The following is a 72,089-nucleotide window of genomic DNA, read 5'->3' as shown; positions in this document are numbered from 1 at the left end:
TGCGCCCATCCTGACCCCTGCCTGCGCCCTACACTGGGGTTACATGGTTCACAATTCAAGATTAGTAGCGACACAAATTGTGTAAGAGACTATAATGGGCTAAGAAGACCAAATACTCCCAATCTGTGCAGCTCAAGTCAGCGTTACCTGCCTAGGGTCCTTTGCTGACCCCTGCCTCCGGCCTACACTGTGGAAGACGGGCGACACATGGCGCCAACTAACCCTTTTCAACACAAGCCGATCCCATGTGTGTAACTGGTGGAAGACTCCTAAATGGCAGCGACCACAACTTCGTGACACTGACCACACCACCAGAGTCCCTTCAATCAGTGAAGGATATTTGTAATATGGAATGTCAGCGACACGTGATGCCACTGAACCTGTACTACGCAGGCCGGTGGGGCCACCAACGTATGCACATGGCTATGGGCCCTTGCTCACCGCTACCTCTGACCTACACTGTGGAAGACCGTCGACACATGGAGCCACTAACCTTCTTCAACACAATCCGATCCCACATGTGTAACTGTGTCCTGAGTCCTGAATAGCAGTGACTCCAAGTCTGTGGGTCAACCACAGCACCAGACTCCCTTCGATCAGTGAGACATATTGCCATATGGAAGGATGGCGACACGTGCTGCCACTAACTCTTTAAAACACAAGCCGATCCCACATGTGTAACTGTGTCCTGAGTCCTGAAGGGCAGTGACCCCAACTTCTTTGCAGCGACCACAGCACCAGACTCCCTTCGTTCAGTGAAGCATATTTCCTAGATGCAGTACTACGAGCCATCCGCGTCATTGTGTCTATCCCTGCCCTGTTCTGTCGTACTAACCATGGGCGGAAAATCCGTTTCGCTCGCGGATTTTGCGGATTTTCGGTAAATTCGCAATCCGCGAGATTCGCGAATCTCCCGCAAAATCCGCAAATCCGCGAGCAGCGGATTTTGCTCGCACTGTTCGCACTGTTCGCGTGAGTTTGCGCCCCGTGAATAAGTGCAAAATTGCAGAAATACGATCTTAGCAAAACTGAAAGTAACTACTTACCAGGTTCAAAAGTTCAGGCTCATCATTAGTAGCCATTTCCTGTAGTGCTTCCTGAGGGGCCCCTCCAGAGTTCAGTTGCCAGTTGAAACTATTATGTGACCCTGCTCTGAACCTCAGAATAGTTACACATATGCCACAAAGGTCCTGAATTACAGCTAAGGGAGACAAGCAGGAGCCAGGCTGGAAGTTCAAATCCATTAATCAGCCCCTAATGCATTATTGTCAGTTGGGGCAGGGCAGGTGTTGTAACTAATTTTGCAACAATGAAAGCACTTAGCAAGTGCAAAAGATCACTAATCAGGAAGCACTAAGGAAGCAGGTGCCAGCTAAAAAAATATTCTGTGACACATTAATCAGCCCCAAATTAATTCAGGTCACTTGAGGCAGGGAAGGTGTGCTTGCGTTGCCACAATAATGTACACTGACTGGACAACCAGAGGGTGCTGTGATGAAACAGAGGGTGGCATGGGTGGGCCAGAGGGTGGCATGAGTAGTCAGAGAGTGGCAGTGATGAAGAAGAGTGTCCCAAACAGGCTGGACACGTAGAAACAACAAGTTCGCGAAACTTGCGACCCGACAGGTAAGTTCGCAATTTGCGACATTGTAAAAAACCCTCGCGAACTGGCAGAAACCCGCGCAAACACAAAAAAAAAAATCCGCAAATTCGCGAGAATTCGCGGATTTTGCAGATTGCGAGTTCGCAAATCCGCAAAATTTGCGAACGCGAGATTAGCAAAATTCGCCCATGCTTATGTCGTACGCCACGCCACGCCACTCCAATTACATTCCAACGTTGGTCCCACATAGCTACCTGTCACAGGCGTACTCGCTGTTGCTGTGCAGATCAGTGGTCTAGTTCTCAACATCGCACGGCCACTCCCAGGTTTGCATACACACCACACGGCACATGTGGCACAGGCCATATGACCACGCAAATATAATAGATCGACATCGTCACATTCTTTATTACCGGTGCAGAATAGCTGGCGAATGCTCCACGGGTCTCAACCATAAAGAGTCCGCGAAAAGTTGGGCAGAAGGTTAGTCGCACCCTTAGCTTTATGGCCGTCAGCGGCTTACCATCCCCTTGGACCGGAATTCATATGCATAGGGTTAGTGCCACCCCACACTCATGTGGCCATCCGGAGTCTACCACCATGTGCCACAAACTTGAGTTCCACAGGCTAAACCCTGAGGTGCTCTCCACCAATGAGGACTCAGGACTCAGCGGCATGTGTTAGATCTGCCGGGCCGTGGAGAAGTTCAAATGGTCTCCACCATTCAGGACTCAGCAACACATCTGAGATCGGCGGGGTTTTGACTGGCACGTGCAGTTTGCCCACTGCTGCACACTCTGATGGCACCAGGTAATTATTTCCTCATGGATGCGCAGAGGCAACAGTCTCTGTCTCTCTCTCTCTCTCTTTCTCTCTCTCTCACTTCCCTGTCTTCTCTCCCTCTCACTCTCTTCATTCCTTTCCTTCTATCTCTCTCTTCTTTCTCCCTTTGTCACTCTGTTTCTTTCCTTCCCTCTCTTTTTCTCTCTGGCTTGTTTTTCCTTCTCTGTTTCTCTCTCTCAGTCCTTTGATATGCGCATTACACACGTCCTTATTTTGTGCTTATTTTCCAAGCTCTGTCGTCGACATCCATGGTCCCCACAGGAGTCTTCCACCTCATTGTTTTCTATTATATTTGTTAAATTTTCTTTATTGGTTTATTTTTTTTATATATACACAAATAAATAAAATTTGAAAATAGTTTATGGTTTATATAAGTTTATAAAAAAATAATGTTTGGCAAAAAAATTATAAACCTTTTTGGTTGTTTTCTTAACTGCTGTATGACTCTTTCTTGTTCTTATTACTATTATTTGCTGGTATCCACCATGGAGTTACCTTTTGGAGTACTAATCGTGGGAATACTGTTTATCTCTGTAGTTTGCACCAACTTCTGAATACTGTGTTAGATTTATCTCAACTTTAGTTGCATTAAAGTGCTAATATTGAAATGCAGAGTACCAGTTCCCGTGCAAAAAGACACAAGGTGCACCTTTGCGATTTATTCTAAATACTAAAATCCTGTATTGAATTGCACTGAGGTAGGGCCTGCACTTACAGTGTACACACAAAATCAATAATGACATCTCATTGTATTTATATTGATTAGGAATAGTGCGTCAGTTGCTGGATCTTGACAGGATACACTGCCCAGTCCGTATATTGTTCTGCACATAAAGAAATGACATCACAACTTTCACAACTGCAATCCAAAATTAATTCCGGCGATAACCCATGTTACCACCAGGAATTTTACACCTGATTTCTGCTGGTGTTAAGCAGGACGACTACCTGCAGCATGAAAGGAAACACAGCCAAGAGCCATACCAGAACACCCACAGGTGCCATAGAGTCAATGAGCATGATACAGGGATACCCATGACAGCCACAAGACTAATTTCAACAACACCAGGGCCACCAATGCCCCCCAAACCTGCATCTGAGCAAGTGTGTCCATGTGGTCATTGTGTTAGCATGATAGGCAAATGCCCTGCAACATCACACTGTACTGTCTTCAGCAGATGTTACTGTGTCACATCAACGTTGGCAGTGACCCTGGACATGTAGCTACGCAAGTATCCTCCTGCAAGCACAACACACGTGTGCTGGTCCGGCCTACACAGGTCAGCGCAGGGGTGTGCCTATTCGGTAAGTGAAACAGGGTGTCTCGAACATGTCCGTGTGCAGGAAGTATAGTAAGTATGTCTCTGTGTTCTGGTGTGGCCTGCCACAAGGCCAGACGATGTTTTAAAGGGGCATACACCACCACCAAATGGCACTCTCATGGTGTAGTTCGAATGCCGCAGGACATGCCGGAATACGCATTACATTGCTGTGCCGTACCAGCGCACGGGATACAACAGCGCACCGTCGAAAATTGTGGGGGCTCATGGGAGGGAGAAGCAGCTGTTTGGCAACGTAACACACAGTGAACCCGCCCATGTGCCACATGCTGGGCATCTCATCCATGATGACCACGGTCGCACACATACCACAACACCCACGACCGGCCTTTGTACACATCCTGTATGAATGCAGTGTGGTTTTCACTTCTATGCTCGTTCAGTGGTGTGATGTTGCCGGGTTGTGTGACTTATGCTCCTTGTTGATGTGTTTCATTTTGGCCATTTTTTGTCTATACTTGTGCTGTACTTGATTGTACATGTGTGCCATTGTGCCCATCTCCCCCCGTCCCCCCACTCCCTGCTCCTTCCTCTTCCTGGTGCTGTTGTTTCTATAATTTTGCTCCTCCACACATGAATACATGAAAAGAACAAATTAGAATAGTTCATTGATTCTTTTACGTTTCAAAACTTCTCTCTATTACTGTCTTTCTAATTTTCCAAATAAAAAGTTTTTTTATTATTCAAGGACACATAGAAGTCAGAAGTGCAACATATTCTATAAACACACTTTCTAGAACATTCTACAACACGTGCAGGTTAAAAGTTCAACAATTTGTTTAAACCTAACAATATTTTTGCAACATTTTCTCGAACATTTAACGGCACGTGCAGGTTAAAAGTTCACGACTATTTTAAGTTCGAACTGTGCATTCCGAATGCAAGCAGCAGGTGTGGATGAGTTGAGCAAATGTTATCCTATAATATGTACTCCACGTTCAAACTGCTTTTTCTTAACCAATCACAAAGATGCTTTTCCACAAAACGAATGTGCACCCTACTTTTAAAAAACAATGCTTTTCATCTCCCAATCAGGTATCGTTTTGTATGTAAAAAAACACAGATTCCCCATCTTTAAACATATCTCTTATTCTACGAAGGAAATGCATGAGCTACAGACATCTTTTCATACCTTCCAGCCATACCTTCAAAATGCTAGTGTGTATAGTAGGGCATAGCTATGTTTTCTGGTGTAAGAGGTATGCAGAACAGAGATGTTTTGACTTAGACCTCTGTTTACGAAATGTGGACTTTAAATGGTTTGGACAGAGAGGATTGAAGTGGCACCAATTATTGCCTTTGGTTAAAACCTGTTTTCATTTCCAACACTCTGACCTCATGATTGTGCACTGTGGTGGAAACAACCTAGGCACATTGACTGGGGTAGGTTTGGAAATGCTTATGAAGGACACCTGTGGGCAATTGATGTTACTTTTGCCACAAACTCTCTTTGTATATTCCAATATATGCCAAAGACAGAAGTGGAAACGGTCTAAACAATTTTATCCTCAGATTGAAAATCTAGGAAAAAAGTCAACAAAGCTGTGTCTGCCTAACTCAGAGACCACAAAATGGGGTCCATCTACAACAACATATTTTTTGATTTGGCGGATACCTACAGAAGAGATGGAGTACACTTCATAGATGAGGGAAATCGAGTTTTCCTGAATAACAGAAGCTGTGCATCCGCACTTCCATGTAGCCCCAACTAATGAACACAAGGGCTCTTTTTAGAGATACCATATAACTTACAACTTAGGCCCGCTATTTTAGGGCCAGATAACGGCAACTCCCGGACCCTCACCAAAATATATTCTTCACGTAGCTGTGGCGCAGCGGCCACACCATCTCACTTTGCAGCACAGAGCTCTCGCTTTGATCCCCGGCTCTACTCACCCATAGGGGTGAGTAGTTTGTGCTCTACAAATACCATATTGTTTTACATTTGCACTCCCTATACAACACAACCTAACCACCATATACAAGTTGGACAGGTGTGGCACAGCGCCCAGAGCACATGACTTCACAGCATTGCACACACAGTTTAGGCTCACGGTTTCATCCCCGAGTCCAGCAGCAGATCAATTTAACATCATGACACTCTAGGCCAGGGGTACTCATAGTACGGCCCGCGGGCCTGTGGCGGCCCGGCAAGCCTTTCCTGGCGGCCCGCGGACCCCCGAGACATCATACCTGTGTTTTACGTTTTTTTTTTTACGTGTCTGCAGCAGCGCGAGAGACTCTGCTGCTCTGTGGGAGCTGCCGGCCGGGCGATCCTAGCAATGGCCAGAGTAAAGCTGCAGGGGCCTAAGAAGAGGTGAAATACAAAGGCCACATTAACATGGAAATGGTCTTTTAAAGACCTGTTAAGAGCTCGGGTGCGGATGTGAGTGTGTGTGTGCCCCGGCTGGCACACAGGCAGGGTGAGATGACAGAGGGTGACTGAGAGAGTGGGAGGGAAAGGGAGGGGGACAGAGAGGGAGTGGGAGGGAAAGGGAGGGGGAGGGGGACGGAGGGGGAGTGAGAGGGAGTGAGTGAGTGAGTGAGTGAGAGGGAGTGAGTGAGTGAGAGGGAGTGAGTGAGTGAGAGGGAGTGAGTGAGAGAGGGAGTGAGTGAGTGGGAGTGAGTGAGAGGGAGTGAGTGAGTGGTAGTGAGAGTGAGTGGAAGGGAGGGAGTGAGAGAGGGAGGAGTGAGTGAGAGGGAGAGAGGGAGGGAGAGAGGGAGGGAGTGAGATGGAGGGAGTGAGAGGGAGGGAGTGAGTGGGAGTGAGTGAGAGGGAGTGAGTGAGTGGTAGTGAGAGTGAGTGGAAGGGAGGGAGTGAGAGAGGGAGGAGTGAGTGAGAGGGAGGGAGAAAGGGAGAGAGTGAGAGGGAGGGAGTGAGAGGGAGGGAGTGAGAGAGAGGGCGTGAGAGGGAAGGAGTGGAAGGGAGGGAGTAAGAGGGAGGGAGGGAGGGAGTGAGTGAGAGGGAGGGAGTGAGAGGGAGGGAGTGAGTGAGAGGGAGTGAGAGGGAGTGAGAGAGAGGGAGTGAGAGGGAGGGAGTGAGAGGGAAGGAGTGGAAGGGAGGGAGAGGGAGGGAGGGAGTGAGAGAGAGGGAGGGAGTGAGTGAGAGGGAGTGAGTGAGAGGGAGGGAGTGAGTGAGAGGGAGTGAGTGAGAAGGAGTGAGTGAGAAGGAGTGAGTGAGAGGGAGGGAGTGAGAGGGAGGGAGGGAGGGAGTGAGAGGGAGGGAGGGAGTGAGAGAGAGGGAGGGAGTGAGAGAGAGGGAGGGAGTGAGTGAGAGGGAGGGAGTGAGAAGGAGTGAGTGAGTGAGAGGGAGGGAGTGAGAAGGAGTGAGTGAGAGGGAGGGAGTGAGAGGGAGAGAGTGAGAGGGAGGGAGTGAGTGAGAGGGAGTGAGTGAGAGGGAGGGAGTGAGAAGGAGTGAGTGAGTGAGAGGGAGTGAGAAGGAGTGAGTGAGAGGGAGGAAGTGAGAAGGAGTGAGTGAGTGAGAGGGAGGGAGGGAGTGAGAGGGAGGGAGTGAGAGAGAGGGAGGGAGTGAGTGAGAGGGAGGGAGTGAGGGAGTGAGAAGGAGTGAGTGAGAGGGAGGGAGTGAGAGGGAGGGAGTGAGAGGGAGGGAGGGAGAGAGTGAGTGAGAGGGAGGGAGTGAGTGAGTGGGAGGGAGTGAGAAGGATGTGAGCGACTGAGAGGGAGGGAGTGAGAAGGAGTGAGTGAGAAGGAGTGAGTGAGAGGGAGGAAGTGAGAAGGAGTGAGTGAGTGGGAGGGAGGGAGAGGGAGGGAGGGAGGGAGTTAGTGAGAGGGAGTGAGTGAGTGAGAGGGAGTGAGTGAGTGAGAGGGAGGGAGTGAGAAGGAGTAAGTGAGAGGGAGGGAGTGAGAGGGAGGGAGTGAGGGAGGGAGGGGAGTGAGAGGGAGGGAGTGAGAGGGAGGGAGTGGGAGGGAGGGAGAGGGAGGGAGTGGGAGGGAGGGAGTGGGAGTGGGAGGGAGGGAGTGGGGTGGGAGTGAGTGGGTGGGAGTGAGGGAGTGAGTGAGTGGGAGTGAGTGAATGGGAGTGAGTGAATGGGAGTGAGTGAGAGGGAGGGAGTGAGAGGGAGGGAGTGAGAGGGAGGGAGGGAGTTGGAGGGAGGGAGTTGGAGGGGTGTGAGAGGAGGGAGTGAGAGGGAGGGAGTGAGAGGGAGGGAGTGAGTGCGAGGGAGGCAGTGAGTGAGTGAGTGGGAGTGAGTGAGTGGGAGTGAGTGAGTGGGAGTGAGTGAATGGGAGGGAGTGAGAGGGAGGGAGTGAGAGGGAGGGAGTGAGAGGGAGTGAGTGAGAGGGAGTGAGTGCGAGGGAGTGAGTGAGTGAGTGGGAGTGAGTGAGTGGAGTGGGAGTGAGTGAGTGGGAGTGAGTGTGAATGGGAGGGAGTGAGTGGGAGGGAGTGAGAGGGAGGGAGTGGGTGAGTGGGAGGGAGTGAGAGGGAGGGAGTGAGAGGGAGGGAGTGAGAGGGAGGGAGGGAGTGGGAGGGGGGAGTGGGTGGGAGTGAGGGAGTGAGTGAGAGTGAGGGAGTGAGTGAGAGGGAGGGAGTGAGTGAGAGGGAGTGAGTGAGAGGGATGGAGTGAGTGAGAGGGAGGGAGTGAGAGGGAGGTAGTGAGAGAGTGAGAGGGAGGGGGTGAGAGAGTGAGAGGGAGGGAGTGAGAGGGAGGGAGTGAGTGAGTGAGTGGGAGGGAGGGGGAGGGAGGGAGTGGGAGGGAGTGAGAGGGCGGGAGTGGGAGGGAGGGAGAGAGTGGGAGGGAGTGGGACGGAGGGAGAGGGAGTGGGAGGGAGGGAGTGAGAGGGAGGGAGTGAAAGGGAGGGAGTGAAAGGGAGGGAGAGGGAGTGAGACGGACAGAGAGGGAGTGAGGTGGAGATAGAGAGGGAGGGAGAGGGAGGGAAAGGGAGGGAGACGGAGAGGGAGGGAAAGGGAGGGAGACTGATGGGGATTGACATGGAGGGAACGGGAGGGAGACTGATGGGGAGTGAGATGAAGGGAAAGGGAGGGAGACTGATGGGGAGTGAGATGGAGGGAAAGGGAGGGAAATGGAGGGAGAGGGAGGGAAAGGGAGGGAAATGGAGGGAGAGGGAGGGGAAGGGAGGGAAATGGAGGGAGAGGGAGGCAGAGGGAGGGAGACAGAGAGGGAGTGAGAGGGAGGGAAAGGGATGGAGACTGATGGGGATTGACATGGAGGGAACGGGAGGGAGACTGATGGGGAGTGAGATGGAGGGAAAGGGAGGGAGACTGATGGGGAGTGAGATGGAGGGAAAGGGAGGGAAATGGAGGGAGAGGGAGGGAAAGGGAGGGAAATGGAGGGAGAGGGAGGGAAAGGGAAGGAAATGGAGGGAGAGGGAGGGAGACAGAGAGGGAGTGAGAGCGAGGGAAAGGGTGGGATACAGAGAGGGAGTGAAGGAGAGGAGACGGAGAGGGAGTGAGAGGGGGGAGAGGGAGGGAAAGGGAGGGAGATGGAGAGGGAGTGATAGGGAGGGAGAGGGAGGGAGAGGGAGGGAAAGGAAGGGAAATGGAGGGAGAGGGAGGGAAAGGGAGTAAACGGAGAGTGGGAGGGAGACGGAGAGGGAGGGAGAGAGAGAGAGGGAGGGAGAGAGAGAGTGGGAGTGAGAGAGAGGGAGTGAGACAGTCAGAGTCAGACAGAGGAAGACAGGAGAGAGGGAGGGAGAGAGAGCTAGAGAGAGGGAGAGAGAGCTCTAGAGAGGGAGGGAGACCGAGAGAGAAAGAGAGAGAGAGAGAGAGATGTGTGTATGCCGGGACGGCTCAGTGGACGAAAGTGTCCGCTGCAGGGACCTGTGATCAACCTCATGGTCAGTTCTATGTTGTTGCTCTAGCCCGCCCCTCCCCCACTGAACCCGCACCCACCGATGCGGCCCTCGGACACAAACCAAACTGTAAATTTGGCCCCCGAGAGAAAGTTTGTGAGTACCCATGCTCTAGGCAATACCTCACTTAATTTCTGTACCCAGCACTTTCAGACCGGTAGGGGTCAGTAGCTCAATGGCTTTACCCCGAGTCTGTCAGCAGCTCAGCTTACGCCCCCAGCGCCATCAGACCCGTAAGAGTGAGTAGTTTGCATTTCACAAATACCAAATTGATTTGATACGTGCAAATTTACCTTCGCACTCCCTCTATAACACCCTCTAAGCACCATACACAAGTTACAATGTTCGAAACAAAAGTTCATCCAAGTAGGTATAACTATATGCTCATACTACTTGGACAGATGTGGCACAGCGACCAGAGCACATGACTTCACAGCATATGACACACAGTTTGGACTCACGCTTTCCTCCCCGAGTTCAGAAGCAGCTCAGCTTATCAGCATGAGACTCTACACAGTACCTCACATATTTTCCGTACCTCAGGACTTTCAGACCAGTAGGGGTCAGTAGTTCGTCCTAGTAGGTATAAACACATGCTGACACTACTTCCACAGCTGTACTGCAGCGGCCAGGGCACATGAGTTCACAGCATACGACACACAGTTTGGGCTCACACTTTAATCCCCGAGCCCTGCACCAGCTCACCTTAGCAGCATCACACTTTAGGCAATACCTCACTTAATTTCTGTAGCCAACCACTTTCACACCGGTATGGGTGAATACTTCACTTCTCACCCCCTCTATAGCACACCCTAAACACCACACAGAGGTTACAGTGCTCCTACCCTCCTCTTTCCCACTTTTTTTGCCCTTTTTTTCCCCTTACTCGCTTCAACGGAATCACAAAATGGCAGCCAACACTTCCTAGTTGCAACCGCTCGCAGCCAATTAGCAGCAAGCTCGTGCTCGTAACGCCTCAGCCAATCATATGGCAGAATTCCCAAATATTGATATCTGTAAATTTCGATATTTCTCAAAAACCACTGAAAGGATTTACACCAATTAAGCAGAAGTGTGCTTTGTCGACCAAGACCCTTCGCCCTGCTAAATTTGGAGTAATTCTGTTCACCCGTTCGTCCTTTAGCCTTGTCTAAAGTTTCCCATAGAAATGAACATGGAGAAAACAAATTTTGGGACTCCCTTTTTTCAACCCCCCCTTGATGAAACTTTCAACATAGGAGCAGATATAAACAAATAATTTGTTTTGAAAATGTCATAAAGATTCATCAAACGACGCCAAAGTTATAAGCAAAAAGAAAATACTCTTCCTATAGACACTCGGTCCTAACTATAACTACCTACTGGCGACCTCCAGTAGGTAATATAGGAAAAACAGTAGTTCCTGTGGAATGATGTACTATGAGGTTATGACACATAAGCGCAATAGTAATATAGAAGGTTAGGTAATGGCAGAGCGCGAAGGAACCACTAACACACGTGAAGAATATAGGAAAAGGATTTACTCACATGAGGACCCGTGAGATAATCAGAATACAGATCAAAATCCCCATACTCTACCTCAGAAATAAGGTTAGCAAGCAAAATAACTACACAGCTACAGTCGCGGCCGGCATTACACCCCGGTGGGGGGCGCGAGGACGCATGGGGAAGGGGAGGGGTTCCATGAAAAAAAATTGCCTTCACCTCCGGTCCCACATTGTATGTCCTCTCTCTGCTTCGAGTCCCAGGAAGCAGGAAGTCTCCCTCGCTTCTCCCCTAAGCCAACCACACCGCTGCAATGGCAGTGCTGTGATTAGTTGGGATGCTGCTGACACAGGCGTCTATGGGAGACCGTTTTCACTGATTGAGGCTGAAGGCAGCCTACATGAAGAAAACGGGCCGACCAAACAGTCAGCGCCCACAAAAGTGGGCAAGCCAATCCTCCCCTGCCCTGGAGCAGGACTGCCCACCTCCCCCCCCTCCCCCCAACTAAACCCTTCTGCTTTCTAGCAGTGTGAGAAGCAGAAATATTAAATGGCATTCACAATACCATTTTATGTTTGTGCTTCTCGCACTACGAGAAAGCAGTGAGGCGATGCTCCTTCGCCCACATGGAGGAGCCGCCCCAGCACAGCTATTTTTAAAAGATACAGTTTCTCTGCCTGAAATTCCCGAAAGTTAATATGTATTTGCTCTCCAACTTCTCTGTAACCAGCATTCAAAAAGGTGGGAATGAGTTTGTGAATTTAATCCCAGAAGCTAAAAAAATGAGTCTGTAATTCATAGTTTGACTGGAATAGGCAAGGATAACTCCTTTGAGCTCAGCAGAAAGGGAAGACTCCTTTCCCACGCTGTCATTACCACAATCTGCCTTTACAACTCAGTCACTACCCCGACTGCAACGTTACCATGTGTTCCTTTACCACACAAATCGTTACAACGACTTGCTGCAATGGGCACATTGTTGGACTGGTGCTGGATTTTCCATCCAACACCTTCCCTACTGTTGCGTAGACTGGAGTTGGAATAGTTAAGTTCTACTATTCCCAAGTCCAGTGCCCCCTAATGCAAGTCGTTGTAACGACATGTGTGGTAAAGGAATACGTGATAACATTGTAGTCGGGGTAGAAACTGGGTTGTAAAGGAGTGTGTGGTAAATGCATGTGGGGTTCTATCATACATCACCGCAGAAAGGTGTGCTGTGAGCATCCTTTTAACATTACAATATCAAATCCTCTTAGAGTGTCAAACCCTGTTCGACAGGTCTGCTGGGTTTGCATATAACACTTGGGAAGTATTTTAAAGGACAGTTTCAGAACCCCTTTCAAACGGCCTCGGGCATGCAGTGGTTACTTGAACCAATCATGGGGGTTGAATCCTTTCACTTCTGATATCCTGCTATGGATCCTGAGCAACTGGGCTAAGTGCTCCTTCTGCCCTTGACTCTCAGTGGTAGCTAGGTTCCAGCAGTCCAAGGCTCCCGCACAGGGGGAAGTATGAATACAGGTCAGTGAACTCGACTCATAACGCAAAGATTGCACAGCAGTGTCAATAAATCATTGTCCAGTCAAATACCTAGTTTTATAATAAAAGAAGGGAATGCTCATATAGGCCTTAACTCAAGACACCAATTGACACTTTGATAAACAGGGTGTTGATGCTGCAGCGCCCTCCAGAGTTAGCCAGGGTCTGATAGGCCGGTAACTGGTCTTACTCACTCCATAAGTCGGCTGCACAAAGCTCTCTCCTGAGTACGCACAGATGGCTAGAGCAACAGCAGTCAGAAGTGCACCAGTGCGTCTCCTGCACAATAAATCTTGTGCTCCACACACAGGCAGGGGTTGTTTTGCTGTACTCCTGGCCAGGGTTATGATGATGCAGCGATGCACACACTGCATATTCCTCAGTTTCACAGGGGCAGTGCTGGGTCACTCCATGTTGCCACGCATCATGGCTCAGATTTCTTAGGCGATGGCATGACCCTCCGAACTACTTAAATTTCGGAAGCATCTCCTGTGATTTGGGGATGCCTCTAGGCTCTGCACAGGCTTTGGCCCTTCCAATATGGCATTCATGGTGGCTCCTCCTGGCATAGGGTGTCACCTCCACAAGCAACACATGGCTTCACTTAGCCCGCACGGCACTCCTCTCATGATTATCTTAATGGCAGCCCTCTTCTGGCATACAGGGTTGCCATCTGGAATTTGCACATATGCAATGACCATATCGGTGCAGCAGTCATCTCCTTAAATCTCGCACTGGGAGTCCATTTGGCTGAGCTCCCCACTGGACCTCACTCCCTCCAACGCTCTCCTCTTCCTCACAGGCACACTTGTCTTGGCAAGCAGGCAGGCGCTGCTGCTCTAGGGTCCACAGCAGGGGGTGTTGGTCTACTCAACCAGAAAGGAGACTAGCAGACCTTGGCCCCCAGTCCTGGTCTCAGAACTTCCCCTCTTCACACAGCACATCTGGCTGCTTGGTAGATGACACATTTTGGGGTCTGATGCTCCCTTTCTTATAGTCCATTTCTGGACTCCAGATGTGATTTAGAGTCTGGGTCTTTGAAGGTTTATGTTGGGGATTCTGCTCCTTTTGAAGTGTACACCTTTCTCTCTCTTCTTCCTCTTGGGAGGCTGTCTGTCACAGCAGGAGACTCCGAAGCTGATACTCCCACAACACAGGCCATGGGAGTGACAAGAGGCCATGAGGCTGACTAGAGATCACACCTCAATGTCAGCCACAGTGTTATGATCAACAAAATATTATTACCTGGCTCCCAGCCCTACTCTTTATAATTCCCTTTTCATCCCCATCTCCTTCCTGAAATGTGTCCAAGGCCTTTTCTTGTAATCTATCACTGAATCGAAGAGCGCCCTTTTGAAGTATAGACGGGGAGTCTCCAGTTTGTCCCGTCCTCCTCACAGGAATGCAGCAATACACAGATCTGTCTGGGGTATTCCTCTACTCCCCATGTCTTCACCAGGCAGGCCTGGGCTTCCCAAAATGGAACCCAGGGCCATCCATGTAATCTACCTTTGCAGGCATGCTTGCTCTTATTGTACATACATAGCACAGATACTTTCCAGTACTGTCACCTCCATGGATTGTGCTACCCAAGGCGCACATAAATTCAGCACACACAATCCCTCTGTGTGCACTGCTCAGTACTGTTTCCTTTCTGTATTGTGTAATGGTGTGCTACATGCAAACACACCCATTGGCAGTACACAGATTCCCTGCGTGCATACTGCAAAACACTTCACCCTTCATGTATTTTACTTCTCACAAGCATACATACACCCAGCAAATGCTTTCATTGTGCATATACTGGACAACACTACATTTCTCATGTAATGGTTTTTTTCATACATTGGAGGGAACTATTGTATTCTTATTCTTTTCTACTTGTCATTTGATTTAGTAGCTGTAATCACTCATTTTTCAATTGTGTATACCAAGCCTCTTATCTTTAATATAAAGTAAATCATCAAACGTTGTATGTTATCTTAAGATCCTTTATTCAATTAAAAAACATCTCTTTTTTTTGCAGACCAACGTGTTTCATCCTTATAAGGAATTTATCAGGGCCTAAAAAGATTTTGAACATATACAAAAATCAGTGCATTGTATTAATTAAAATCATTTTTTCAACTTTTATATCATACATTTTTATGTTATTTTTTCACAATCTTTTACATAAAAACAATTAATAATCTGAAAATGTGTAAAACAAAACTACATTTCCATGTCAATTTATCTGAGATTACCCCTTGTGTAAATTGTTGCTGTTCCTTACCTTTATGGAACTGAATCCTGTCCATTTCATCCCATCCTTTTTGTTGTTGTGCATGTTCATTTCCAATTTGATAAGAATAAAAAGCAACTAAAACCTTTTGTAAGAAGGTAAGATAAAATTAAGTAAGTATGGGCGCAAAATCCGCTCCGCTCGCGAAATTTGCGAATTTTCGGCAATTTTGGCGATCCGCGAATCTGGCGAAATTGCCGAAAAATTTGCGAATTCGCGAGCGGGCGGATTTTTTTTTTGGGCCCACAGGAAGCACAGTTAAGGCAGGTGCTCGAATTGAAGCTAACTTTGTAACCATTTTAGAATGGCGCAGGCAAGCTGCCAAAGTGCTTGCTGGCGCCATTCTAAAATGGTTACAAAGTTAGCTTCAACTCGGGCACCTGCCTTTACTCTGTAAGTGCTTACTGTGGGCCAAAAATTAAACCTCAACAGGAAGCACTTACAGATATAAATAAAGCAGGTGCCCGAGTTGAAGCTCAAATTCAGTAACGTTTTAATCAGCCCAAAACATTAGTGAGCACGGTCGAGGCTGGGCAAGTGTGCTTTAACCCCATATCTGCTGTTGAAAATTAGCTGTAATACCCAAGGGAGGTCTTTGCATCCCAGAGTTTCTCGAGCGCAATCCCTGTGTAGTTCCTGTGACCAGGAAGCTGCTTTCTCCTCACCTGCTGCCCTGCTCGCTCTCTGACCCTTTATACACAAGAGGCATGTTAACACGCATAGAAGCCCCGCACTACACACTAGCGGTATCAAACATCTTCCCGCCCTTTCCCAACTATGAATGACAGCTCAGTCAAGGGACCTCGGCACCTTTTGGCGCGGTGGCAAAGTTACAGGCACACATGGTTAGTGGAGACAAATCTTCTGGCCCTTTACGCAGCTGCAGTGTAGGAAAAGCACTATACATTTACCCAACGAGGTAGCACTTACTGAATAGCCAGTAGAAATTACTCCAGTTGAGTAGATGGAAATCGCAAAATAATCCGCGATTTTGCGGGAAAATCTGCAAATTCGCAGACTTTTTTGTGATTTTGCACGAATTCGCATACCACATATCCGCAAAATTCGCCCATATTTAAAAATAAGACATTAGAACACGAACACAAAAACACAGAATCAGAAGAATAAAAATTGGACATGTAAAGTGCAAGCACGAAAACTGTGTAATCAGGAACAGTCTGTGATACATACCAGAATTAATAATACGTGAAAAATTCCCCTAGATACAGAATGAAATAGGAGCTCTTTATTCCTTAAACAACTTCTTCCTGTGTATTAGAGCTCCTAAAAAAAATCTTGCAACTCCAAAGCAGATCATGGGGAGAGAGCATTTGTAGACAAACCAGGGCGGGCCTCACTTGTCCAAAATTATAAGTCCTTGCCAACGGAAGGATATTTCTTTACCGTACAATACTATAAAACTCGCAGAAAAATATAAAGTGCATGTTGTCTTGCTATGAAAAACTTATCACAAGGACAGGGCTTTAAAACAATTGGCTTTGAAAATCCTTTAGGAATAGCTAAAAAACAGTGTATAAAATTAAATCTGAATCTGGTCAGTAGGAAACGGTGGTGGACATTATTAATAAACAACAAATAAGGCTGTCCTAGTGGACCTGTGGTCAACATTATATATCGTCCCACTGTGGGTGTGGCAAGTTCCGTACCCTCCCTTTCCCCCATGTGCCTGGCCAAAACATGTTTTTGATGCCCCTCATATCACAGTGGCGTAGTGGCCTTGGGTTCGTGAACAGCTTGGGGCAGCCTATCCTCCTCAGCTGTTCCATGACTTAGCAATACAATCCTCTAAACCATGTTGGTTTAAAGTAGAAACAAGACTTGACCAAATTCTCAACCAGCACATTAGTAGTGCAACTGCAATAAGGTCAAAAATATAACCCAGACCAAGCTCTGCGTGCATCATAAAGAAGGGGGGGCAGGTGGGAACAGCAAGAAGTCTATGCAAGAATGTGTTCCCGGCCACCTGCAATTCATTTACATCTTTGTATCTCCTCCACACATCACAACCGTAGGTAGCCATTGGGATATGTTTTTAGGTCTCACCTGAGCCAGCACGCATGCGCTGCTCTGCAAGACTTTTTGTAACGGGGCTTCAAAATCTGACCACACGCTTGTGCGTGTGGTTTGTTTTTGGTCAAGGCTATTGGCCTTTGCGTGCGTATTTCTAAGAAAGGCAGCACGCAATTCGGCAAAGGCGGGTGCATGTCCCACCTTTGATCTACCACAGCCTATTGCTTGCTGTTACCCGCACAGGCACCATCTGTTTTGAATGATCCTGCCCAGATGCAGGCCCGATAATTCAAAACAGATGTCTTGCTGCGGCGCTCGCATGCACCACTCGTGTGCTTGTTTTTGTTGGTGACGTCTTTCCCTTTCACCCCGCTTATTCTTTAAATGTGTTGCAACATGGCGTGTGGTTTAAATTTCCATATTGGACTTGTTTGGAAACACTCATGGACGCATCTGACTAAGTTAAGAATTGGCCCTATTTGGATGCGGCTTCTGGTCATTAGATCTACAGTATTTTGGCACTCTTCAGTGTATGTGTTTATACGTAGTACATAACGTATGTTATCTAACATATGGTTACCTATGGTGTCGCCGAATAAAGTGGCTGCATATTTGAGATCATGCAACACATATTAGCATACCGCATTTCTTGAGATTTAGCCTCCACTATGTTTGTGTGTGCAGTATGCCTCATAAAGATTTCAATAAATGGGTACTATTCTTACCGTATTCGGATGCAGGGTCTTTTTTTCATCATGCCGCATCTCTTAATGAGAAGCCTTTACTACTGTTACGTGCACAATATGCTGTTTGTGATTGAGCACTGACTACGATCCTCACTGCTGGGAATAGCCTTTAATTCAACTGCTGGGCACTGTGGTTACCCTAACTAAATATAGTGCGTGGCATCTATGTGCTTGAATCAGTGATATACATGTTTAATATTGACTTGCTAATGGTGCTTTCACCTTTTTAGGTCTGCCTCTCAACCCTCATACCGCCTCCCTCCTGTTCCCACCCGTGTCCGTTTTCTCCTCTCGTTTCCCGCCCTGCCTTCATCCCTCTTCCACCCGCCCTTCATTTGACCTCTCTCCGCCATCTCTCATTCCCCCACCCCACCACTTCTTTTGTTCTTATGTCCAGCCTTTAGTACCCCTCGTCTTGTCTTTTTCTACCCACCTCTCACCTGATCATTTCCTCTCCCCTCAAATCCTGCATGCCCTCTTAGCCCTCCACTATAACTCTTCCCCAGCTTCATTTTCTCTGCCCCTCCCCATCACTATTTTCTATACTTCTCCTCCAACTTTCTTCAGTGTTTCCTCTCCACCTTCCTTCTATTTTCCCTTTTCTTATCTCCCATTCTTATACACTTCTTTCACTTTTGTCTCTCTACCAACCCTCTCTCTCATTTACACTTTAGTTTCTTGCATGTCCTACCCAGGAGGTCTGCCTCCCTCCACCATCCCTTCTCTAGCCCCTACTCCACTTTCCCTCCTCTCCCCCTTCGACCCCATCTATTCTTCTCTTTTTTTCTAATACCTCAAAAGTTTTCTAATGTATGATACAATGGCTCTTTCTCGTAATATAAACCACCTAATCTTATCTCACTCAGCCCCCGCCCTTCCACACACTCACCTATTACAGACTAACATTGGCAAAAATAGAAAAGTCAATGTAACAGCTCCCGTCAGTCATTCATATTTTAGGTGTGTTGCAAAGCACCTAATGGCTCCTTCCGGTACCTTCTAAGTGCTGATATCTACACATATACATGTATTTCAGCGTTACCAGTAAACAGTGGTACAGGAAGGAATATTCCTCCCACTGCAACTGTTTTGGTCGTAAAAGAGTCCTGATTGGGGTGCTGTGGGCCCCTCACGCGCCATTGCCCCAAGGCCACAGCACCTGCTGCACCAATGAAAGTTGCTAATTCATTCAGTATTATGAATGGGCTCAGTCGCTCTAATGGGGTTTCGTGATCTGGGGCTTCACCTGTCGTGGGTGCAGGGGACTGCTACAGGATACAAGGCTTTGGTGTGGTTTCGCTGTCAATAAAGCGGCCACGAGCAGCCAGAACTGGCGGGGACTCGACTGAGCAGTCATGATGTGTCAGGATAGACAAACCAAAACAACGAAAACAACCAATAGAACAGGCAGGAAATAGTTACCAACATTCCCCCCCAAAAAAGAAAAAAAGAAACATTTTTATATTCTTTTTTTAATAAGGTTGTTCAGTTTTACATATCATCTTAATTATAGAAAAGGTAACCAAATGCTTACAACACTTTTTACTATAACTTTGCTACAGACAAGCCACACTTATCTACAACATAGCTGAAACATATTAACAAAGCCAATAGGTCTAGCTAAGGTCCCAAAGGCGAGACCTATTGGCTATGCCAATGCTTGTTCTCTATAGACCTTTATCAGGGCGGGCACAGGTTTAGCCCCTAATCTCTTAGCAGAGTCCATAGTGGCACCCGCTGCCCTTGCCAGGATGTTCTTTTTAAGTGCTCTCTGAGCCACCATTGACCCTCTTTCATCAAACAACACCCCCAAATAAGGGAAAGTAGAAGCTTTGGTAAGTTCTGCCCCCCTTCAGAGGAACTTGCGTCTAATGGACTTCTTATCGCCAATCATCATAGTATGCGATTTAGAAAACTGACGGAAAGGTCTAAGGAGTCCATGAAATCAATAAAAGAATTTAAAAGACTTTGGAGACCCACAGCAGTCGGAGAAAGCAACACAGCGTCGTCTGCATATAATAAGGCAGGAATTAAATAAATGAAGATCAGGCAAGCGCAACAATCGGGAATCCAGGTTAAGATGGTGCCCACGTTACAGCGGAATTCGGGAGGTTTCAAGGCCCCACTGCAGGTGAAATGAGTTAACCTAACTGGAAGCCTATTTAAGGAATCTGAATGAGACACGGGTTATTCTAGCGATTGGATGTAATTACAAGACCCTGTCAAATGAGATGGTAAGAGAAGGAGGGGTGAAAGGCGAGACCCTGATGTTCTCATAAATGAGGATGGTGGGGCTAAAATACAGGGTGGTAACAAGGTCTATGAAATATCACTTTGTGATGTGATATTAGAATACTAAATGACAGCAACAGAGGATGACCAAATGTAGCATGTTGAGCAATGAATGGAGGGGTTGGGACTTTAAGTTTTGAGACTTTAATGTGAAGTAGTGTGGCTCACTGGTTAGAGGCGGCAGACCCGAGAGCAGAGGATGGCCCGGGACCAGGGTTCGATTCTCGACGCGGCAGGTTTCTGGACCAGGGTCAGCGGACTCGATAATTCTCTCGCCTCGGTGCCCACTCTGATCAGCGATCACACTCGGCAACTCTGGGCATTAGCTTGCCTCATCTTCACTAACGGCCCCACCAGACCGCCGGGGATGCCTGGTCTCACCCTGGAGATACCCATTAAGGGACCATCTCTCAGGGAAGCCAGGAAGGGTTTCGCAGCGGTCGAAGCGCCTTGGGACCCTCCTGGTAAGTAGTGCGCTATATAAATGCCTATACATATATACTTGGGGATTTGAGAAATGAAAGGGTGTGGAAACAACATATGAAACGAGGTCATATGTTTCACGAAATGAAAGGGTGTGGGTACCGCAGATTAAACTAGATCATATGAAAAAGCATATGCTGCTATAGTGACCATATGCATGAGAAGGTTATATGAATAATTGAGATCGAGCTTGATTTTGAAATTGAGCGCAGAGGGAGATTAACAGGAAAGCCTTAGGGCAAACTGCAGGATAAGGAAGACAATGAATGTGCATGAGTGGTTTGTATGTGAACAGACTGGATGGGCTTGAAGGCAAACATAAAAGCGAAAATAATGGGCAACGGTGAAGGGTTTTGGATTGATGTGATTCTGTGGCTGCAGACTGTACTGCATAATTTATCACATTTAACACATAATTTGCAAATTTGAACAGAAAATGTTGTTTCTATCTCGAATGGATAAAACTAATATTTTCAGAGAATGTCTTTCATCATTTACCTTCTCTTTCCACTTAGTTTTGATAGCCATGACACATATTTTTGTTTTCCATTGAGCCTAAATCTAGTAGCCCAGACAATGGTAAAGCTCTGCTGCAGAGTGCTTTTTGGGGCTGTGATTATGATGATAAAACCATATTTCAATGAAACTGTGAAATAATTTCCAAACTTCATGGTATATATAGGTTTTATACCACTGAATTTTGCACAATAAATACACACACACGGGGCGTGGCTACGAGCGTCAAGATGTCGGTCGCACCTTAGATGTGCTCCGGACCCCTCCGTCATCCGCTCGATCAGCCGCTGCCATCGGGAACATTTGACACCTTGTGCCCCGTACCTGGATGCCTGGGGGACACCCGCTGCTCCTTTCTAGTCGTGGAGCACTGAATCCGGAGCGGTTTGGGCGGATCTTGTCTCCCGGATCTGCCGGGCCGGCTCCTCAAAATGGCGGCTGTGGCAGCGCGGACTTGAGATCTTTGGATGGTCCGCGGGTGGTCCTACATGCCCGCGGAGGGAGCTCCTTTCTTCGTGGGCCCCTCCCTGTCCAGGACCCACCGTGGCCTCCTTTGTGGGAATTGCTGATGCCGATTCAGGGGCTTAGTGCTGCTGCATGGAGACGCTGTGGGCCTGACGTGGCTGTCTTGAGCCGCTCAACTCCCATGTGATGGAGCTGGGGAGTAACTGACGTCGAGGCTCCACGAGGGGTCTCGGTGCTCGCGGGCCACTTGTGATGCTCCTGAGGGCCCCTCTGGATCCATCCTGCTGACCGGCCTGGGGTGTACAGATTAGCGGAACATCTTCTACAGAGCAGTCCTGGCAGTTCAAAGCAGTCCTGTCAGTTTAAGATGCCAAGGTCATTGGGTCTGCCCTGTACGGGGCGGAACTATGGGGCTTTGACAAGGTTCTTCCCTTGCAGATATCCGAGAATAGGTTTATTAGGGGTATAACGGGACTTCCCCAGAGTACCCCACTAATCCCGCTTGGCCTTGATCTGGGGAGAAGATCAGTCAGTGACCGAGTAAGATTACGTCCAATCCTCTATTGGCGACGCCTCTGGACCACCCCAGAGATACGGCACTATGCCGATGGATTCCTTGCAATAATTAAAGCAGATGTTTTCCATAAAATAACATGGCTCAAACACCTCAGGGCTGCTTTAGAAGAACTTGGCCTCTCCAAACTTTGGGATAATCCCTCTGGGGAAGTTTTTCCTAGTACAAATACCATTAAAAGTTTATATTGGGATAGGGTTGATGGCAGACTCTGGAGCAGAACGAGATCTGACACGATGGGGGGGCGCTTCTTGGAAATTAAACAGTGTCCATTACTAGAACTATACTGGGACAGTATCACTGTCCCAGGAGACAGGAAGTTAATGTTCCAGCTAAGAGCTGGTTCCCTCCCCCTGAGATCTTTGACGGGCAGGTGGAGGAGTACGACCAACTCGTGCTGCCCAGTGTGTGGTGCAGCCAAGGAAAGCATAGGCCACTTCTTATTCCTTTGTGAGGCATACGCAACCCCTCGAAGAGTATGGCTAGTTCCCGTTTGTAGGAACTTAGGGATATCTAGTGGTGTTGAGGCGCTAAGAATTATTTGTACTTCCACTGATTTGCCAATTGTTTTGGGAACAGCAAAATACCTGGGGTGGGCATGATCCATTAGACGGAGGGCTACCTCCTCTAATATTCATTGATTTTTGAGTAAATGTGTTTTTAACTGTTTTTATTTCCTTTTTGTCTAAGCTTGCACAACGGTTCTTATCATTGAATGTATAAGATGGTTAATTTTATGTCTTGTATTTTTTAAATGTATTTTTTAAATGTATGTTGTGCTTTTATGAGTATATTGCTCAAATAAAGCTTTGAAACCGGATAAAACTAATATTTTCAGAGAATGTGTTTCATCATTTACCTTTTCTTTCCACTTAGTTTTGATAGCCATGACACATATTTTTGTTTTCTATTGAGCCTAAATCTAGTAGCCCAGACAATGGTAAAACTCTGCTGCAGAGTGCTTTTTGGGGCTGTGATTATGATGATAAAACCATATTTCAATGAAACTGTGAAATAATTTCCAAACTTCATGGTATATATAGGTTTTATACCACTGAATTTTGCACAATAAATGCACACACACGGGGCGTGGCTACGAGCATCAAGATGTCGGTCGCACCTTAGATGTGCTCCGGACCCTTCCGTCATCCGCTCGATCAGCCGCTGCCAACGGGAACATTTGACACCTTGTGCCCCGTACCTGGATGCCTGGGGGACCTCCGCTGCTCCTTTCTAGTCGTGGAGCACTGAATCCGGAGCGGTTTGGGCGGATCTTGTCTCCCGGATCTGCCGGGCCGGCTCCTCAAAATGGCGGCTGTGGCAGCGCGGACTTGATATCTTTGGATGGTCCGCGGGCGGTCCTACATGCCCGCGGGGGGAGTTCCTTTCTTCGTGGGCCCCTCCCTGTCCAGGACCCACCGTGGCCTCCTTTGTGGGAATTGCTGATGCCGACTTAGGGGCTTAGTGCTGCTGCATGGAGACGCTGTGGGCCTGACGTGGCTGTCTTGAGCCGCTCAACTCCCATGTGGTGGAGCTGGGGAGTAACTGACGTCGAGGTTCCACAAGGGGTCTCGGTGCTCGCGGGCCACTTGTGATGCTCCTGAGGGCCCCACTGGATCCTTCCTTCTGACCGGCCTGGGGTGTACAGAGTAGCGAAACATTTTCTACAGAGTGGTGAGCTGGTGCCGGTGTGCCTCTGTGGGCCCTGGGGATATCGGCAGCCCGCTGTGGGCCCTGGGGATATCGGCGGCCCGCTATTGACTCTGGATTTTGCCTGATTGTTCTGCTGTCACGGCCTAGCGGGGAAGCGGCCTGCGGGGGGGGGTGATCCCCCTTGTGCTCATGTGACCTTGCCCTGCTGCGTGCACCATTGTTGGCGGTGCCGCCCCATCGCCAACTGCTGTTTGGACTGGTGTCTTCGGTGTGGCGAGAATGTACCTGCGGGGCTGCTGACTTTCCTTGTTGCTCTCGAGGCCCGGCCTGGCGGCCGCTGGGGGCTGGTGCTTGAGGTGTGCCCCGCTGGAGGTGAAGATCCCTCCTGGCTACTGGCCGGGGGCTGACCTGGCTCTGCCTGTCGGGGCTCAGCTCTGCACGGGCCGTTGTGACTGTCACCAGTGCTCTTGGGGGCCTGGGGGCACGGGGGCCCTCCCTGTTGTGCTTGTAGCCCAGCAGCCGCTGGGGGCTGGCGCTTGTGATGTAACCCGCTGGGGGTGGAGGTCTCTACGCTGTCCTGTGTGCTAGTACGGTGTGCCTGGCGCTGCGGGACTCTGTTCAAGGTTTGTGAGTGTGTGGGCGGTGGGCCCCGCTGTCCCTGATTGCGTGCGGCGCCGCTGTGGGGCCCCATCACACCGCGGTCGTTGGACTTGTGGACTACCTTAAGTGACCCCCCTGGGGCCTGGACTGGAAACCCGGGTGCTGCGGACCCCCATCGCAGTCCGGAGGTGGACTTTCTGGGCTGGTTCCTGCCTGGCCCTGGGCGGACTTCTCCTGTAGGGTGGGCCCGGCCTGCTGTGGGTTGTGCTGGGGTTGTGGCCATCCCTGGTAGTGACAGACCTACGGAGGCCAAGTGGTGAGACCTGCTTGCTCCCTGCTTGCCCCTTTTAACCTTGGGGCCTATACTGCGGGCCCCACCGGTGGTCTGTGGGGGGACTACAGCGAGCTCCAGTTCCTTGAAGTGGAGGTAAAGAGTGGGGGTGCTGCGGCATCTGGGTTGGGGTGGAGGACTCAGCCGTCGGTTGGGCAGAAGGCGGGTGCGTGGGGCCCTGGTCAGCTCGGCTTCCTTCCTTTTGCTGTGTCTCCTCCCCCCTCTCCCCCACTCCTGGCGCACCTCCTGTGACCTGCGGCTGAGGTGGGCTAACCTGGCTGGACCTCTCCTTCCTAAGCCTGACGCTGTCCGGTACCGTACTCCCGTGATCGCCATGTGCAACTGTATTGGAACTGACATTACCCCTGTGGTCGCTAGGGGTTGTCTGGAGTGGAGTCTGGCCAGGGGGTAATTGAGAACCCAGACCTCCCTGGGGACAAAACATGGACAGAGCGGACAGATCTGTGAGGGTCCCCTCCAGCCAGACCAAAATGGACCGCTTTACTACCCCCTACAAGGTCGTACAGTGGACTTCCTTGAGATCGTGGGTCCCTGATGGAGCCTTGTCCCCATGGTTTGCGATTGAGCGGGCTCATCGGTCCCTGGCCCCCCAAGCCAATACCAGGCGCTCCTCCCCGCCCAATCAAAATGCGGGTTCTTAATTTCAAAGACCGAGACCCTATCCTGTCTGAAGCTCGCCAACAACAACGACTACTCCACGAAAATTGCGCCATTGTGATCTTCCCAGATTACACCCGTGAGGTCCAGGGCTAGCGGCGCTCCTTTGGAGAGGTCAAACAGAAGTTAAGGGCACTTAACATTCAATATCGGCTCCTCTTCCCGGCTCGTCTGAGGGTGGTATTTGAGAACAAAACACTGTTCTTCGACAGCCCGACGGAGGCTTGGACCTGGGCGATGGAAGAGTGCCCTTTGCGGGCTGAGGGTCGTGTCATGGGCGGGGGGATGCAGGGGCAAGGTAGGTTGCTGCGCTCCCTCCCCTCCTCAGCCTCTGTGTAATCACTCCTGCAGGTGCCGTGACTGGAGGCGTGCCCACTCAGACTCCCCGCCGGATGACACACAACAGCCACCCCAGGTTGAGGAGGGAGCGTCGAAAGGGAGGCGTTCAGGTTCGTCTGCATGACTGGACGCCGGAGGGGATGCGTCCCGGCCCTCCGCGATTGATCTTCAGGACACAGACCTCTTCTGTAGCCCGATGGTGTTGAGGGACCCTGCTTGAACTGGTCTCTGCCCTCCCGGCCTTGCTCTGCGGCCGGAGACATCGCACTGTCACTGATCTGTTCCTAACTTTCCGATGGTCTTTGTAAACACGCATCCGCTTACGAGGAGGGGTCCTCCACGCTTCCCCATTCCCAGGCGTTTTAGTTTGGTTGTTCGCCCTGTGTACTGGGTGTTGTTTACTGGGGGGTCGACAGATGTTTCTGTTCTTGAAGTGTAAGGGGGTGGGTGGGGGTAAGAGGGGGTTTGGGAAAGTTCTACCCTGAATGTTGTTCTGCTTTTTGTTGGTTTTTGTTTCAGCTATCACGGAATGACGCAACTTACCGGTGGGAAGGATGGGTGTATCCCCGCAGTACGCGATCACATGCACCACCATAGGCTCCCAAGCGCATCTGTACACCCAAAGCGCACGCCCCGCCTAGACCAGGAACCGTCTACTATGACAGATAACACTTCCCCTATGGGATCTCTCCATGTGTTGTCGTGAAATGTCAACGGTCTGCTGGATTGACACAAACGAACAGCGGTTTTAAGGTAGGTGCAGCGTCTGTGCATAGATATCCTCATGCTTCAAGAAACGCACCTTTTGGGTAACTGCTGCCCCTTCTTGGCTCATTATGGCTACCATAGGTTATGGCACTCCGGCTTTTCCAGAGGCTCGCGAGGCGTTGCAATCCTTCTAAGGCGTACACTGCCCTTTGTCCTCTCCCAGGTGGTACATGACCCCAAGGCTCATCTGTGACAGTTTGTGGATTGCTGGCTGGTACACCCCTCACTCTCATGTCAATATATGCCCCGCCCTCCATGCTTGCGCCCACGCTTGGAGTTAGGGAAAGAGCTGATAAGATACTTTCCTACCAACGAGGGATCGATAGCCTCTACCGGTACCCCGTGGGAGGTTGGGAAGGCGACCATAAGGGGTTTTACAAAACGGCAGCTTAAATTCCAGAGACAATCACAGCTGCAAGAGATCTCGTCCAAGGAAGCGCAGGCGCTTCGCTTGGAACAGCGGAACAGCTACTATCCATGTCAGAGGATGCTGCTCAGAACCGACAATTGGCCCTCATCCAGGATGACATTAAGCAATTATCCCTGGATGCGGCCAAGCTCCTTTGGAGGTCCTCGGTAGCAAGAGTTTACGGCTGGGGGACAAGAACAGTGCTATCTTGCACAGGTTGGCCACATACCCGAGGGCGAACCGTATTATCCCAGAGGTGGTGGATGTAGCTGGAGCGGTGCAATGCGCTCCTGTGGCACTGGAAAATACCTTTGCTGCTTATTATCGTAAACTGTACACTGCGCAACCCCCCGGGCTGACCGTTGCTGCCCTCCTTGACCGGGGTAGGGTGTGCCTCCACAGGCTGGAGCCAGCAGCCCAGAAGGATCTAGAGCTCCCCTTCTCCTTGTAGGAAATTGAGGAGGCGATCACCCTGTTTTCCCCAGGTAAAAGCCCGGGTCCGGATGGCCTTCCACAGGAGTATTACGCGGCGTACCGAGGCACCCTAGCATCCCACCTAGTAAATTTATTTAAAGAAACCGTGGAGAAAGGTTTGTTTCCACCGTAGGCATATATCACCACCATTGTGGTTCTCCCGAAGTCCCATCCTCCCTCCTACTGAGTGCACAGTACCGCCCTACATCCCTCCTTAATACCGAAATTAAGCTTTATGCCACCATTCTGGCCAAACGGCTGAAACCCTATTTGGCCTCATTGGTGCACCCGGATTAATGCGGGTTCATGCCTCAGCGGGGGACCCGCCACTGCCTCCGAAGGCTGCAGCTGGCTCTGGCAAATCGGCAACTGCTTACCCCATACTTGGCACTCCTGTCCATGGACTTCAAAAAAGCGTCCGATTCGGCAGACTGGACATACATGCTGGGCGTGCTGACCGAGATGGGGTTCGGGCCCTACTTCCGCTCTTTGATCCAGGTCCTGTAGGCCCACCCGAGAGCGAGAGTCTTGGTTAACGGGGTACTGTCCGAGGCCTTTCCCATTGCCAGGGGCACTAGGCAGGGATGCCCCCTTTCTCCTTTGCTATTTGCCCTGGCGATGGAGCCCTTGGCGTCCCTGGTGCGAGCTGAAGACCGCCTCCGTGAATGGGAGCGGCCCAATACGGACACGGACAAGATTGCATTATACACGGACGATGTTCTTGTCTTCCTGTCCGACCCCGCCTCCTCCGGGCCCCAGTGTCTCCGGATCCTGCATGCCTTCAAGCAGGCCTAAGGATTGCGGCTAAACCCTGGGAAGTCTGTGTTGGTCCCCCTTCATCTCTCTAGAGAGTGCTTCGATTGGCAGTATGCTATACCACTCCGGAGGCAGACTTTTAAATATCTGGGGATTTGGATCACCCTTCTTCCCGAGCTGCGATGGTCCCTCAATGTGGCCCCGTTAGTCAAGAAGCTGCCTCTGAAACCCCTGGGGAGGGTGGCCCTGTTTAAAATGTTGATTCTCCCCAGGTTCCTTTATGTCTTACAGAATACTCCCTTCTGTTTCTCCAAGGCTTGGTTCAGGGAACTGGATAGTCTAATCCCCAAATTTCTCTGGAGCGGAGGACAGGCCTGAGTGGCTCTGTCGGCATGCCAGATTCCCTCCTACGATGGCGGCATGGGGATGACGCATCTGTACTTCTTGGCGGTACGCCTACTAGTTGTCCGCGACTGGTTCAATGAGGGCTGGTCGGACCCAGCCTACCGGCTTGAATTGTGTGAGCTGGGGCTTACGAACATCCAAGCAATACTGTACGGGGAACCCATTCCGACCCGATTGCCTGATGTGACGCGCTCTGTGTTGTTGGCCTGGCTGGCCTCGCGCCGCCACACCAGGTGGATGGGGAAGTTGACCCAATGTACTCCCCTGTGGCAGGGGGCTTGGCTTTGGGAGGTTAGTGGGTTGCGGGGGTTTAAAGATTGGGATCTTATTGGTATCTCCCAGCTAGGGGACATATGGGCAAAGGGCCATATGTTGTCCTTCCAGGAGCTCCAAACTTGCTACTCCCTACACTCGTCCCAGTTTTATAAATATTTGCAGTTGAGACATGCCCTCCACATCACGGGCGACACGGGGCTCCCCGAATACAGCCCCACTGAGGCGCAGACGATGATGGGAGACTTAGGTAGGGGGGTCTCCCGTATTTACCGCACCCTAAATAACAACACTCCCACGTCCCTAGATAAATTGAGGGACCAATGGGTGGACTGGGTGGGCCCCCTTGACAAGGTAGACTGGCGTGATGCCCTTATGGCCCCCAGAACAGTCCCCTTCTCCGCCAAACTCAAGCTGATTCAGCTCTACCATTTACACACTGCGCATCTCACTCCCCTGTGCATGCATCAAGGGGGTTTGTGCCCAGACGTGTCGCGTGCAAGATGTAACCATGCCCCGGCTGACTTCCTCAACATGGTTTGGTTGTGCCCCCGCTTGGGGCAGTTCTGGGGATCCATTGAAGTGGAGGTAATGGAGGTATTAGGCTAGGAGGTTCCTCACGGCCCGCATCATTCCTTGCTGGGGCTCACTGATGGGCTGGATGGGTCCAGGAATGACAAGCTGTTTTTAACACTGCTATGATGGTGGCCAAGAGGGACATTGCGGAGGCCTGGATAAGCCCCGACCCTCCTAACCTAGAGCAGTGGCGAAGAGGGGTAGACTGGTGTGCGACCCAAGAAAAGGCCCTTTTAAACGCCACGGGGTGTGTCCAGAAATACCGTAAAGTGTGGGGGAAGTGGTTGGGGACTGTGGAGGGTCTTGACTAACCTGATTCCGAATTTCGTCTATGTTCTTTTATGGGGATCGTGATTGGGGGGTATAGTGCTTGTGTGAATACATTTATACTGATTATTTCCGTGTATTGGCTGAATTGTTTACAAGTTTTTAAAATCAATAAAATTTGCTTATCAAAAAAAAATGCACACACTCACACACACATGACACCTTTCTTTCACAGCTGCGTCACAGGAGGATTCATGGTATGGCCCCCCCTGACATCAAAGAGAAAAGACAGTTTCCTTTTAAGGGCAATTTTATTTCAATAAATACAAACTCCAATATATTAAATAAGTTAAACACTATGTGTAGGTCACTGGGACGCAAAAACTTCTGTCAGTGATTCTTGAAGCTCCTCTCGATTGGTGGCCGGCACCATCCAGTGAAGCCAATAGTTCTGGTTGTAACAATATGGGATCTCTGTCTCTGACAGTATCTGTCACATAAACCTGGTGAGAGATCTGACAGGACCAGACATCCTCAGAGTACCAAAATAAATAGAATGTATCATCAATATCGGTATCAGCATTACATTAAAATTAAATTAAAAGGACAGAGGGTAAAATATAATATTCAAGCAAAGAACGCAAGCAGAATGCAACAGTATATATACATTGGATCTGTGCCCGTGCATCCTGAGGGGCGTGGAATCGAGGATCTGTCGCTGTACACATCATCAAGCACTGACTTTCAGGCCAATGCCTTGTTGGAGAGTGAAGGGTAGAAAACCTCTGCCTATCAATCCACTTGAAGTATGATGACAAAAATGTATTGTGAGCTGTCTGTAAGAATGTCCGACTCCACTGCGGTCTGTAAGTCTGTTCTGGTAATGTCTTCCTTTCGGCCAGGCTCGACGCGGATATACGGCCTCAGATTGTGATGCTTCCATTTCCGGTAAATAAAGTGCAAATGGCAGCTGGCTCAGGTCTTGTGCGGATGCTGCTGTGGTCAGTAGAACAAGACTGGTCGTAGCACGTGGGAGCCTCACACCTGCGCGTTCTTCACGCGCTCGAACGTCTGCATGACGTGGGTGGTGGGGACGCAGCCCTCCCTCACGATGCTGAGGATCCCTGGAAAGGAAGAAGCACAACAGCATGAGATTGAGAAAGCTTGGACAGGGCTGAGGTCTGTGAGCAGCAGAGGGAGGGGAGAAGACAAGCATAATGAGCACAGTGGGGATTGGCCCCTCAGGAACCAATGGGTGAAGGAGTACATATGGGGCCGCCCTCTCACATGGTATATACTAACAGGAGAAAGCATGGGTCTGCGCCCTCAAGGAGACATTGAATGGCTGGGGCAGGGTGGGATATCATGGAAACAACAAACTGCTAAAACACAGACTCAAAAACTTCCACGGCCAAAATATCTTCCACACAAAACTGTCTCCTTACAAAAATGTCGACCAGCAGTAAACTCACTATCAAGCACTTGGCCAATAACCTCAGATAGGAGATGGAATAGTAAGTTAACTCTGTATTCCTATGATTAGGATGTGAGTCTCACTGGAATTAGGGACATTTAACAGGTCGAATGCGCTTTAAAGAGACATTTGTGTATATTTGTGTACATCAATATTTCATAAATCTGCGATTCCGACGTCTCTATTTTCAGATGGGATCAGAGTAAGAACCTTCAGTATCGCGTAACTCCGGCAGGGTGGGATTGTCCCCGAGAAAGAACGATGAGTTGGGGGAATATAAAGATCCCACCTTGAGGGATATTGTCTTACTGAGGGAGGCTCTGGGTCCATGTGCTGACTAAGTCTGGGTGAATTTTTAATCACTATTCCTAAATTTGCAAATTTGCGTTAGGAAATTTGAATCATTTCTTCATCAGTGCAGACGGCTTTGAGCATAAAATGTCTCCGTAAGAAACATTTTTGTCTAAGTCTTCTGCCAGTATCTAACGGGACTTTTTAATGTGCAGTATGTACTAACTACCATGAAATTTTCATGCAACCACATTTTACACCGTTCATGTAATTAAAAAATTTTTTTTATCCTCATACATCTGATCAGTATATAAATGGAAAAAGAAGGGATAGCCATACATATCCTGACTTTCCAACCGTTCATGTAATTTTTGCAAAATTTTGTGAAACAAATTATGCAACATTTTACACCAATGGTGCAGACTAATGATAAAGAGAAAGGCTTGTTAATTTGAAAGTGGGGGTCAGGAGTCGGCACAGGTAGGAAACCTCAGGTGGCATCCCTGCAAACTTAGACCAAGCGCTTGGAGTTTTCCTCAGGGGCTCAATATAGTGCATCTTTTAGTTACGCATTCATTCTGGCCCCTTCCATGCTTCAGCTGTCCATTCATTTTGGGCTTTGATGGTCTGTCTGCCTTGGACACCAGGAATGCACTGGACCAGGACTGGTGTTTCCCAAATCTCATGGCCGGTGTTTGGTGGGTGGGGAGGGGTGGTGGGGAGCAGAGCACTCTGTTCACATCCATGGATGCTCCTGAGTCTACTTTGGGAATAGCAGGGGGAGAGATGAAACAGAAACAAGCATTGGTTGAGACCCACCTTCGTCTATCCTCAGGCAGTTCACCACCGTAGAGCCCACCATCTCGTAGGAGTCGCCATCACACAGCACCCCCTCCAGCTTGTGTCGAAGACGCCTGGAACACAGAGAGGAAATACAAAATCACTCATTTAAAGTAATCATCGACAAAGGCTCAGGTGCTGGGGATTGAGGGGAAGCCGCAGGCTGGCAAACATCTACCTGACCTCAACCTCAACTGGTCAAACACACGTGTTTAATGCGCCCACATATAGGCTTATGCCAAGCATCTCAAACACCCTTACATATGGCTGTGATATCACAAATACTGTTACCCCTTCCTTCACCTTTCAGTAGAACCAGTAAACCACCCACCATTCAGAAGACCCCAAGTAACCGCTCAACGCTAGCCCAATCCTTATAAAAACAGAACTCATTCAAAGTAGCACATCACCCATCAATACTCCTACGCTTTCCCTTTAACCTTTCAGAATCTTCAGCTAACGCCCTCAGCAACCCTTGCCCCTGCCCTCAGCCCCTAGCAGCCATCTAGTGACTCTCAAATCCTAGGCACCATCACATCCGCAGAAGGCCCACTCACACCCTTTTCCTGAATCCAACCCCTGTTCTGAGGGTGTACTCACGAGATGACCATGTCATGGTGGGTGCTATCACACTCCCCGCTGGGATTGGCGGACGTGATGGCCAGAGGGCCGGTCATGTCGGTCAGGTGGGCAGAGATAGTGTGGTCCGGCACTCGGATCATGATGGAGTCTTTGGTGCCCACAATGTCATAAGCTGGTCCAACTCCTGCAGGAGGAGAAAATAACAAAATTAATCAGCAACATGCCAGGTGTGAGTGAGCATTTGTGTTTGACTGTATTTATTTACTCTGCATCCTTAACTGAGGTGCTGTATAGCAATTCCACCAGATGTAGCCCTAACAACTAAAGCACCATTTTCACCATAATGTCAGTGCCTTGGAGGGACGGAGCCTCATGCCTAGAAGTGCCTAAGAGGTGCTGTTTAGTGTATCAGCCTGCCTGCATTAAGGACTATTTTACAACAGCAAAGTGCATTGACTCATCACACAATAAATTATGTATCTCATGCATGCACAGAATACAAAAAATAACGCTTCTTTGTTTTGATTTGTCATTGCTGCAGGGTGTATTTAATGTTTTAGTCAGGACCTGTGCAAGAGTCACATATATTTATATGTTTACCCAAACACACATACATACACTGTCAGACACACAATATATAATGGTGCACAGTCCAACTCTTTAAAGCGGGCATGCTCTGGTAAAGTCAATAGGACTAGCTTTAAAGTGGTAATAAATGGAGAAAAGTAAAATCACAAATGCAGCTTGCTTGCATTAGTTCATTAATGTCAGACCTATTGATGGTGCCAATGCTTGTTATTTCAATGTCACTATTACGACAGAAAAGGGATTATTATTAAGCCACAAGAGATCTCTTCCAGACCCTGCCACACCCCAAGCGTGGGCACTCTCTGTTGTTTCTCCCATTGGTGGTTTGGGCCAGGGAGGGCCAGGCCGTAGCTTGGCTTCCATCGCGCCTCCTGCTGTACTATTCACTGATGTAAGGCCGCCGGGCCGGGGGCGTAACACAGGCCCCCGGAGCCTCTGCGGCGCAGGCGGCCCCAAAGACATCAGAGACCCCAAAAGCTTTAGGTGGGCCCATTTAGCCAATAGCCAATGAATATCTGTGAGATATGGGAGACTAAGGGGCACCACCTTACACTCTGTAGGGGGCGCCATCATTATGCGTTATGCCACTGCGCCTGCCTGGCCTGGCACTGGCATGGCCACATTTAGATTTAGAGTTGGATCTCCAGTCCAAACAGACAAGAGCCCCTGTGTTGTCTCATGGAAGAGAAGGAATCTGTCCCATCATGTTTTCAACTGAGTTCTGATTCAGGTTGTTTTTCATTATAAATGCTGGACTGCAAATACCAGAATGCAAAGTAAAACAGCATCTAAGAAGCTACACACACAAAACAGGAAACGACTCAGCATCGATATATTGCTGCATAAATGTGGAATGATGGTTACTTGAAACAAAGGACACTATGCAATATATGTATTTGTGTTTATACAGAGCTGCACAGATCCAGCTGATGAACTGAAGAGCCTGAGACCTTACAAGAAAACCAGAAGTTAAAGCAAATACTTATATAAGAACCATGTAAGGAGTGTGGTCTAAACAACCAACAGCTGCATGAGTTAGGGGACTGTACACAGAAAGGGGGTCACTGGACCCTGATATGTACATGCAATGGGTACATGAGATGGGGGGTCTGTGGCGTTTAGGGGTGAATGTGCATGTAATACCGGCATGAGATTAGAATCTGTAGACATTAATGGGGTGACTGTACCCTGATATGTATATGCAATAGCTACATGCGATAGGGGTCTGTACACAGAATGGGGGTCACTGGACCCTGATATGCACATGCAATAACTACATGAGATGTTGGACTGTACACAGAATGGGGGTCACGGGACCCTAATATGGACATGCAACAGTTACATGAGCCGGGAGTCTGTAGACATCAGGAGGGTGAATGTACATGCAATACCTGCATGACAGGGGGTCTGTACACATTAAAGGGGTGACTGGACCCTGATATGTACATGCAATGCTTACATGAAAAGGGGGTTCTGTACGTGTTAGGGGTGAATGTACAAGTAATACCTGCATGAGTGGGGGTCTGCACACATTAAAGGGGTGACTGGACGCTGATATGTACATGCAATGCTTACATGAAAAGGGGGTTCTGTACGCATTGGGGGTGAATGTGCAAGTAATACCTGCATGGCAGGGGGTCTGCACACATTAAAGGGATGACTGGACCCTGATATGTACATGCAATGCTAACATGAGAAGGGGGTTCTGTACGCATTGGGGGTGAATGTGCATGTAATACCTGCATGAGATGGGGTCTATCCACATTAAAGGGGTGTCTGGACTTTGATATGTGCATGCAATGGGTACATGAGAAGGGGTCTGTAGACATTGGGGCTCTTTCATTAAGGAACCCCTCCAAGACTGCGAATGCGCCCAATTTAAAATCAGCGTGACCCCCCAATTTACGCTTTCCGGCCTATATATTTATCGCCCTCCAGGCCAGGCCACTAGATTTATTAACGCCCTTCTCGAAACTGCCACTGTGCTCACCACTAAATCCGCTAATTTCACCATCCTAGGTGATCTAAACCTGCACTTTGATGCTGCTGGCGATCACACCATTACTAATCTTCTTGCAGACCTCTCGGCACTGCAACTTAACCCCCTTGTCCATGCTCCCACTCATATAGCTGGACACACCCTAGACCCGGTCTTTTCCAATCTACAAGAGGTAGTTACAGAAGCTCCCACCCCTATGGGATGGACGGATCACCATCTTATTACACTGAATGTTCCGGCACCTCAACGTCAGATTAAACCTGAATCCTCACAGCGTCTAAAAAGACCCTGGCACAAACTCTCCCCCCTCGCCTTACATGAAACTCTGGGAGAATTCCAATACGATGCTAACCAGGATATAGACGCGACCTATACCTCGTTTACCAATTGGATCAGTAAGGGCCTCGACACTCTCATTCCGGCTAAACTGACTAAAGGGCGCAACACACCCTCTAACCCGTGGTACGACGACACCCTTAGGGCTATGCGCAAGGAGTGTAAGAAATCTGAACGCCGATGGAGGAAACACTATGACAACCAGGATAAGACAAATTATCTATCCACCCTTAAAACCTACCATAAGGCTATTAGATCATCCCGTGCTTCTTTTTACTCCAACAAAATTAACTCCAACGCGAACCCTTCCAAAATCATATTCAAATTAGTGAATGAGCTTCAAAACCCTAGGGCACCCCCACCAAAAATTTCTTCTCATGAGCAATGTGAGCAGCTCGCAGTATATTTCATTGAAAAAGTCCAGAAAATATATGCGACCTTCCCACAGATCGCTCCTCTCTGTGAAGTCCCTAAGACCACAGCCCCTCACATCTTACCTCTGTCCCAAATCTCTGCCATCACTGCAGCAGACCTGCTCAGACTAGGAAAGAAAGTGAAGTCCGGCTCCCCAGCTGACCCCATGAGTCCTTCTCATTTCCTGGACTCGATGGACTTTTTTCTATCCCCCTTGCTGAAAATTCTCAACCTTTCCTTCTCTACAGGACTTGTGCCCATAGCCTGGAAACAAGCATGGGTTTCACCGATAATTAAGAAACCTTCCCTCGACCCCTCTAAACCAGAAAACTTCCGGCCTATATCCCTTCTTCCCTGGGTCTCCAAAATAGCTGAAACACATGTTAATAACATCCTTTCGAAACATGTGGAAAGTCATGGAATCTTGGACCCCTCCCAAAACGGCTTCCGTGCAGGTCATAGTACGGAGTCTGCCCTGCTAGCCACTACGGAACATCTCCGGACGATTCTAGATGCCGGTCATAGTGCTGCGCTGATTCTTCTTGACCTCAGCGCAGCCTTTGACACGGTATCCCATGACATCCTTCTGAAACGTCTGGAGACAACCGGTGTGACTGGCCTCGCTCTTGCATGGTTCCAATCCTTCCTTAAGGATAGATCCTTCAAGGTCTCGGCTCCTCCTTTTCTCTCCAAACCCCATCCCATCGCTCAAGGTGTCCCCCAGGGATCAGCGTTGAGCCCCTCACTCTTTAACCTATACGTCCAGCCACTCACGGACGTGGCTAGAGAGTGGGGACTCACGCTGGTCTCTTACGCTGATGACACCCAGCTGGTGGTCACCCTCTCGGAAAGCCCGTCTCTCGCAGCATCCAGGTTTAAAGAGGGTATGACTGCAGTGGCCCGCTGGATGACGGAAAACCACCTCCAACTCAATGCCGGAAAAACCGAGGTTCTCCTCCTAGGACGGAACATCAGCCTCTGGAACGAGCACTGGTGGCCGTCATCCCTAGGCGCCACTCCACTCCCCAAAAACTGTGTCAAAAACCTGGGAGTCTGGGTGGATGCCAACCTGGGCTTCCAATCCCACACTAAAAAGGTGGCAGCCACCTGTATAGGCCTTTTAAGAAACCTCAGACCCATACTTGGGCTCTTCGATTCTAAGGCCCGCCAGCTTATCATCCAGGCCACCATTTTATCGCGCCTGGACTATGCCAACGTTCTCCTTCTAGGAGCCAACAAAGCGGAAACAGCAAGGTTCCAACGCATTCAGAATGCGGCAGCGAGAACGCTGGTTGGACTCCCACGCAGATGCTCAGCCAGAGCTACCATCCGTAAGCTCCATTGGCTGCCGGTGGAACACCGAGTTAAATTCAAGGCCTTAGTCACAATCTTTAAAATCGTCAAACAAGGAAACCCCCCTCTACTCCGTAGCCTTGTCCAACCTTACGTTCCTGGTCGTGCTTTGCGCTCTACCAATCAACTCCTTCTCACAATCCCCAGGATTAGACTTTGTCGATCTGGAGGCCGCTCCTTTAGCGTCCTTGGCCCTAAACTATGGAATGATCTCCCCCTTAGCATTCGTTCCATTGACTCCCTCCCAGCCTTCCGTAAGGCAATCAAGACTCACCTCTTCCCCACTTCCTAGTCTCCTCCCCCTCCCTCCCTTTTCCTCTGTTTGCGCGCCTGTCTCTTAGCGCCGGGACACCCCTTTGCCGGGGTAGCTGTTGCGCTTCACCAAATCTAGAAATGAAATGAAATGAATGGAGTGTAATACATTCAAACAATACCAACAACAGATGGGAGTCTATAGACATAGGGGGGTGAATGGAGTGACAGGTGGGTGTAAGACCTGCCTGAGATGTGGGTCGGTACACATTGGGGGGCGGGGTGAATGAAGCATGATCTAGACAAGCAGCACTTATATGAAGTGGGCCCACCCCTGAATGTCCCCAGGCACAACTTCTGGCATGTGTAGCCCTCACCCCTCTACCCTCCCCAGCCCACCCCTCTTTGGAGAAGGAAACAGACCATGCAGAAGAGGTCACACTCACCCATCCTCTTCAGCCACTCCCCCTTCTGGACAATGCAGCTGACACCCCCAGGGTAGACGCTCCCCATGAAGTCCCACAGCAGGGGGCTGAAGGGGGGTCTCACGGCCCGCAGCTGGTCCAGGTGGGAGATGCAGATACAGATGGGCTTCTCCAGGGGTCGGTCCTGCAGAGGATGTAAGAGAGGAGAGAAATGATTGGTTTAGAGAGAGAAGAGGGAGGTCATGACCTTCAGACATTCTGTGCAGGGTCACGTGATACCTAAAAATGAGCTTAGACCCACACACACCACCTGTGAAAATAAACTAAATGTCTCTAGTGCTAGCCAAGAGATTGCATAAGTTAAAAGCCTGTGGGACCTTTTAATGACCTACAGCGGACAGACACTGGCCACAGAAGTCAGTGCAATGGCACCTGCAGAGAAGGATAGTGAGTCTGAGAACGCAGACTCACTGTGTGCTCTGGGGCATTAGCATCTTTCTTGTGCATGTGATGGATTCTCATTGGTCACTTCTAGCCCCGAAGCAGGATTTTCTCCTGAGGCCATGTGTGGCCTGAAGCCCTCGGCTCCCTTAGAGAAGGTTAGTGAGTCTGAGAACGCAGACTCATTGTGTGCTCTGGGGCAATAGCATCTTTCTTGTGCATGTGATAGATTCTAATTGGTCACTTCTGGCCCCGAAGCAGGATTTTCTCCTGAGGCCATGTGTGGGCTGAGCCTTCGGCTTCCTTATCACCCCCATCCAGCACTCTCTGCACAGGATGATCTGATAACAAGTACCCTGGCTGCTTCCAATAATTAACTAAGTTTTGACACTGGAACTTTCTATGCAGATATTACCATGGTAACCCCGCACCTGCAGAATGGTTTTACCCTGACGTCTCTGTAGCGCTCTAGTGCTCCGAGGGTCTCAGGTTGAGCCCCGGAAGCACTCCGCACCATGTATCACTTTCTGGCCAGGCGTGGCCAGAAAGCTTTAAATAAAGGGACCGAAGTGGCTCGGCACTTCCGGTCCACACCAGAGCAGCAAGTGTGTGTGTGTCCCTCATTGCGCCAGGCGCCGCGCTGCATATGCGACCAGGCCCCAGGGGCCTCACACTGGCGACGAGGGTGGGATACTCATAAGCCCACCAGCAGAACCCCAGCGCTACATCTACTTGCCTGGATGCCAGCAGGCTCGACCTCCACAACCAAGCGCCGAAGAAGAACGCCCGTAACAGCGGCCGCCGCCGAGAGCAGGAGCCGCGCACACCGACACCGGTAAGCAGCGTGAGCAAAGAGCTGCGTGCGGCACCGGCAGCAGCGACGGCAGGAAGGCCCAGGGCAGGAGACGCGCACCGAGAGGAACGACCCGACGGCAGGCCCAGCAGTGCGCGCATGCGCGGAAGGACCAACGTCACCGCCGGAAAGGAGAGCCGAGAAAGGGCTGCCAATAAAATCGAGCGCGAGGCCCCGCAGGCGCAGGGGAGGCCCGGCAAGAGCCACGACACCACGAGGCACCACCACCAAGGCCAGTCACGCGCGAGCAGCGCCCCCAACAAGCATTGGCCAAGACAACCACCACAATAAGCACAGGCAGAGACAACTAGCCATCCGGTGCACACCGGACCAAGCCAAAAGCGAAGCAACACAAGCAAAGACAACGCACAGCTCCACAAACACTGCCTCCCACAAGGGCCAACGAGCACGAGCTAAAACAACCCAAGACACCATAGAGAGCCACTGCCCAGCCTTATAATGACCACAAACCCGGGAGGAGCCGCTGGGGGAGCCGCCCCGGCTCAACAAGCAGCACCAGCAGTAAACCTCGGCGCACAGCCACCTGCGCCATCACAACACTCGCAAATCCAAGCACTACCACCCTTCAGCGAACTGATGGACCCCGGGACGGCCGCTCCCAGATGGGCCGTGTGGCTCGGCCAACTCAACAACTATTTCACTGCCACCAGAGAAAAGGACAACGCAGTGAAGAGGTCCCTGCTACTACACTTTGGAGGCACCGAGCTGTACAAGCTATTCAAACACCTCCCGGACACAGGAGATGACGATGACTACGACGCCGCAGTCACCGCGCTGAACGCACATTTCGACCCCCAGCTGAACCCGCACTACGAGCGGTTCAAGTTCCGCCAATCCAGACAGAGGGAAGGGGAAACCATGGATGCGTTCCACGCGCGACTGAGAGACCTCATAAGCACGTGTACGGACGAAGACGAAAAGAAAGAAGTGACGGCGCAGCTCATTCAAGGGTGCCGTAACAAACACCTAAGAACACTCATCCTGAGGCAACCGCGAATCACCCTAGAAGAAATATTGATCCTAGCCAGATCCCATGAACTGTCGGATGCACGCGATACAGCGATGGAAGCAGCCCTGAACCCGCGGGCAGAAGCAGGAGCCGTAGTGAAGACAGAAAGGGTGGATGCAGTCCGCAACACCAGTCGAGGAAGCAGAGGAAGATGGCCGACCAGGACGCCACGCCGAGCGTCATGTGGATACTGTGGCCGAGACGAGCACAGCCAAGATGGCTGCCCAGCACGTGGCAAGACATGCTCGAAATGCGGAATACCCAATCACTTCGCAAGCGTGTGCAGAGGTGGCTCCAGAGGAAGAGGAGCATCCGGAAGAAAACCAATAACCGGAGCAGTGAAGCAACTATCGCTAGACAACGCAACATCATCACGATCACACAGATCGCCGAGGCGACCCCAGTTCGACGACTCCCCCTCAGAGGATGAGGACGAATGCTACTACGTGTCATTCGTAAGTGAACTAAAGAAGCGAAGGAGACCACAACCCAAGTGCCAAATACACATCGACGGATCCCCAGCGTGTGGCGTCATTGACACAGGAGCCACCGTGAACGTCATGGGAATCCAGCACTACAAAGCGCTGAAACCAAGACCCAAGCTAGTTCCGTCGAAGGCGCGCATACTAACATACGGCAGCCAGGAACCTCTCCCACTACGAGGGAAAATGACGGTCCAAGTAAGAGCTGAAGATAACGAGGTGACGACAACGTTCCACGTAATAGACAAAGAAGCAGACCTGCTGGTAAGCAGCAACACAGCAGAGGACCTCCGCCTCATTGCGTTTGCAAACGCCGTCAAAGCACTACAGACCGAAGACATCCTGGAAATGTTCCCCACTCTTTTCGAAGGTCTTGGCACGATCAAGCGGCCACCAATCAAACTACACATCGACCCCGCCATCCAACCTATTGCTCTAAGACACCGGCGGATACCGTTCCACTTGCGCCCAGCTGTGGAAAAGGAACTCAACCAACTCGAAGAACAGGGGGTAATTGAGAAAGTCTCAGGGCCGACGCCGTGGGTGTCCCCGATGGTGATAGCCGAGAAACCACGCCAGCCAGGAAAAATCCGCATCTGCATAGACATGAGGATCCCCAACAAGGCCATCCGACGGGAGCGGCACCTCACCCCAACAGTAGATGACATCCTAACCGATCTGAATGGGGCCCAATGGTTTTCCAAGTTGGACCTAAATGCAGGGTATCACCAGCTCAGGCTTGCGGAGGAAAGCCGCTACATTACGACGTTCTCGACACACCTGGGGCTGAGACGGTACAAGCGACTAAATTTCGGCATCTCTTCCGCAGCCGAAATTTTCCAAAATACAATAAAAGAAATCCTAACAGGGCTTGAGGGAGTGCTGAACGTCAGCGACGATATCCTGATTCACGCGAAAACCAGCGAAGAACATCACCGAAGGCTGAGAGCCACCCTACAAAGACTCACACAATATGGAGTCACTCTACACAAAGACAAATGTCAGTTCTTCAGAAAATCAATTGAGTTCTTCGGATATGTGTTCGACTCAGATGGAGTGAAGGTAGACCCCCGCAAGTCGCACGCCATCAAGAACGCTCCAGCACCGTCAACCGCCTCCGAAGTAAGGAGCTTCTTAGGGATGGCGCAGTACTGTGCCAGGTTCATACCCAATCTGGCCACAATTGCGGAGCCTCTGAGGAACCTGACGAAGAAAGACAGCCCGTGGAAATGGACTGAAACGGAAGACAAGGCATTCCACCGGATCAAAGAGGCCCTCCTGGATAGCACCACAATGGCCTACTTCAACACGGCAAGACCCACCGAAGTACTAGTAGACGCCAGCCCAGTAGGCCTGGGAGCTCTCCTGTCGCAAGAATCTGAACCAGGAGTTTGGGCCCCGCTGGCGTTCGCAAGCAAAGCCCTGACAGCAACAGAGTCACGGTACTCGCAGATCGAGAGGGAGGCCCTAGCAGTAAAGTGGGCGTGCGCCCATTTCCACCTCTACATTTCGGGCCACCCATTCAGAATGGTGACAGACCACCAGCCGCTAATACCACTATTCCGTGGGACCGCTCCACATCCACCGCCAAGGATCGAGCGCTGGGCAATCCAGGTTCAACAATACCAAATGGACCTAGTATACCGACCGGGGGCAAAGAATCCAGCGGACTTCCTGTCACGCCACCCCCCCGCAGAAAAGTCCAACGACACAGACCCAGAAGGCCAGACCGAGGAATTCATCAACATGCTGGCAACAGGCGCGTGCCCCTGCGCGCTGACCGCCGACACCATCATCTCCCAATATGACAGCGACGCAGTCACCAGAAGGGTGAAAGAAGCCATACAATCCGGAACATGGGCAAACTTCCTAAAAGATACCAATGGATGGGACGAAGCAGACAGAACGCGCCTACAACAGTACTGGAAGGTCCACGACGACCTCAGCTGCGCAGACAACGGCCTCTTGCTAAGAGGGACCCGTGTGGTCATTCCCCAAGCGCTGCAAGAGAGAGCAACCACCCTGGCACACGAAGGACATCAAGGCACCCGCCGAATGAAAGCGAGGATGCGAGAGAAGGTATGGTTCCCCAACATGGAGGAGAACATCGAAGCCTGTGTGCGAGAGTGTCGAGCGTGCCAGATCACAAGCAGCCCCGAGACACCAGCACCGATAATAACGGAGGAACACGCCCCATCACCATGGGCATGGTTAAGCCTGGACTTCGGCAGTTTCCCAGACGGGAGAGTCACCGTAGTACTAGTGGACAACTACACTAAATACCCCATAGTGGAAACAGCAGCATCAACCAGCTTCGCGAACATTCGCCCCATCCTCACCAAAACATTTGCTTTGTTCGGCATCCCAATGGTCATCAAGACAGACAATGGGCCCCCGTTCCAGGGTCATGAATTTAAGGAGTTCCTGAACAACCTTGGCATAAAACACCATCGAATCACCCCACAATGGCCACAAGCCAACGGTGAGGTAGAACGCTTCATGAGAACAATAAACAAGATACTGAGGATATCGTCAGCGGAAGGGAGTGACCCGGAAGAAACACTACAAGCATTCCTAAGGGAGTACCGCAGCACGCCGCACAGCACCACCATGCAATCACCGTGGGCGTTGATGTTTACAGGCCCTCGGAGAGACCTACTACCAATGGCTGATGGTTGGGCTCCCGAACCATACTCACCAGCAAGCACCCAAGAAAGGAGAAGAAGGACGAACGAGAAGGCGAGTTGCAAGAGGAGAGCCCAGACAAAGGCCCTGAATCCAGGAGAGACAGTGCTAATCCGAACAAGGAGGCCCGGAGGAAAATTCAATACCCCATTTGAACCTGAGCCCTGGATCATAAAGGAAACCCACGGAACAGCAGTCACCGTCAGCAGAGACGGAGAAGAAGTCACACGCAACATATCGTGGTTCAAGCCGATACCCGCTCAGAAAAGACTGAACTCAAATGATGACATGCCTGTGACGAGAGAGGAGAGAGAACTCGAAGCCTTAAGAGAAAATTCGAGCATGTCCCCGGACACTGCAGAACAACCATATCCACCCTCGCCAGGACCTCCTCAAGAACCGATCCCTCCGAGAGGCAAGTGGCAATATAATCTGAGATCCAACCCACGGCCCAACCATAAACTGGCTGATTTTGCATGTTGAACTAGTTTTATAGTTGTGTTGAAAAATCCAAGTTGGGAAGGGATGTAGCGCTCTAGTGCTCCGAGGGTCTCAGGTTGAGCCCCGGAAGCACTCCGCACCATGTATCACTTTCTGGCCAGGCGTGGCCAGAAAGCTTTAAATAAAGGGACCGAAGTGGCTCGGCACTTCCGGTCCACACCAGAGCAGCAAGTGTGTGTGTGTCCCTCATTGCGCCAGGCGCCGCGCTGCATATGCGACCAGGCCCCAGGGGCCTCACAGTCTCCATGACAATATCTCTATATATACATACTCCAGGCTGGTATCACCATGGTAATCACACCCCTGCAGAATGGTTTCACCCTGACGTTTCCATGACAATGTCTCCGCCCACAGGGTGATTTCTAACTGTTCTGGTAAAAGGTGCCCCTTATTCTCAATGACAGAGCATCTGTTTTGGACTCGGTAAATTCCGCCGGAAGTCCGCCCCTCGGTGCTCACCTTGATGGTGTAAATCTTCTGGATGGCCTCGGGGTGTTTGCAGGAGGCCGCCAGGGCGTAGACCGTGTCTGTGGGGACCCCGCACACCCCACCCTGGTCCAGCAGGGCGGCGATGGTCCTTAGACTGCCGGTGCGATAGGAATCGGGGCACACGCAGGAGTCGGACGCCTCAACTTTCTCCTCTGACTTCGTTTCCTAAAAGGACAAAGATCCGACAAGGAGTGAGACAGCGCCACCTACAGCTGCCTTTGAGCAGCACATGCACATCACAGCGTTAGAGGACAGAGATGGATAATTTGAACATATCGGAAAGAATAGTGATCGTAACATATTGCATGTACTTATCACTGTACCTTGAAGAAAGAGGGTCCCATGGGAATTAGGTCCTTGCTGAAAATGCAGTTTCCAAGAGATGCCGCCGCTCCGTAGATACAGACGACACTGAAGACGGACAATACAGTGACTGAAAGTAACACCAAGAGGGGGAAATTAGACAAAGTTCATAAAATCAACAAAAGAGACAAGTGTGCTGATCAAGTTAATGTTAAACCAAGACAGAGGCTCCCTTCAGGAGGGATTTCAAGAAGGGAAATGCACCCCAAGGCAATAAAATAAAAACGTAAGACAGATTACTTTTCACTCGCCTTCTGTCTGTACGAAATTAAGTGTGGTGAAACATTTAAACTGGTACAGGAACTCCTATCTTGGTTTATACTTAATTATCCTGGTTCCTAGTGTTATCGGGCTCACCTCAACTCCTCGTATTATAAGTAGGTGATGTTAAGGCAGCAGTGGAGAGACAGGCACAGAAACTAAGACACGTGGAGGTCTGGCAGAGAACTAGACACATGTGAGGTTTGCGACTGACTCCATTCCAGCCCACCTTGCCTTGTAAAGACCAACTCTAGCAGAGTCTGACACGTAACTGACTCTGTTCACCCCCACAGCCCTTCAGAAGCACAGGCTTGTCAGGCACACTCCAGTCCTTTCTACAGACCACTTCCCTTTAGCCCCCACCACATGACAGGTGGACTCGGGATGGCACTTGATAGATATTGCCTGTTTATTAACCCTTTAGAGATCACTGACATGCATTAACACACAAGAGGAACCCACAGTGAAGGCGTCCACTTACTCTCGAGCGCGAGGGGCAGGCATTCCAAGGTGAAGAGCAGGAAACAGACCATCACCGCCTCCATCAGCAGCGCGAGCAGCACCAGCACCACGTTGGCATAGGCGACTGTGGAACAAGCAGAACAAGATGGCGTCAGAGGCCGGAAATGACATATTTCAGAGGTCAGCGGGGGTCGCAGTTGTTTAAGTCTTTAGATGAGGACGCTACGATGCCCCAGAACTGTCCATATGGACCATCGAGGGACAGACTCCGGCCTATATCCACTGCAGCCGGAACGTTTTAAAAATGACTATGTTTCCCAAGGTGTTGTACCTGTTCCGGGCTATACCTCTTCTCTTAGAAGAGAGAGTGATTAAACATCTCGAATCAATCTTTATACGGTTCATATGGCAGAATGGCAAGGTCAGACGCTCTAGGCCACCTGGGCCGCAAGGATTCAACAGAGAGATGAATGGACCTCGGTATCTGGAGAGACTTACCCAAGGATATCAGGAAGACATTGATGACCAGGAAGGTGACGGCACCAACAGTGAATGCACCATAACTGTCGACGTGGATATTCAGCAGGGGACCTGGAGAGGGGGGGGGGGGGGGGGGCAGAGGGTTAGTCATGGATGAAACAGAACACAGGAAGGAGCTCTTCCTTCAAAGGCAGGAGAGGGCCAGGAGCAGAGACAAGGGATGGAGAGGACCATATACTGTCAACACCTCGATCATCTAACAGCCAATCATGGGGCTGGATGTTGACTTTTGATGATGTGCAAAACTGTATCTTCCTCCCCACCCTGAACAGGTGCGCCCCGATTTGTTGATACACACTTTCCTGAGCTCCTTATCCCAGTATAAGGTGTTTTCTCGCATGAGTCAGAAGACAAGCGAAAATTAAATTCTGGTAAATATGCCCCGGGTACAAGAAATGACCAGTTATTTGAACAATAATATTCATGCCTTTTAGTTCTTCCCACACCTGGATTATCAACAATAGTTTATCAATAGTTTATCCAGACCCATTAATGGTTCCATAAGTCATTAGTCCCCTCCTACTGGCCACCTCCTCTTCAACCATATGCCCCCCACCTGGCAGCCATCACATATGACCCCTCCCAGGTACTTCATCAGGTTGCACGGCCCCCCCAGTCAGAGAAAGAACTGCATGTGATGTCATCAAGAAACTACCTGCATGCATGGCTGCTCCAAATGAAACCAATAACCAGAAATATACATGACCCCACTGCCCCTACTGGTGTGCCTGAGGATCTAAACCACTCAGAAGCTTCATGACACTGGACCCCTAGGACTTTTGTGAATACATTTTACACATTGTAAAGATTAAGATATCATAAATTAACTGCGAGTCGTAGCCACGCCCATGTGGCCCATACAGCAGCGTAAAAGAATGGTAGGACCGACCCAAATCTTCGCCCTCTCTGGACCACGATCCTGCAGACGTACAACTGGAAGAGAGCGCCAGGGATCAGCACCCAAGGGATGGAGAGGTGGGCTCTGGTGGGGTCACTGAGGGACCCCTGGATGGCAGAGAGTGATGCCAGGCCATTGCAGAAGAAGAAGAGGGCATCAGGGAGCTGGCATCTGGTGGAGCTGACCTCCTGGCCCTCCTTAGACCTGCTGGTGACGCGCTTCAGGCTCAGCAGCAAGTCCTGGAGCGTAGCCGATGACATCACTTGGGGTCCAGTAGAGATCAGCGACTTATCAGCGATGGAGTTAATGAGGCTGGCAAAAGTGGTGTAGAGGGAGGTGGCGGTGTAGATGCTGCAGACCACTCCGAAGAAGATATGGGATCCCAGGAGTGGAATCTGGTGGATGGTGGAGACCGTGAGGAGGAGGAAGCATGAATTCTGCAGCACCTCCAGGAGGTCTCTGTTGAGGGACATCAGGCAGAGGATGCAAGCGGCGACCAGAAAGAACCAGCCCCCCACCATGCCCGCTCGGCTCTTGTCCACATTGTCCCCCGAGAGGAGCACCGTGAGGATGAACTCTTCCCAGGACATCAGCAGCCAGAAGAGGCTGTGGAGCCCAAGCTTGGTGGTGTGGTAGACGTCTTCTCTCAAGTAACTGTAGTAGCTGGCGCAGAGCTGGGACAGCGCAATGATGCTGACCCAGATGGCGCCAATGTAGAAGGTCTTCATGTACCCAAAGCAATAAAAGGCAAAGATGAGCGCGGCCACCGCGTCGGCGATGTGTCCCAAGGCCATGGGCTCCGCGTACTTGGAGTTCTTCTTGGTCTCTTCCCCGATGCCACTGGAAGAGGTGCTGTTGGCCGAGCCCAGAAGCAAGACGCTGAACAAGGGGTTCCCGAAGCCTGGAAGGACGTACCTCTGGGTCAGGCCCTTCAGGAGCAGAGCAGTGGCGCCATAGAAACCAATCAACACGATGAGCAGCTCCAGGGTCCCCGAGACCACCAGCGCCCACTGTCCGAAGAGCCCCACCGCCTCGAAGACCAGCGTGAGGGTGATGGCGCCAAACACGAAGGGCATGACGTAGTTAACGGTGGCCGAGCAGAAGGAGAGGATGAAGGCGACGGCGGTGTACGCCACCAGCCCTGCTACTGCGCTCTCAGCGACCGGAAGCGGGGAGGCGGCCATGATGGTCTGGCTGCTAGAAATGTTCAGGGTTTGTGTGGTGTTGTGGATGGTGGGGTACGCGCCCAGGGCGACACGTGTAGCCCCGTAGCTGCTCCAGAGGGCGGCGAATGCCACAAAGGCGGTGCTCCCAAGGTGATCGTACTTCCGGAAGCACAGGAAGCCTGCAATGAGCTGTGTCAGTCCTCCAATCAGGATGAGATGGACCCCTGCAAGAGATAACACAGGCATTGAACAACGCGTGCATGTGTGTGTGGGTGCGCAAGTGTGTACCCCCTCCCTCCAAGTGTCCTATGCATGTTATCCCAGCGCCACCTGTAACTCTTTGTGTGATCTGTGGCTTCCACACTCACCTGCCAGGATGTTCTCCACCCCTTCAGCGTTCACTTTGGTGTGGAAGGAAAAGAAGTTCTGTAGGGCCACCAGGAAGGCGCTGATGACGTTGGCGAGGAAGCCCATGACGGATGGTTCACTGTAGTAGACAGAGGCGAAGCCTTCCATGGTGAGTGGCAGACCTGGGGAGGGGAGAGAGGGCAAAAGATAAGAAATTAGCCACAGGTGAGAGGGAACTAGAGGTGAGATTGGGACAGTTGGTGAGAGGGAACAAGAGGTGAGATTGGAACAGGAGGTGAGAGGGAACAAGAGGTGAGATTGGGACAGGAGGTGAGAGGGGTAGGGGGTAAGAATGAGATTGAAGACGGGTAGCTGGGTGGGTAAATTGGTGCACAAGGTTAGATGGGGAACAGGGGTGAGACAGGAGGCGGAGGCTTAATATCAGACAGAGGTGAAATGGGAACAGGGTATGAGCGTGGGACAGTGAGTGAGATGGAAGACACATGTGAGTGGAAAAGTGAGTGAGATTGAAGGCAGATTAGAGAGGGACAGTGGGTGAGATGAGAGACATTTGAAAGTTAGACAGTGAGTGTGACGGAAGACGTGAGAGTGGGTCAGTGAGTGAGAAGGAAGAGACATGAGTGGGACAGTGTGTGAGATCGATGACACTTGTGAGAGTGGGACAGTGGGTGAGATGGAAGACATGTGAGAGTGGGACAGTGAGTGTGATCGAAGACACTTGTGAGAGTGGGACAGTGAGTGTGATCGAAGACACTTGTGAGAGTGGGACAGTGGGCAGAATTCGATCCAGAATTGAGATAGGAACCGGGGGGAGGTGGGGCAGGGACAGGTAGTAAAATGAGAACAACCAGTGAAAGGGGTGCAGGGGATGAGATGGGGTGGGCAGTGAAACTAAGACGAGGGCAGGAGGTAAAAAAATTTATTTTATTTTTTATTTATTTTTGGCATTTATTAAGCGCGAACAATTGCCCGCAGGCAATGGAGCTTAGATGTGAGAACAGGAGCTGAAATTTGGTGAAAGTTCACGAGGTGAGACGAGTTAAGGAGTTAAATATGAACCAGAGGTAAGAGCCACAGAGAGACGGGCAGGTGGAGATGGGACAGGTGTACAGTGAGAGCGGGGCAGGCTGGACAGATCAGAGTAAAGCACTGTGAAGGGACAGGCTGTGCAGTGTGCAGAGACAAGGACAGGCCGCTCACACTGAAAGGTACAGGCGTGGACAGGCTGTTCCCAAGAGGAAGGTATCACAGAGACGCAAAGTTTGTACATACCGAGGGAGGGGAGCTTTGTTTTCCGTCACGGGGCCGCGCCTCCGTTTTCTTTGAGGGGCCCTTGGGTGAGGGTCGGTCCTGTCTCTTCTGTGAGGGCTGCTCTGGTGAGGGTCGGTGTTGTCTCTCCTCTGTGGGCTGCTCTGGTGAGGGTCGCTGCTGTCTCTGCTCTGTGAAGGGCTGCTCTGGTGAGTGTCGGTGCTGTCTCTTCTCTGTGAGGGCTGCTCTGGTGAGGGTCGGTCCTGTCTCTTCTGTGAGGGCTGCTCTGGTGAGGGTCGGTGTTGTCTCTCCTCTGTGGGTTGCTCTGGTGAGGGTCGGTTCTGTCTCTCCACTGTGAGGGCTGCTCTGGTGAGGGTCGGTGCTGTCTCTCCTCTGAGGGCTGCTCTGGTGAGGGTCGGTGCTGTCTCTCTTCGGTGAGGGCTGCTCTGGTGAGGGTCGGTGCTGTCTCTCCCCTGTGAGGGCTGCTCTGGTGAGGGTCGGTGCTGTCTCTCCTCTGTGAGGGCTGCTCTGGTGAGGGTCGGTGCTGTCTCTCCTCTGAGGGCTGCTATGGTGAGGGTCGGTGCTGTCTCTCTTCTGTGAGAGCTGCTCTGGTGAGGGTCGTCTAGCTTCCTGTGTCCGAGGGACTCTCCTTGAGGGTCTGGTCTGGAAAGACGCCCTGTGACGACCGGTCCTGTTTCTGGGGTGTCTCTGTGAGGGCGGCCAGCTGCTCCTCTTCTGCCTGTTCTCGGCTCCGGCAGGTTTTATACACTATCTGAGGTGGGAGGGGCTGGTGGGGGGGGGGGGTGGGGGGGCTGCAAGGTGAGTGGAATTTCCCCCTCGTCGCTCTCCCTCCTCCACCCGTCACCTCAACCTGTCCGTCACCCGAGCCCCTCCCACTCCAGGGGGCTCAAGAATGACCCGTAACTTTTATTCATCAAAGTTTAAAATACAGAGATTTCTATTCCTAGGGCACAGGTCACCGAAGACAGAGTGGACTGTAATAAAAACAGAATAAACACACGAAGGTAGAGCTCGAGAGATGAATTAATATTTAGTTTGAGAAACATATATTTAAAAGGTTTTTTGTAATAATGATGATGGTTATTAGTATTATTATATTCAAGGCAGGTCTGGGTGATGAGACGCAGTTCCCACACGGACACCGTCTGTGCGTCGTCTGTGCCCCGCACGCGCTGCCGCGAGCCGGGGTTTCCTCGTGAATAGTTACTCAGAGCCGTAAGGAAGTGAGTCTGATTGTGAGAGGGTGTGAAAGGGGTCAACCGTGTACAATGAAATCACCGTGGCTGAACCAGGAGTGCGGGGAGTCCGGGTGGCCGGTGCCTGGGTCACACATTCACAAGGAGCTTCATGTGGTGCTGTCATGCGTGTGGGAAGTGGTGCCCAGGTATGCATTTTACAAGACGCTCACTGTAGTGACATTAGGAGTGTGGGAAGTGATGCCCAGGTATGTCTTTCACAAGAACCTCACTGTGGTGACCTCACGAGTGTGGGAAGTGGTGCCTAGGTAAGTCTTTCACAAGAAGGTCACTGTGGTGACCTCACAAGGGGGGAAGTGGTGCACATGTATGTCTTTCACGAGAAGCTCACTGTGGTGACCTCACGAGTGTGGGAAGTGGTGCCCAGGTAAGTCTTTCACAAGAAGCTCACTGTGGTGACCCCATGAACGGGGAAAGTGGTACCCAGTTATGTCTTTCACAAGAACCTCACTGTGGTGACCTCACAAGTGTGGGAAGTGGTGCCCAGGTAAGTCTTTCACAAGACGCTCACTGTGGTGACCTCACGAGTGTGGGAAGTGATGCCCAGGTAAGTCTTTCACAAGAACTTCACTGTGGTAACCTCACGACTGTGGGAAGTGGTGCCCAGGTAAGTCTTTCACAAGAAGCTCACTGTGGTGACCCCACGAACGGGGAAAGTGGTACCCAGTTATGTCTTTTACAAGAACCTCACTGTGGTGACCTCACAAGTGGGAGAAGTGGTGCCCAGGTATCTCTTTCACAAGACGCTCACTGAGGTGACCGCACGAATGGGGAAAGGGGTGCCCAGGTATCTCTTTCACAATACGCTCACTGTGGTGACCTCACGAGTGGGGAAAGTGTTACCCAGGTATGTCTTTCACAAGAAGCTCACTGTAGTGACCTCACAAATGGGGAAAGTGTTGCCCAGGTACGTCTTTCACAAGACGCTCACTGTGGTGACCTCACGAGTGTGGGAAGTGGGGCCCAGGTAAGTCTTTCACAAGAAGCTCACTGTGGTGACCTCACAAGTGGGAGAAGTGGTGCCCAGGTATCTCTTTCACAAGACGCTCACTGTGGTGACCTCACGAATGGGGAAAGTGGTGCCCAGGTATTTCTTTCACAAGACGCTCACTGTGGTGACCTCACGAATGGGGAAAGTGTTGCCCAGGTACGACTTTCACAAGAAGTTCACTGTGGTGCCCTCACGAGTGAGGAATGTGGTGCCCAGATATGTCTTTCACAAGAAGCTCACTGTGGTGACCTCACGAGTGTGGGAAGTGGGGCCCAGGTAAGTCTTTCACAAGAAGCTCACTGTGGTGACCCCACGAATGGGGGAAGTGGTGCCCAGGTATGTCTTTCACAAGACGCTCACTGTAGTGACATTAGGAGTGTGGGAAGTGATGCCAAGGTATGTCAGTCACAAGAGGCTCACTGTGGTGACCTCACGAGTGAGGAATGTGGTGCCCAGGTACGTCTTTCACAAGACGCTCACCTTGGTGACCTCTCGAGTGTGGGAAGTGATGCCAAGGTATGTCTGTCACAGGAGGCTCACTGTGGTGACCTCACGAGTGGGGGAAGTGGTGCCCAGGTATGTCTTTCACAAGACGCTCACTGCAGTGACATTAGGAGTGTGGGAAGTGATGCCAAGGTATGTCGGTCACAAGAAGCTCACTGTGGTGACCTTACAAATGGGGGAAGTGGTGCCCAGGTATGTCTTGCACAAAATGCTCTGTGTGTGAAACTAGGAGTGCAGAGAGGTGCAGGCTCCAGCTACGCCTTTCAGAAGGAGCTCAGCTCCCTGTGGTGACACAAGGAGTGCAGGGAGTGGATCCGGCCCTTGGTACGCCTTTCTAAGGAGCTCATGTGGTTCCACTGGGGTTGAGGAGGTGATACAGATCCTAGACATGTCTTTCACAAGGAGCTCCATGTGGTGACAGTCAAGTTGAGAGAAGTAGTGGAGGTCTTAGGTATGTCTTTCACAGAGAGCGCAGGAGTGGTGCAGGGACCAGCAAAGTCTTTCACAAGAAGACCTTTGTATCACACCAGAGCTAGACACTGTGACATCATGGCCAGGTCTGTGTTTCACAAGGAGCTCCATGTGTCACACCCGAGCTAGATATAGTGGCATCAGGAGTGCAGGGAATGGGGCACGGACAGGTGTGTGTTTCACATACAAGTAGCTCCATGTGTCACAACAGAGCTAGATATGGTGGCATCAGGAGTGGAGGAACTGGGCCAGGGCCAGGTGTGTTTTTCAGAAGGAGCTCCATTTGTCACACCAGAGCTAGATATAGTGACATTAGGAGTGCAGGGACTGGGCCAGGGCCAGGTGTGTGTTTCACAAGGAGCTCCGTGTGTCACCAGAGCTAGATATGGTGACATTAGGAGTGGGGGGACTGGGCCTCGGCCAGGTGTGTGTTTCACAAGGAGCTCCGTGTGTCACCAGAGCTAGATATAGTGACATTAGGAGTGCAGGGACTGGGCCAGGGCCAGGTGTGTGTTTCACAAGGAGCTCTGTGTGTCACCAGAGCTAGATATAGTGACATTAGGAGTGCAGGGACTGGGCCAGGGCCAGGTGTGTGTTTCACAAGGAGCTCCGTGTGTCACCAGAGCTAGATATGGTGACATTAGGAGTGGGGGGACTGGGCCTCGGCCAGGTGTGTGTTTCACAAGGAGCTCCATGTGTCACACCAGAGCTAGATACGGTAACATTAAGAGTGCAGTGACTGGGCCACAACCAGGTATGTGTTTCACAGAGAGTTCCATGTGTCACAGCAGAGATAGGTATGGTGACATCAGGAGTGCTGGGACTGGGCCACGGCCAGGTATGTGTTTCACAAGGAGCTCCATGTGTCACACCAGAGCTAGATACGGTAACATTAAGAGTGCAGTGACTGGGCCACAACCAGGTATGTGTTTCACAGAGAGTTCCATGTGTCACAGCAGAGATAGGTATGGTGACATCAGGAGTGCTGGGACTGGGCAACGGCCAGGTGTGTGTTTCACAAGGAGCTCCATGTTATGACCTCTGGAGTGTAGGGGGCGTGGCCTAGTACAGTCTCCTGCAACAAGATCACTCTGGGTGTTCCTCCTTTCAATTCTGAAGCTCCTGATTTTATCACAAATATGCATAGAATTTTACCGTAAAAATATCCACTCCTTTCTTCGGGTTCCTGTGAGGTGAGATCTCCGAAGCAGAGGGGCGCAGACGGGAAGAGGGGGGTCTCCCTGGGAATTCCCCATAACTTTCAGCTCCGGGTGGGAAGTTCCATCTCTTCTGATGGCGGAGGGGTGTTGAAGTAGCACGGGACTGACAAGTCGGCCCCGCAGGGGACCACTACTCAAGGCCCTTGTTTCGGGACAGAAAAGACTCCGTCAATTAGCATAACACCTCTTCATTTAATTATTTGAAAAGCGCGGACACGTCACTGCTGACGTCAGTGCGCTTAAATATCTGGTAAGGTCGGTTTCGTTTTGCTCTTTTGTGTTTCTAGGACCGGGAAGATCAAGTGGTTTGCCTAGAATCACAGGGTGGTGAATAGACGCTGGGATCCAAACCTAGTTCACCATTCTCAAAGTCGACAGCTGGGGCGGTGTTAGGCCACATCTTCTCAGGCCTTCAGGAGCAGACGAGTAGTACACAACCTAACTCTAACATGGGTTACAGGTGGGAAGTGTTTCACTTTTTACACAGACTGCAGTGCTGAGCCGTGTGTCATGCGTGTCCTGTATACATGACATGTGTAGTTTGTCATTGTCACAATCAGAGCCAGGGCTGCGATGGTCACAGTGAATAAATAGCTAATGTCTTAGATCTGCGCTTTCTTCTGAAAACAACTTGGGCCCCTCGCCATTTGCTGAGTCAGAGCGTGTGTACTGTCACATGTTTGCAGAAAGAGGAACACTTTGCAGTTTTTCACCTACAAGTCCTGTCCATCTACGAACCCTTGAGGTCACTGTTACATCCTGCACATCTCTGAGTCTAGGCTATTCATGCTCCTACTCCTTTAATTGCATGTGCCATGCTGTGTTTCCTTTTGATTCTACATTCCTAACAGAGCTTTGCTCATGCAGCATTCTCCACTGTTTGTCAGTTGTCACCTGTATCCTGCTGTGTCAGGACTGGATGCTGTGCTGTTCAATAAACCTTCTAAATACCTCAAGCTTTCCTGGATTATTACAAATTTTGGCGACGAGGACAACCTTACTCCAGCCATCTACAGCACAGGAGCGGAGTTTGAACCCATTTTGGATTATTTTGGATTATTTTACTGGATTACCTGCCTTTGAAAAAAACTGCCTGCCTTTGTGAAATTCGTTCATCATTCTCTGCAAGTATTTCTCAAGAACTACCTTTTATTTTCATTTATTCACCTCAAAATACTTATTTTTGCAGTTTTTCTGACCTTTAAACCTGCCTGCATCTTTTGACTTTCCTGCCACTTTCAGCGCGACGTTTCGCGTACTTCTATCCCCGTGGCAACCCCTGTTTTCCTTCGTCATCTACTGCGAAGCGGAGCCACCACGTCATTGCTTGGCAACCACCGACTGCATTGTTGACGAAGTGGAGAAGCAACGTCATTTCAATGCCATCGCCCAGCAACCACGTCTTTGGGATTTCCGTGTGTGTCATCTAGCGTGTCAACGTCATCACGCTACTACGTCTTCACGCACGCTACGTGCCGCCATTTTGTTTACTTCGTTGCTTAGCAACGCATCGACGGCGGAACAACTTCATTTGGATCGCGTTTCTTGCCGCTTTTCCCCATTTTTTTCTAGCGCTTGCTCTAGGAGCAAATCATTACGTTAGCGCTTACCTTTAGTTTAATTGTCTTGGATATTTACAATCCATTTCTTCAAGTTTGCCGGCAAGAGTACTTCCAACAAGAGTTCTTCAAGCTACCTACAACTTCAATTTCTACAGTGCTACAATCTCTTCAATCACCACAAACTACGTGACTCCACATTGACATAAGTACATTTTCTTCAACAATTGCTCTTACTTTTCTGAGTGTTCTACTATTATTTATTTATTTAATTTTTTTTTTTATTTATTTCATTCATTTTTTTTTGTTACTTAATTTCTTTCACCATGCAATTTGATCCCCCTGCTAAATTTTTACAGGTTAAAGGTGACCCTCCTTTGCCCTGGTCAAGGTGGAAGGAGGAGTTTTTCAATTATATGAAAGCCATTGATGGGGAGCGCATGGGATCAGAGAGGAAGAAAAGTATTTTGTTACATTGTTTGGGTTCTGAAGGTCAGGAAATCTTTAGAACTTTGCCTCAATTTACTGTACCTAGTGGAAGTGGTGATTCTGTGAATGTTTATACCGAAGCTCTTGGTAGATTAGAGAAACGTTTCAAGCCCACTGCTAATATTGCCTTAAATCGCTTTAAATTTTATACTAGAGCACAGAAACAAGAGGAATCGTTTGATGACTTTCTCACTGCTTTAAGAGCTTTGACCTTACATTGCAATTTTGGTGCCATGGCAGATGAAATGATCCGTGATCAGATTATCGTTCATGTTAAAAACAAGAAGGTACAGGATAAACTTTGGTGTATAGGTGATCCTAATTTAGAAGAAACTATTGCCATTGCTAAATCCACTGAAATGTCAGAAAAGTGGATGGACATAGTAGTTAAACAAACCACTAATTCCAATCCTAGTAAAACTAATGTGGAAGAAGAAGTTTGTATTGTTAAACCCAAAGTTGATGATAAAAATGTTATCCCTTTTCAGTCTAAATATAAGAATTCTGTTAGTATTAATAACAGAAGATCAGATTTTGGAAATTCATCGTTTTCATGCTACAGATGTGGTAGTAAATCACATATTGCCTCCTTTCAGGGCTGTCCTGCCATTAACAGAACTTGCAATATTTGCAACAAATTAGGACATTTTAGCAATGTATGTAGAGAAAGAAGGTACAATTCTCAAGGTCGCACTGGACGATCTATTATGCCCACTCCCACTAAAGTTTCTGCTGTTGGCATTATGGATGAAGTTAAACATGAGGTTGAACGCGGATATGTTGTATCCATCCTTGGATCAACCAGTAAGAAATCTCCTAAATGTACTTTTTATATTTCATCCATTGCTATCGAACTCATGGTAGATTCTGGATCTCCATGGACGATTATTACCAGGAAATACTTTAATGAAAAGTTAACTACAGTATGTAACAGATCTGATTTACAACCCTCAGATATTTTAGCCGAAAGTTTCAATGGTAATGCAATTGATATTGAAGGTTTCTTTAATGTTCTTTTATGTTTCAGAGGAAGGTCAGCTAAAATTAAGCTTTACATTGCCGTCAAAGGAATCAATGTACTGGGTTGGCATGATCAATGGGAACTTGGCATCACGTTAAATCCACGTGCCAAAGATCCCATCTCTTTATGTAGTGAACAAGATATGATTAGTTCTGTTTCTGATATCAATGACAAGGATAATGTTATTACTTCATGGAGTGAAAAGTTCAATAAAGTTTTTTGTGACCGTTTAGGTAGATTAGAAAATTTTGCACACAAAATTGTTCTCAAAGAGGGTGCAATTCCAGTCAAACAAAAGCTTAGAGGAGTTCCTCTAAATGTTAGGGACGAGCTAAAAGAAATGTTGGATGACCTACTTAAAGACAATATTATAGAGCCCATTGAATCGTCTGAATGGGTTTCTCCTATCGTTTTGGTACGCAAACCAGACCAAAAATTAAGGGTCTGCATTGATTTGAGGGCCTTGAATTCTAATATTGTTATAGACTGTCATCCCCTTCCGAATATTAATGAGCTCGTTTCTTTGTTTGATGGTGCGCAGATTTTTTCCACTCTAGACCTTAGATCTGCGTATCATCAAATTGAGCTTACTGAAGATTCTAAGAAATATACAGCCTTCATCACTCCCATGGGACTGTTTCAATACAGAAGGATGCCGTTTGGGCTGGCGTCCGCTGCCTCCGTTTTCCAACGCGTCATGTTTCAAATCTTCAGAGATCTTGACAAGTTTGTAAAATGCTTCCAAGACGATATCTTGATTTTCTCAAAAAATGAAACTGAACATAGTTCACATTTGAGTGTTGTGTGCAAAAGATTGGAAAATTCTGGGCTTACTCTCAAGGCACACAAATGCAAACTTTTTAGGAAGTCAGTTGAATATTTAGGCCACACTTTGTCGGGGGAAGGTCTTGTTCCAAAAAAATCAAATGTAGATGCTATTCTCAGTGCTCCATCCCCAAAGAATAAGGAACAACTTCTTTCTTTCTCCGGAATGTGTGAATACTACAGTAAATTTGTTGTGAATTTTGCCACCAAAATGGAACCTTTAAGAAAACTTTTAAGACAGTGCAATGATTTTGTTTGGGAGACTGAACAAGAAAAAGCTTTCACTGAAATCAAACATGATATTGTTAATTCCCCAACTTTGAAACCATTTAGAATTGGGAAAAAGTGCATCATTACCACTGATGCAAGTTTGTACGGTCTTGGGTGTGTGTTATCTCAGACAGATGGTATGCTAGAATGGAATGTAGCTTTTTCTTCCAGAACATTGAATGAAACCGAGCGCAGGTATGCGGTTATTGAACGTGAATTGCTGTCTTGTGTGTGGGCCATTGAACACTACAGAATTTACATTTGGGGCAGTGAATTTATTTTAAGAATGGATCACAAACCTTTGGTGCATATCCTATCAGTTGGTGGTGGTTGGAACTCGACTGCTAGGATTGCACGTCTTTCATCCAAGCTACAGGAGTACCATTTTAAAGTTGAATATATTCCAGGAAAGAAAAATGTTACTGCCGACTGCTTATCACGCCTTCCGTGTGAAAGTAAAGCTGACAGTGTGAATAGTCTTACTGAAGTTGATTTTGTATTAGGCCTTACAGATCTAGTTTCCTCCCAGTATCAAGATATTTCTGAACAGTTTTGGATAGAATGCCAGAATAAAGATGAAAAATTTGTTAAGTTGAAGAAATACCTGTTAGAAGGTTGGCCTAGTAAAAATAATGTTGAATATGAGCTGCTACCGTTTTATAACATAGCGGAAGAGTTATGGTGTGAAGGTGATTTATTTTTCAAATCTGAGAAATGCATCCCACCTAGTGGTGTGCAAGAGCTCATTCTCAAATTAGCACACAAGACTCATCCAGGAATCTCAGCCATGAAACGTATTATAAGGCTTCATTTCTGGTGGCCTGGGATGGACAGGTTCATAGACCGCACTGTTAGAGAATGCAATGAGTGCTGTAATAGTGATAAGATGCTAAAATTACATGTTCCACCCCTTAAGACAGTTAAATGGCCAGAATGTCCATGGAGCAAGATAGCCTTTGATATTTCGGGGCCTTTCCAGGTTTTACCTGAAAGTTCACGTTTTGCGTTGGTCATTGTAGACTACCATTCTAAATGGCCAGAAGTGAAATTTGTAGCTAAAATCACTTCTGAAGTTGTCATTTCCTTTTTCAAAGAAGTCTTCGCTAGAGAAGGCTGTCCTTCGGTTTTGGTGTCAGATAATGGTGTGCAGTTAGTCTCTGCTGAAATGAAATTGTTTTTACAATCCTGTAACATCAGACACATTTGTACATCACTTTACGAGCCACATGAGAACGGACAAGTTGAGCGCTTTAACCGCGTTCTGAAGGGTTTTGTCTCTGATGCTATCAAAGAAAAGGGGGATTGGCTGAACCGCATTAGACAGAAACTTTGGACTTATCGTATAACCCCTCATACCACCACTGAGATCAGTCCGTTCAAACTACTTAAAGGTAGGAACCCTGCGACTGACATGTGCCCCTGGTGGCTCAAAGAAAAATGTGAAGGCCTGGTGGAAAATGGTTTTGATGTCAAGGAAGTTGCAAAAAGAGTATGTGAGAAACAAGATAAGTCTGCAGTTTGGTACAACAAGAAGTGGAAAACTAAAAAGCATGATTTGTGTGTTGGTGATTGGGTCAGAATTTCAAAACCTTTCTTTGTTAGCAAAGGTACGAGTAAGATTGGCAGACCCATTCAAATTAAAAAGGTTTTCAGTAACTCTGTTATCACTCAGGATGGCAAGGCCTGGAATTTAAGTAGGGTTGCTAAATGTCCTACACAAGATGCCTCCCAGTTCCAGCCTCATGTCAATGTAGACAGAGTACACACTTCTGATGGTGGGTCTGGTTACGGTTCTGACTCAGTAGCCTCAAGAATTAAGTATGATGGGCGTATCAGAAGAAGACCAATTTCTTTGCAAGATTTTGTATAGTATGTTCTTCCTTGTTTAGTTGCTTAAGTTTTATACCTTTTACTTTCATTTAAAGAGGGAGGTGTGTTACATCCTGCACATCTCTGAGTCTAGGCTATTCATGCTCCTACTCCTTTAATTGCATGTGCCATGCTGTGTTTCCTTTTGATTCTACATTCCTAACAGAGCTTTGCTCATGCAGCATTCTCCACTGTTTGTCAGTTGTCACCTGTATCCTGCTGTGTCAGGACTGGATGCTGTGCTGTTCAATAAACCTTCTAAATACCTCAAGCTTTCCTGGATTATTACAGTCACTCTCGGTGTCTGAAGCCTGTAGCCGGAAGTGTCCTATGGAGACTGCAAATGTCCCAACCAATGCATTGTGGGCCTCCTTAGGTCAGCGCTGCAAGCCTTCCTGCTGCACTGCCTTAGGGCAGAAGAAATGCGCTTGCCCGAGGCCACGCAGTGGCCATCAGGAGGGCGGGCTCTTAGTCACGGTGGGCTGCCCCCACCCACCTTGTGACCATCCACTCATCCCCTGGGCAGGCTTAGCCCAGTAGTAGGGAGGCGGGTCACTGTCGCACGTCCGGGGCGGCTGGGAGGGGCCTCAGAGGGTTTATTACCCCCTTGCACCTTCGTGGAGGCCTCTTTGCCGCTCCGGACGTCGCGATTCCGCTTCGGGACACTCTTTTGCTTCTTGTTGCCGTTGGATCACCCTTGGGAGGGAGGGGTGGGGGAGAGTGAGCAGACCAAGAAACCAAAAGAGTGTGAAAAAGGCCGCTTTAATGAAACAGGTGCACATTTACAAAAACGTAACCTCGGCAACAGCCTAACAATCTAAAACCTTACCAAATTTGTTTGTATATTTTCAAACCCCCAAAACCCGCCCCCGCCCCTCACCCTCCATCAAACCCGCCCCCACCCATACATACCCAATCACATAATAAACCATACCACAATCCCACAACAACATTATAACATCAACATTTCCCAAAGCCATAACTCAAAACCCCAATTACATCCCAAGCCGATCCAGATCCCCCAACCCATATCTCCGAACACCAACTCAACCTGTACAAATTCCCCCAACAAATCCAACTTCAAAACTAACGGGTCCAATCATGGCCCAAAAACTGGCAATCCAAAATAATCCACCCGCACCTGTTCCAAGCGACAAAGATAACAACACAGCAAAAACCCCTATGTCCACCTGTTGCAACCAGCCGCCAAATAAATAATAAATGCAAAAGAAAAGAAGGAAGACAGAAAAAACATCGCAAAAAATAAGGGAGGGAGGGAGGGAGGGACAAAAACTAGCTGCAAAACCAACCGGCCACCAGGTCACCTAAGCCTAAAATGGTGTCCGGGAGGAGGAGCCCCACCCATTTATAGGCTGGGCTCCAAAAACAACCAAAAGTAGCCCAAAAGAAGCCCAAATGGAAACTGCTCGAAAAAGACCCCCACCTAAACCTCCTAAACAGCCCGGGGGAGGAGACCTCCCAGGGGTCGGCTGCCCTCCCCCAAGCCCCCCTTGGGAGGGAGGGGTGGGGGCGAGTGAGCAGAACAAGAAACCAAAAGAGTGTGAAAAAGGCCGCTTTAATGAAACAGGTGCACATTTACAAAAACGTAACCTCGGCAACAGCCTAACAATCTAAAACCTTACCAAATTTGTTTGTATATTTTCAAACCCCCAAAACCCGCCCCGGCCCCTCACCCTCCATCAAACCCGCCCCCACCCGTACAAACCCAATCACATAATAAACCATACCACAATCCCACAACAACATTATAACATCAACATTTCCCAAAGCCATAACTCAAAACCCCAATTACATCCCAAGCCGATCCAGATCCCCCAACCCATATCTCAGAACACCAACTCAACCTGTACAAATTCCCCCAACAAATCTAACTTCAAAACTAACGGGTCCAATCATGGCCCAAAAACTGGCAATCCAAAATAATCCGCCACCCAGAAAGCAGTGGGGAGGAGAGGCCGAAGGGGAAAGACCCCCCACCTTTCTGCCCCCCAACAAGAAACCAAATAGCCGGGGGAAAAAGGGAGGGGGGGAAGTAGACAAGAAGCAGAAAACACCAACAGAACATTCTACTCACCCCAAAAAATCAGAATTGTCAAACAGCGAGACAGTACTTCTCGCAACTCAAGGAGATATAAATCCATCCCCATCCTGGACAAATGAACTCCATCGCCTTTAAAAAATTCCACTGCATCGTACCGAATATCACTATGCACAATACACCCGAAAACTAAATCCCTACAAAACCGAGAAACCTCAAAATTGAGTTTCCTACGAGATTTATCAATGGCCTTTGGCTTTACAGCATTCCTCCAAACCCTCCTAGGAATCAACTCAGTCCACAGGACGTGACACCCTGACCAATGCTGATGTAACAAAGAAAGATCCTTCTTCATCGCACGAAGGAGAACAACACCCTTAACCAAACCCAAATCATTTTCCCCAAGATGGATAACTAAAATATCTGGACAAACCCCCCCTACCAACCAAGAATTGAGGGCTGGAATCAAGTCTTTCCACAACATACCCCCCTTTCCCTTCCAAACAATATTAAATAAACGATCATTAAACCCCAACATTGAGCCAAAATAACTCAGACGAGCTTGAAGTTGCGCTCTCTTTATGAACGAATGACCCACGATCCACACAGTTAAGAACTCGGCGCGAGGACCAGCCACGGAACCTGAAAAAGAAAAAAGTATCAGAGAGGCAAAACAGAAGCAGACGCAAGCGCTCCCCTAGGTTCCCTTCTGACATAGCGCTGAAAGCAGTTTGAAATCCAGCGCCCCAAGCCCATGATGTCTTCCCTCGACCAACCCCTGTTAAAGGCCTCGGTTGCAGCCCCAATCCTAAAAGAGTGTGTACCATATAAGTCTCATCGAGTCCAAGATGACGCAGCGCTTTTCGCAGTACCATGCGCAGTTGATAATTGGTCACCACAGAACCATCCAAATGTCGAAAAACCTGATGCTCCAGAACCCCACCCGAAAGCTCCCTCCAGCAATGAGCCCACCGTAAAGGGCAAGTCTCCGGGGGGGAAACCGCCTCCAGCCAAATCCCCTTGCCCGAACTCCTCTGATCCGTCTTAGAATAAGACAGCCATATATGAACACCCCGAACTGACAACTGAACATCCCCCCACAAAATACCTCTCGAAACTTTATTGCCCAACAGCTCAGATACCCGAAACGCTCCAAAAACATCCATACCATCAACGTGGCAAAAAGACAAGCTTCCGCCCGATCCGTACACACCACAGGCAACACAGATATGATATTGAACAACTTCTGCCAAGACAAAGGGGACCTGAGTGCACAAACACAACCCCGCTCCCGGGACCACCCTTCCAACATTCTCCTACCCAACTCCCCAGCCGACGGAGCATAGCCCCATAACAATTTTCCCATGAAAGAAACACCCTCTAATTTACCAGCAATTGTAACTCTGGATAAACCTTTATCCATTAACCACAAAATGAACTGAACCACGTCTTCAGACCTCTGCCAAAAAATCTCCCTTCTACAAGCTCCTGAGGCCAAAAACTCATTCCAGGCCAACTCATATGCCAACTTAGTAGATTGGGCCAAAGAACCTAAAACCAGTTGAACAACCCTGTGTTGCCTACCGTCCACAGATGCTCCGGCATGGGAGTCGGCTCCTCGTCTGCCTCCAAAGCGAGCCCACGGAATCTCTCCCACTGTGAACGAGACAAAGCATCCGCAATGTCATTGTCCACACCAGGACCATGCAGGGCCCTAAAGCAAATGTCAAATTTAAGGCAACCTAGCACAAAAACTCTGAGAAGTTTGAGGATCTGTAGGTCCTTAGCAGTCTGTTTATTGATCACTTGCACCACAGCCATATTATCAATTCTAAAAAGAACCTTCTTGTGAGCCAAATCCTGGCCCCACAAAGTAACTGCCACCACAACCGGGAACAATTCCAAAAAGGCCATGTTCCTGCCTCCATTCTTCCAACTCTCCGGCCATTGTTGTGCACACCACTTTCCCTGCCAGTATAAGCCGAAACCCTCGCTGCCAGCCGCATCAGAGAAAATTTGCACATCCCACAACCAGTCCACCTCCCTACATAAAGGGACACCATTGAAAGAATGTAAAAAAGTGACCCACATACGCAAATCTTCCTTGACCCCTGCTGACAAATGAACTCGGTGATGTGGCAAGTAATGACCAGAGAGAGCTCTCCCCAACTTCCTACAGAAAGTTCTGCCCGCCCTGACCACCCTACATGCAAAATTAAGGTGACCCAGCAAAACTTGAACCTCCCGCACCAAAACTTTCTCCTTAGACAACATCACACCCACCAATTCCAACATTTTTTGCTTCTTGTCCAGTGGTAGACGCGCCTGCATTGACTGTGAATCAAGTTCAATTCCCAAAAAAGACATGGTCGCGCAAGGACCCATGGTCTTTTCAGGAGCCAGTGGCACACCCAAATGAGTCATCAGCGTCTGAAACGTTGTCAGAGCAGTCTGGCAGTCCAAAGAATCTGCCGCACCCACAAAAAAGAAGTCATCCAAGTAATGTGTGACCAACGTATGTCCACTTTGTTGAGTAAAGAACCATTGTAGAAACGTACTGAAGGTTTCAAACAATGCACATGACATAGAGCAACCCATTGGCAATGCCTTGTCCACGTACCATTTACCAAGGAAATGGATACCCAGAAGACTCCAGTCCTCAGGATGGATTGGAAGCAGTCTAAATGCTGATTTAATATCGCATTTTGCCATTACAGCAGAAGGGCCTGCTGTTACAACCAATGCCATAGCCACGTCAACAGAAGAGTAGGACACCGAGGCAGCTTCATTGTCGATAAAATCATTCACCGACCCACCCTCTGGCCAGGACAAATGTTGGATGAGCCGGAACTGCCCAGGTTCCTTTTTGGGGACCACTCCAATAGGGGAAACAATCAGATTCTCCAAAGGCCAATCATCAAAAGGACCTACCATCCTGCCCTCACACACTTCCTTATTTAACTTCTCTTGGACCACAGCAGAATGTTCACTTGCCGACTTCAAGTTCTTAGACCAACGCCTCAAACGAGGACCCAAGTAACCCAGATGAAAACCATTCTGAAAACCAGATAATAAAAACGACCGCAGCTCCGCAGGCTCGTAGTCCTGCAAGGCGGTAGCCAGATGAAGAACATTAACCGGCGTACGAGCCTTTGGGCCCAGAGCCAGATGACGATTTCCCTCCCCTGGGAGCTGGAGATGGCTGTGGTGCAACATAAGACCCTGACTCCTGCTGTGGCCCCTGGTGACCCCCGGAAGGCCTAGGACCCCAGCATCTCGACAAGGGGTGATTTTTCCTTCCACATTGGGAACATTCATGCCGGAACTTGCAATATTCTCTATTACTCGCCCCTTTATTGAAATCCCAACAGGTGCCTGAATTGGATTGCGCTGGCGAACTAGCCCCCACCCCTCCCTGGGTGGGTCGCGCCTGAAAGGGGCGATAAACCAAAGGAAAACCACTAGCAGTAAAAATAGTCTTACCACTAGTAGAGGAACCCATAGTATGCTGCCAAAGATCTGTGTCTAACTCCCCCCATTTTGCCTCCGGGTCCCAAGCCATGCGCGCCCTGAACTCTTCATCATACTGCGCCCATGCAAAATCATTCCTTGTTATTTGCGCTTTCCGAATAACATCCATATATTTAAACATGGAAACACAGCGCTCAGGAAACTTTTCGCAATAGACGCTGGCATAGATTAAAAAGGCCGCCGTCCAGTTTTCAATATTCAACTGAACTTTAGGGCGCTTGGCCAACTCGTATTCCTCTTCTTTAGAGCCTTCTTTGGCCCGGACCTCCCTGTGCAATAGTTTCAACAGTTCCACGTACTCACCATTCCATATCCGTTCCTTAGTGCTGAGCATTAAATGAGCCCCCAAAGGCTTAGTGACACCCATATAGGGCAATTTTTTAATCTTCAACTCTTTACTATGCAAAACGTTTTTAGGCGTGTCCAAACCAACTGTGGAAGTACCACTGTCCACTTTTGTACTTACTCCTTTCCTCATCAGCCGTACCCACACTTTGGTCCTTTACAATGCGACCCTTATACAACTTACCATCAGCTTCACCAGAAACCAAATCCACCCCAATCCCAACAGACACCATTTGAGGTTGCACAGAATGTTCTATATTCTCACCTGGGCGCAACAAAGGAGGCTGACTTGGCTCCATCCTCCATGCCGTACGTGAACCGTCATCCGCCCTCCGAGGAGCCCTCACCGAGAGGCCGAGCACTCGTGGTCTGGACAACTCCGCATGACTCTGCACCACCGGTGCCTGTAACACACTATGAGAGACATGAGAATGCCCCCCCCAGACACAACTTCCCTCACTTCGCCCTCCTCAGGGCTTTCTTCATCATAATCCAGAATTAACGACTCCTCTAACTGGGGAGGAGCAGGCAACACCACATTACTCTGAACATTTGCAACTGTTTGTGAACGTCCACGGGCCTTACCAGCCCTCAACTGTGACCGTGGCGGGGAGGCCGACTGTACGCGCCGGTACCCTCCTCCACTATTACCACTTACAACCGCTTTTCCAACCGGCAAAACCAAATTAGAACCTCGAAGAACTCGTGGCACAAGAGAAGCCGTGCATGACCTGCTCTCATGAACAGCGCTGTAATCCCTCGATGAGGCCAGTAAGGTCGTGCTTGACCTGCTTACGCTGCCTGTGGTGACTTCCCTCGTTGGGGCCATCGAGGTCGCGCTGAACCTGCTTGTGTTGGCCACGACGGGATCCCTCGATGGTATGGGACGTGCCGCGCAAGGCTCCACCCGCACTTCACCTTGGCGTGACTGGGCTGCCTGCCGCCTTGCCAAGTCCGCTGTTCCAGGCCGATCTCTAACCTGTAAAGAAAAAGGCCGGACTGATGTGCCGGGTCCCTTACTACATAAAACACCAGGAGCCGAAGACAAATCACCTGCCGCTCTACCGAAACCCTGACCACTCTCCTGAAAAACAACAGAACCAACAGGGCCTTTTCTTTTTAAAACAGCGCTCAGCCGAGGGGGAGAAGGGGAAGGAGCGCACACCTCTTCATCAGTACCACAATCTAACAAAGCCTGAATAAACTCCGAAGCCGGGCCCTGTACCTGGGAACCCTGAACCCCCGACCCCCCCAAGGCACCCGAAACCCTATCCCTCCCACCCACTTGCAAACCTGGAAATTGTAACTCACCCGACACAGCAGGCATACCCCCAAGGCTCCCACTCCTCTGCCAGAACGAGGCGTCCCTACGCCCCTCCCCCCAAGAAGGTAAGACATCCAAACCGCCCCAAGACCAAACCCTGACTACAGATTGACGCTCACTCAAAGGATCCCCCACAGGAAAATACCCTTTCACACGCCCAACACCCTCAAAGCCCCCCATCTGTGCCCACTCACCCTCACCCAACGAACCACTGCAAACAGAGACTACCTCACCCCTAACAGAGACCGAAGGAGAAAACAATAAAGGGCTAACTTGACCCATATCTGCGGCAGCACCCCCAAAATCCCCAGACAAATCAGTAATTGCAGGACCTGCAGGAAAAGAAACGTGCTGTGTGCGAGAAGGTGTAAGTAAAATGTCCTTTTGACCGTCCCCAGGCGCCGAGAAATCAGCCTGCCTGAGACCACTCTGATGAGAGAACACCTCAGACACAGGATTAACCTGACCGCCCTGTAACGGTCGAGACGCTACCGCCTCGCACTCCAAAATGGCCTCCGCCCCTCCCCCGCTAATGGCGTCACTAACCGCCACCGCAGAGGCCGAGGCAGAGCGGCGCGTGCAACCACGCTGTCTAGAGGCACGACGACCTCGCAATACAGGAGCAGAAGCAGCCCTGTCACGTATTGCTACCGCTGATAAATCACCCGGTACCGTCTGAAACTCACCCACCAACCCAGGCCCACCAACAGAAAGCCCCAACACACCTGCCGGTTCAGAAGGCCCCGAACCACTCCCCCGGCGCGCCCTCGCGCCCGGGACCGCTCTCCTAGTTCTGGAGCGGCCCCTTTCACTTACCGCCTCCTGCCGCCGACGTTTAGGGGGATAACATGCCGCCACGACCGCCGACACCCTTGCTGATGCCACACGCTGGGGTGCTGGGGCTCGGCCTGCTCCCGATCACCTATAACCAAATCCAAGCGGCCCGCCTCGCTAAGCAGACGAATCGCCTCAAGCACTCGATAATCTTCGCCAGCCATCACGAACCTGAATAGACAATCACTACAAATTCGAGACTGAAAAAGACCTACAAAAACAACCGACAAAAACTAGCTGCAAAACCAACCGGCCACCAGGTCACCTAAGCCTAAAATGGTGTCCGGGAGGAGGAGCCCCACCCATTTATAGGCTGGGCTCCAAAAACAACCAAAAGTAGCCCAAAAGAAGCCCAAATGGAAACTGCTCGAAAAAGACCCCCACCTAAACCTCCCAAACAGCCTGGGGGAGGAGACCTCCCAGGGGTCGGCTGCCCTCCCCCAAGCCCCCCTTGTGACACGTCGTACCGGGTCTGGCGTCGGTTTTGTTCCAGTGAGTGTGGGCATTGTAGCCGTAGGTTTCCTCTCCCCTCTCCTGCCTCTGGCTCCGTGTGGGAGTCGGGTCGTTTGGGTTTGGTTAGGCAGGAGTCGGGGTCGACATGGTCCGCGAAACCTCCACATGGAGGGGGTGGTGCTGTGCGGCATAGGAATGAGTGGCATCGAGCTTGGGGGACTGGGTCACGTTTGTGTAGCGCGGGCACTGCTGTCTGTAAGGAGTGTCGCGGCGGAGTGTGTCCCCTCCCCCCCTCCACCCCGTGGCCATTTTGAGGAGGCCCGTCGGAGCTCAGGGGCAGTTGCGCGAAGCTGGTGTACCGCCAGGGATGGGTCATTGCATTCTCGTGCGGGTTGGTGAATTAACTTTGCATGCCTATTGTTCCGGTTCGTGTACCACTATTTGAATGGTGGGGGTCGGGGCTGCCGTGTCCAAGGCCTGCCTGTCGCTTCGTTTCCCTTACAGTCCAGACCGGAGTTAGGCTAAATAATACTTATGGTGTTGACGTGCCTAGGAAGTTACTCTAGGTTTGGTTTCCACTCCTTCTACTAGAACGGGTACACAGCTGCCGTAGGTCTACCAGACGATTTCGCAATCACTAGGATGTGTTGCGTTGTCTCGTGCCGCGCGATGCTTGCAGTCACTTGGGTGTGCCTACGCCATCTGTTAGGATGCCTACGCGTGGGACCCCGCAAGGCGATTAATTTATCTGTTAATTTCATTAATTGAACAGAGTAGAGCGTTCAGCCGGTGGAGCTTTCCTCAACAGAAAACTGCCTGGGGCCTGTTTCAGGAAATGCAGTGTGCGCTGTGAGCGGATCGTTTTCAGTTCTGTGTACTCTGATTAACCAGCACGAGGGACCAAATAGATATTTGATCAAACGGTAATTTAATTTATTATGTTGAGGCCTGGCCGTGTCTGCCGCTGCATAGCGCTTTACTTTTATTTAAGTTGTTACTTCTGCCCGGTAAGGATTTAGAAGGATGAGGTGAACATTCGGTCGTTTTTTGAATTTCTGACCAGCTGGTAAGAACTGTCGCACACTTGGGAGTTTACTTAAGACGGCATGTTTGAAGTGTGCATTTGTAATGCGATGATTGCACGGAGTCTTTGGTCGCCTGTATTAAGACTCGCTGCAGGCGGATTAGGATTATACTAATCCACTATGTATGCCTCTTGGGCTTATTTGCTGGTTGGTATATCCTCAGTCTGCTGGAAACACAATCCGCTTGCGGCCAATTTTTGGGGCAGTAGGTCCCATTAGGTCCGGCGCACGTGGGTGATGGCGTCCGGATCCGGCGATTCCCAGGGGCATTAGATTGCGGGAGGTTCCGCTCATGTGGGTTTAGCGCCTGGTGCAGCCAGTTAGCTTTGGCATAGGCATTGCAAGGGGTTTGTTAGACTTTGTGAAGGAGGAGGAGCTTAGTGTTTTGAATGGCTCGGGGGTAGAGGTGCACCTTAGCAGGGTGCTGGTTCTTCGAAGTCGCCTCTGGTCGCAATCTTGGCCACAGGGGCGGGGACTGTCTGGCCCGCCCCAGGAACTGCGTAGTGCAATGTGGCTGCTTGTATTTACCGATCGTACTCGTGCCATTTAGGAAGTAGACCTCTGCTAAGCACTGCTTGCTGGTCCGTACAGCGGTACACCATGCAAGCGCCCAGTACTGTGAAACTATCTATCAGGTATGCGCAGTCTAATGTGCGTGCCATTTATGAAGTAGACCTCTGTTATGCACTGCTTGCTGGTCCGTACAGCGGGACATCATTCAAGCGCCCAGTACTGTGTAGCTATCTATGAGGTATGCGCAGTTTTATGTACGTGCCACTTATGAAGTAGACCTCTATTAAGCACTGCTTGCTGGTCCGTACAGCGGTACACCATTCTAGCGCCCAGTACTGTGAAGCTATCTTTGAGGTATGCGCAGTTTAATGTACGGCGAATTAAAGAAATGCCAGCACGCTGCGCAACTTGTACTTTTTTCAGATTGTCGGATCTCGCGTAGGGCCAATTCACGAGGGGACTCCACGCTGTCCCGCCCCGTGCCAGAAACGGGTTTGGACTAGGCGCCAAGGGTAGCGGTCCGACACATCGGTATTGTAATATGTAATTCTTCCACCCGATCTGGGGTGAGTATGCGGCCTATCGGTCGACCTCGGAGCTGGGGAAACGGGTTCGAGTCTAGGGTTGCAGGCTCACTCATCGTCTGCGTTTCTGGGCAAATCATTATAATACATTGAAGGTGTCCTTGTGTAACGTTCGGGAGCTCTTGTTAAATGCTCCTACACCAAATTAAATAATTTGTTACAGAAAGATCGATTACTTCAGAATTTAGATCTTGCGGGGGATTATCTGCTCCCCGCAGGACTGTTTTAATTGTCATGTTGCATACGAGTACATACACCCCCATAAGTGATTTGCTTCTTATACAATATACTGCTTGCAAATAGCCGCGGTTAGGAGTAAGATTGACTTTGGTATAGGACGCAATGCATGGCCTTCAAGGCTGGTAAATCTTTGTTGTCAGTCGGGACGAAGTTTCACTTGTGCGGCATATCAAATAGTGTTATGATTGACATAGTTATAGATCGAGAATCCACTTTGCCCTCCAACTATACAGTCATTTCAACTGCATCCAAGGCGGACAGCATTGACATGCGTCCGGTTAGCGTCCATGCATCTTAACGCGGTTAGGAGGCATGGGGGCACGTGTAGGCCCGGTAGGCGCAGAAGCGACACGGCCGGGCCCCTGCTTGCCCCTTAGCACCCGCCCCTCATGTTGCTTGGGTGGCAGGCAATAGCTGCAGTGGGCAGCCATGTGCGTGACCGGAATGATGAGTCATTCTCACCGTCGGGCTTTGCGATGCATGCCCTCTGTGTACCACGTCGCGGTAGCTGGTCGGGCAGCTTTCCATTTAGTTAAGAGAGACTGAGGTAGGTCACCAGCGACTTTGTACCTATTACTGTGGGCCGCAATGCACTCGCTCGGGCTCCACGGGGGCAGGTGTATCAGCCCATGTCCTACATTTGCGTATGCGCCCTAGGCTGCTGGAACACCACTTCTTTAGCAGGGGCATCTGTAACTCTCTGCTACTCGGTCTCATGTACGCCAAT

General features: G+C 49.8%; 1 protein-coding gene across 1 annotated transcript; it reads right to left on the bottom strand.

The window, feature by feature from the left end:
* Positions 1-30,594: 30,594 nt before the first annotated feature.
* On the bottom strand, positions 30,595-48,797 carry LOC147689175 (uncharacterized). The gene is made up of 11 exons (XM_086940016.1): positions 48,650-48,797; positions 47,046-48,505; position 46,481; positions 46,176-46,268; positions 45,697-45,801; positions 44,915-45,024; positions 44,562-44,756; positions 38,132-38,294; positions 32,762-32,927; positions 32,141-32,235; positions 30,595-30,680 (listed from the first exon to the last, which is right to left on the bottom strand). The coding sequence occupies exons 1-11, from the start codon at positions 48,795-48,797 to the stop codon at positions 30,595-30,597; spliced, it is 2,622 nt and encodes an 873-aa protein (XP_086796142.1).
* Between the last annotated feature and the right edge of the window lie 23,292 nt (positions 48,798-72,089).

The sequence above is a fragment of the Lissotriton vulgaris genome, chromosome 10 (genome assembly GCF_964263255.1).
Source record: "Lissotriton vulgaris chromosome 10, aLisVul1.2, whole genome shotgun sequence".
Taxonomy (NCBI): Eukaryota; Metazoa; Chordata; class Amphibia; order Caudata; family Salamandridae; genus Lissotriton; species Lissotriton vulgaris.
Note: the sequence above shows the minus strand (reverse complement) of the source record. Positions and strands in the feature narration are given on the sequence as shown.

Coding starts and splice junctions, on each gene's coding strand:
- LOC147689175 (XM_086940016.1), bottom strand. CDS start 48,797: ATGGAAGGCTTCGCCTCTGTCTACTACAGTGAACCATCCGTCATGGGC. Junction 45,025..45,696: donor CCTGCCCCTCGCGCTCGAGA/GTAAGTGGACGC, acceptor TGTTACTTTCAG/TCACTGTATTGTCCGTCTTC. Junction 32,928..38,131: donor GGAGTGGCTGAAGAGGATGG/GTGAGTGTGACC, acceptor CTCCTCCTGCAG/GAGTTGGACCAGCTTATGAC.